Here is a 61952-nt window from a genome sequence, read left to right as displayed (position 1 = left end):
GACCAGCCGCAATATAATTTTTAATTTTTTTTTCTCTCTTTTCTCTATCTCCTATTCGCTTTCCTATTTTCTTCTTCCCACCTAAACACACCCCTTTCTCAACTTTCTTCTATCTCTCCTCTCTCTTCTTCCTCTCTCCTCTTTTCATCCTCTCTAGTTAACCAACTCAAATTAAACAAGTTAAATGGAGCAGCGGTGGTAGGGTAAGGAAGCTCCTTGACTCTGTCGCCGAAAAACAAGCTAGAGGTTTTAAGGCCTAATTCAGCCATGAAAACTCTAGATCTAGAGTTTTTATGGCTGAATTTGGACTTTTTAACCATTTTCAAGTGAAATTTGAAGCCAATATTAATTTTGAGGTATTTGTAGATTTAATTTTTTTTTTAACAATTTTAATTTATTTTATGGTTGTGGGTTCGGTTTGGTTGGATCTAGGCGTGGTTGTTAGTGGTACGGGAGTTGGTGGTGGTGTGGTGGAGTTTAAGGTTTAGAGGACGGCGGTTGAATAAGATTGGTGTTGGTGGTGGTTACGGTGGGTTTGGGTGTGGGTAAATGGTTACTAGGTCGGGGGCTACTAGGGGTTACTAAGGGTTGCTAGGTCGGTTAGGGCCTAGGGGTTACAGGGTTACTAGGTCGGTTAGGGGTTACTAGGTTAGTCAGGGGTTACTAGGTCGGGGGTTACTAGGGATTACTAGGTCGGTCAGGGGTTATTTGGTCAGTCAGGGGTTACTTTGTCTGGGAGGTTACCATTGGCGGACTTGGCCTTATGCATGGTGGGTCAAATGACTCACCAGGGCCCAAAATATTTTTTAAGTTTTTTTAAAAAAAAAAAAAAAAATTATTTTCTAAGTTTTTTTTTAAAAAAAAAAATACTAACTTTGAACCTTTTGTTAATGTTGTTGGGTTTTTGATGAAATGTGAACCTAATGCTTGTACAAATTTAATCTTGTCAATTATTAGTTTGTTAATTATTAGAGAGCTAAGCTTGTCATGTTGTCAATTATTACCTTGTTAATTATTAGTTTGTTAATTTTAGTCTTGTCAATTTTAAGCTTGTTAATTATTAGTTAGTACTGTAATCTTGTCAATTTTCTATTTGGATGATCTTTGTAAATAATTTTTCTTGGGAATTTTGGTAAATTTTTTCTTTTTACATATTTGGTTATCAATTGTGACTCACCAGTCGGAAATTCCTGGGTCCGCCACTGGAGGTTACAAGAGGGGTTACTTGAAGGGTTACTGATATGTCACCTTGTCGCACCAGAAACGCGATGTATTTTATTTTTGCTGAAGATAAGGATATCAGCAGCAATATAATGAAATTAATGAGGAAATCTGAGATCTCCAACAAACTATTTTGAATTCAATTGAGTTGTAAACCCGAATTATAAGTTTCAATACTTTTTTTTTTTTTTTTGAAAGAAAACAGTCGAAACACTACCCAATATTTAGAGTACAAATGATTCACTCAAATCATTTATGCATCAAAGCAATTATTATTCTAAATCTTCTTAGCTTGTTGGTGCAAAAAATCACATCCCAAATGCGTTCCTTGCTACCACACCTATGCTAGTCCGATCCAACCATCCTCGATCACCAACTGCAGCATCACAATTAACCTTTGCCACATTAGGAGGGGGCTTCCAGAGTTCCAGACCTTAAGACTGTTGTCCAAAGCTCCACATGCAGCTTGCAAACACCATAAATGGTAATATACCTGTTGTAATCTTCAGCTAGCCGCAAACCTCTATCAGCAATTAACTTGTGGGGCACTTCTTTGTTATTACATTAATACCAACAATTGTGCGTTATCTATTCTTGCGTTCTATTTGTTGGAGTTTTAATAGAGAACTCAAAGTAAGTTGTGCTTCAAAAGAATATGTAATTTCTCCTTTTATCAACATACATCGAAATATTGCATAGTAATTTTCTTGGCTTCTTAAATCAAGCTAATTTCTTAAAATATGCTTAATTAGTCAATTGTTTTTGGCTTAATTGGGGGAATTAGATGCTATTCATTTGGTTTATTTGGTGATTACATTCATTGTACCAGGTTCACTCTCATTCGTGAACAGATCCGTTTTATTCGATTCACACTCATATACTATACAAAGATCCTTTTTGTCCCTTTTTTTAAAACATGGAAAAAGTGAGAATAAATCCTCTCTTGAAATGATTTTTCATAATCTCCTTTTCGATTGAGCATTATTTGAAGGTGTTTTCAATCAAACTCTTTGTAAAACACCGAAAAATTGTAGACGTGTATCCCTAAAGGTCGGGCAGTGATCTATTGTCACGCCACAACATTTTCCAATAAGCCGTTTGATTATTTTAATTGCTATTAGTCATATTTCCTACACTATTCCCAAGCTCAACGAAAATAGAGATTCAAAACCGAACACAAGTAAACTTTGGTATCTCCTATATCGTTCAATTCGAAGGCATGCAAATACTTGTGTTTTCAAGCAACATTTTCTTTCTTCCTTTAATTGCGGGATGTTACTTTCCAACGTATGACAACCGCGCTACATGGGTAAGATTTAAATACAATGGTATTTAGATTTTGCAAAAAGTGTGGTTTTGTCGGACACGGTCGTACTACGTGTAATAAAGACCAAAGCGAGGTGACGTTCCACCTTGAACGTCGCTTTCGTAAGCTACACGAAGGCGGCGCACGTGTTTTATTTGGTCCAACTGATATTCCTCTATACTCTAATGCAATTCGAGGGGTTTTTCCTACTCCGGAAGTTTGGACAACAGAACTTTGGTTTGGTATGCATGATGAAGATGATCCGTCGGAGTTTTCTGGGGATTCGCACCCGTCGGACGGTGATATTTTTGGACCGAATAATTTGGATTCTCCTCAACCTGGTGCGCTGCCAACTCGTTCTCTTCCGGGTCTATTTCCGACTCCTATTCCAGGTGGTTATCACAATGATCAAGATGAAGTTAATCATCTTGCTGAGTACTTTAGTGATAAAGTTGGTGGATCCTCTGTTATTGCTGGCCGTCATAACTTTATAGAATGGAAATTAGGTTCTCAGTTGATGGACATTCCTTTTTATGGGCCTCACTTCACTTGGACTAATGGTCAACTTCAGAATCCCACCTTTGAGAGACTGGATAGGGGTTATGCTACTTCCTCGTGGTTGGACATGTTTCATGAGGCCTCTGTTTACCATCAACCAATTCTTTTTTCGGACCATGCGGCGATTATTCTTCGAGAAGTAGGGTTTTCCAATTTTAGAAAACGCCCTTATAAAATTGAGAATTGGTGTTTGGATTTGAAGGAGATTTTTTCTTTGGTCAGAGATGAATGGAAACATCCTTCTTCAGGTTCCCTTATGTTCTCTATTTCCCGTAAGATGGATGAAGTGAAACGCTGCTTGTTAAACTGGTGTGTTTCTAACAAAAGGAGATGGGGTATTGACTGGCAAGATCTTCAGATTTCTGTTACTTCAGGTTCTTTGAACTTACAGGAGGCTCAAGCACGAAGTAATTTCCTTCTAATTAGAGAAGATGATTTATCTCGTGCTCAGGTAACGTTCTTATTTTGGAAACAAAGGTGTAAAACTAAATGGGATGCTTTGGATGAATCCCATTCTAGTATTCTCTTTCGTTCTGTGCAAGCTCGGCGGCGCAGGAATAAAATTATGAGCTTGAAAGATGGTGATGATAATTGGGTTTCTGATCAACATCAGATTTCTGATCTTTTGCTTAATCATTTTTCTTTGCTCTATAATTGTCAGAATACATCTCCTGCTGTGGTCTCTTGTGATTGGGAGGATTTAGAGTTTCCGACCCTTTCTTTAGGGAACTATCAGTTCCTGATGCAACCTTTTTGTTCCTGATGCAACCTTTTTCAGCCTCAGAAATTAAGGATGCTATGTTTCATATTGGTTCGAATAAGACTCCTGGTCCGGATGGTTTTACTTCAGGGTTCTTTAAGTCGCATTGGCAGACTGTTGGGTCAGAGGTGGTTAAGGCCATTAAGTTTTTCTTTGCGCGTGGCTATTTGCTAAAGGAGTGGAACCGTACTTTCTTGACCCTTCTTCCAAAGGTAGATCATGCTGAGTCTCCTTCTCAGTTTAGACCTATTGGTTTATGCAATGTGCTTTATAAGTGTATTGCAAAATTCTTAACTAACAGACTGCGAAGCGTGTTACCGCCCTTATTTCTGAATCTCAGAATGCCTTTGTTCCTGGGAGGTTAATGAAGGATAATTGTTTATTGGCTCATGAATTGTTATCTTACATGTCTACGACTTCTTCTAAGTTGTGTTCCGTGGCGTTAAAGCTTGACATGAATAATGCTTATGATCGGGTCAATTGGGATTTCTTATGGGATGTCCTGCGTCGGTTTGGCTTCCCTCCGTATTGGGTGCATTTGATTCAACAATGTGTTTCAACGGTTTCTTATCAGATTTTGGTTAATGGCTCTCCTTCCCTGCCTTTTGTTCCTAGATGTGGCCTACGTCAAGGAGACCCTTTATCCCCCTACCTGTTCGTTTTATGTATGGAAGTTTTCTCGCTAATGTTGCGTCGGGATGAGAAAAAGGGTTTGTTCCAAGGTTTACGTGTTTCGAGAAGGGCGCCCTCTGTGTCTCATTTGTTCTTTGCGGATGATGCTTTATTATTTTTCAAGGTATCTCCTGATGCTTGTGACCAGGTTATTGCAGTGATAAATGAGTTCTGCTCTGTTTTCGGGTCAGATGATTAATTTACAAAAATCGTTTGTGAGGTTTAGTTCCAATACCCCAGCAGATTATCGAGACTACTTATCTGCAAGTCTACGAATGAAGTCATGCTCTTCTATTGGCAACTATTTGGGTCTTCCTGTGGATTTGGGTCGTGCGAAGTGCAAGGAGTTTCAGTTTATGGTTGATAAGATAGTTAGAAGACTGTCTTCCTTTGCTTTTCTCCGGCTTTCGGCGGCTGCAAAGTTGGTAATAATTAATTCTGTTCTCATTGCTACTTTCAACCATGTCTGTCTTCAAAGTTCCTGCTATTATTTGTGATCGAATTGACTCGTTGTTGTCTCGATTTTGGTGGAAATCTAATAAAAATTCTAGGGGTCTATCTATGGTTTCCTCTTCACTGTTACATCTCCCTAAAGGTTTAGGGGGCTTAGGCATTCGTCATATTCGTTCTTTTAATTTGTCTTTGTTAGCAAAGCAAGTATGGAGGTTGCGGTTTAATCCACAGCTTTTGGCTTCTCGGGTCCTTAAAGCTAAGTATCCTTCTTTACTTTCTTCCAAACCTTTGATTTCCAGTCCTCTTCCTTCTTGGGGTTGTCGTGGTTTGTTGGAAGGCGGTAAAGCTTTATCTCATGGTCTGGCCTGGAAAATAGGGTCGGGTACCCAGGTTAGTATTTTACAGGATTGTTGGGTGCCTAATATTCAGGTTGAATTCAAGGATTGTATTCCTGTGGAATATCGTCCTTTGATGGTTTCTGATTTATTACTGCATGATACTGGGACATGGAATACGTCTTTAATTAGGCAGCTCTTTCCTGTTTCTGTTGCTTCGGTAATTCTTGGGCTTGAGCGTCCAAAGCAGCAGATTGATGATTTTGTTTACTGGAAATATACTAGGGATGGGGCTTTCTCGACTAAATCGGCATATGCTGCTCTTGTATCTCAACAAATTTCTTTTAGGTATGTGACTAATGATTCCTCTTGGTGGAAGCGTTTCTGGGGTCTTCCCATTCTCCCTAAGTGGAAAACGTTAGCCTGGAAGGTTTTACACAATGCCTTTCCAACGGCAGATGTTCTAGCTCTTAGGGGCATTCCGATTGATGCTACTTGCGTGTTTTGTCATGGATCTTCGGAATCTGTGGTTCATCTATTTCGGGAGTGTCCTTTTACTTGGTGTTTGTGGAATTCTATTGCCTGTAATTCCTTTCCGTCGCCTGAGGTTCCTCTTCTTTTTTCTGATTGGTTTACTTCTATTATTACTGGTTATGCTTCTGCCAAGCATTGGCTTGATTTAGATCGTTTCTTCGGGATGTGTTGGGCTATCTGGATTACTAGGAATAATGTTTGATTTCGTTCAGCAGTCTATTCCCCCCCATTGTATTTTGGAGTTGGCTTTAGAGTGGAGTGCTAAAAGTGGTAAGGCTTGTGAAATTGCTGGTTGTTGTCCTGGTATTCCTCCTGGATTCTCGTCTTATTCTACTTGGCAGGTGTTAAGGGGTGAAGCTACTGGTTTATGTGACGTTCTGATGTGTTTTGATGGGGCCTGGGATCGAGGAAATCATAATGCTGGTACGGGTTGGTGTTTTTTGGATCCGTCTTCTTCTCGTTGTATTGGGGGAGGAGCTCGAGCTTGTATGGATAGTTCTGCTCTTCATTCTGAATTGTTGCGTGTCTTTTTGGACTTAAACATGCTCGGCAACGGTGTGTTGTCAGTCTCTGCCTCCTTACAGATTGTATGTCGGTTCCTAAGATGATTCAAGAGCCTGCTTCTTCGAATATTTCGCTGGTCTGGACAATTCAGGAAATTAGGGATGTTATCTCTTCTTTTTCTTCTTGTCATATTCGTAAGGTTTCTAGGTCTTCGGTTGGAGAAGCTCATTCTCTTGCAGGTGCATCAAGGCGTAGAGTTTTACTTTGTTTTATTTTTTAGTTTTTTTTTGTAATTTAAGTTCTCTTTGTCAAAAAAAAAAAAAGCAACATTTTCTTGTGAGTAAGTTGTTGGGTATGGCCCAAATTTTAGGCCCATTAATTTGATGGAGTATTGGTTCTTTTAGATACATGTAGCATGATTAGTAGTGCTACTCATTTGTCATTTCTTTATATTTTGTACTAGCTTGTATCATGAAAGCCACTAAAATGATTAGAGAATTCTTATTAACAATTAACATAGGAAGTAACTAGAAACATACTTCGTGAATTTTCTAGAACATCACGAATACAAGAATGATGTGAAAGTTCCTAGAATCTTCCGACCATTTCTTTCATGCTCTATTTACAACTATGAATATAGGTCATGGACATTCCATCATGATATATATACACACACAAGAAGCCATACCTTAAATATAAACCTTTCATTTCTTTATAATTCTATAAAAAAAATTACTTCCTTTGTTCTTAAATTATATTGTATCAATGCAAACTTCTAACATAAAGTTATATTATACCAATGCCAACTTTTAGATTCTTTATTACTCCATTTTATACAAGTATTTCATAAATTTTGGCACTATTATTAGCCCTAAAATAATTTATATCGGCTTGTGTGTCACCTCGTTGTGGAAATAGTCGAATAGAGGGAGTAACATTTAATTATATTTATAATAAAATATGAATATAAAAAATTCTAGTTATAGATGTTTGCCAAGTTTGATGTTGTCAATTTTCCAAGGATGGAGGGAATAATACGAAATAGTTTATTAAGAACTTTCATCTTAATTAAGGAATACAATACACATACAAATTATAATAATTTACGATGGTTTAATAGTATTTGGATATGAATAGGAAAGATACAAAACAATTTAAGCTGTAATATTTTAAATTGTATGCTGGTATATAAGTAGATTTTTTATCATTATTTATAAAATAAAAAGCTACAAAAATTAAAGATTACAAAATAAAGCGAAAAAAAAAAAAGCGGGATAAAAGTAAAGAGAGAAAATATGGAATTTAACTTTCCCGGTGCATGGATATTAGTTAATTAGTTTTTTCATTGGTAAGAGTTACAACATTACCTTTTGCATGGCGGGCTGGCGGCTTTATGGGCTGTGCTGGAGATGCATTTGCCGTGATTACCTATAATATATATGAAAACATGGATAAAGTATTTTCGTGCAAAGAACGACAACCCTCAATAGTATCGCTGCCTCGGCTGCCAACGGAGCTGCAATCAAGGCTCGTCATGGCATTAAATCTACGTAATGCATGCACCGCCATCGGTATGACAACTGTCTTTGATTTTTTTTAATAAGAGAATATGATAATATTTCAAACAAACTATTTTTTAATTCAATTGAGTTGTAAAATTGAATTATAAGTTCCAATATATTTTTCTTTTTTGAAATTAAATAGTTAAAACACTACCAATATTTTAGAGTACAAATGATTCATTCAAATCATTTATCAAAGCAATTATTATCTCAAAAACTAGTTTGATCCAATTTTAAATAAATTCAATATCTAATTTCACTCAACCCTAATTTGTAATCTCTGTTCTTTTTTCTCTTACCATTTCTATTATTTCATCACCAGCTAAAATTTTTATTACATGAGAAATTCCGAGTTTTTTTGTAACTCATCTATAAAGCTAAACTTTTAGCCAGATCACGAGATAGATACACTTGACGTTTCAATTTTTCGCCAAATGTCGTGTCACGTAAGCGAAAATTAATAACTAATATGCTAAATAGGATTTATTTGAATATCTTTTTTGTAGAATAGGATAAAAAAAAAATATCTTAGAGTTTTATTTTCAATAAAATTTGAATAATAGATTTTTAGGATAAAAAAAAGAAGAAGTTATTTTAGAGTTTTATTTTCAGTAAAACTTTGATTTAGAATTTCCCTAGATGTTCAGAGAAATTGAAAAAAAAAAAAAAAATCTATCACAGCTCTAGACATCAGTTCTTTTTAGTTGTACATTGTTACTTGTCAATTTATTAGAATATATATATATATAGGGGAGGGATCCGATAAGAACCCCTCCTTATATAAGAACCTAGTATATATAAGAACCAATCTAATCCGTAGGATTAGATTGTAATAGACGCTCCAGATTAAAGGAATGTTAGTAATGGCATTATAGTAAATATGAAAACAGACCACCACCATATATAAACCCCAAATTTTCTCTCTCCTCAACCATAACCCACACTTTATAAAGTTTCTACTTACTACCTCACTCTCTCTCCTAAAACCCCCAAATTCTCTCCAAAAATCACGAAATTCTGATTTGATTTTTGTGATTTTTCTGATTTTAGCATGATTTCAAGTCGATTTTTTATTTTTCTCATTTGATTTTCATTAATTTTCGGCGATTTTAGTGTTCAAATTTCAGTGATTTTAGGGCTGGAATTTTCAGCGGAGTTAGGGTTCGAATTTTAGCAATTTTAGTGTTCGAATTTCAGCGATATTAGGTAATTTCAGCACTACTTGATTATTTCTTGTTTGTTTTTTTTTTGCTGCGATTCTTTTTGGTTTTTTTGGCTTCATTTTAGTAGTATTTCGATTATATTGCTACCTCTGTATTCAATCTTTTATTGAATAGTCTATGTTTTCAGTTTTTTTTGATGACTTATTGTATGTCTATTATGTTTTGCAACTAATTATGTAATTTCGGAATTTCTAAATGAATTAATTGACTTTTGTGAATTGTAAATTAGCTTAGGATGTTCTAAACTCTATCTCATAATGTTCTAAACTCTTTTTCATTATGTTCTAAGTTAGTGATACCTCTTATTGCGTTCTTAATTGTTAGTGATATCATTGGTTGGTTGGCCTTTAGATGGATGAATTAGTGCTTTCGTTAGATTGATTGATTGACATATATTATCTTTGAGGGAAAACTTGGGGACTGAGGAGAAAGAGAGAGGGAAGGAGGGGTGGGAGGATTATGCTGGCTAGCTGGGCATTATTAATGAGTTCAAAGGCTTAAAATAGGTGGATGAACTTATAGTCTTATACCATGCTTATGAGTTATGAATTTATGATGTTGCAAACTTAACTGTCTCAAGATGAATTGTAGATGCCTGGCAAGTTAGGATGGTTTTGTATACATGATGGGGGCAATTTAACTTGATACAATGTGGCCATATCAATGCCAATGTAGCTTTCTAGTATGATAATTATCGATTTTAAAGTAGAAGTAGCTGCTGTCAAAATTAGTGGAGTATTGGGTGGGGCCCCTTTGGTTTGAGAAATTGTAAAATGTGAAGGGAGGAACACAGGCAAAGGTTTAGAACATAGGAAAAATAGTTTAATTTAGAACATGAGAGAAAATTTTAGAACATAGGCAAAAAAATTTAGAACATAAAAAAAGGTTTAGAACATAAGAAAGATAGTTTCGAACATGAGAGAAAATTTTAGAACATAGGCAAAAAAAAATTAGAACATAAGAAAGGGTTTAGAACGAACATAGGTAAAATAATTTAGAATATGAGAGAAAAATTTAGAACATAGGCAAAAAAATTTAGAACATAAGAAAAGGTTTAGAACATAGAAAGATAGTTTAGAGCATGAGAGAAAATTTCACAAGAAAAATTTTAGAACATAAGAAAAGGTTTAGAACATAGAAAGATACTTTAGAACACAAGAAAAAAATTAGAACATAGGGTAAATAATTTAGAACATTAGAAAACTAATTTAGAACATAAGGAGATTACTTTTACTGATTTAGAACATAGGCAGAAAACTTTACTGCTAGTGAGGGATGTGGATTGGAGATGCGGTGTAGGATAAGAGAGGGAGTGGTGAAGGTTAAGTGGCTGAGCAGCAGGGTAGAACATAGGTAAAAGAGTGGTGAAGGAGCAAATGTTTTGAACATAGGAAAAAAATTTAAAGCACATGTTTAGAACATAGGTAAAACAAAATTTTAGAACACAGGCTTTAAAAAATTTAAAACATAGAAAAAAAATTAGAGTACAGGTTTAGATTATAGGAAAAAATTTAAAGCACATGTTTTAAATACAGGAAAACATTTAGAACATAGACAATAAATTAATTTAGAACATTGAAAATTTAGAGCACTAGTTTAGAACATAGGCAGTAGGAAATTTAGAACATAGGAAAAATAATTAGATCATAGACAAAAGAATTTAGAACATAGGTAGAAAAAATTTAGAAAAAAAAAAAAAAACTTTAGAACATAAATAGACTAAATTTAGAACATAGGAAAAAAAAACTTTAGAACATAAATGGACTAAATTTAGAACATAGGATTAGCCAAAAAAAAAAAATAATTAGAACATACTTCGTATATGATTATACGAATCTATTTTATATTCTCAGTCATGGTTATTGTATCTAGCAATTTTTAGTTAACTTTACTACTTATAAATCATAAAAATCATTGATAGAAACATGAAAGACAACAAGGTCAAGGAAATTTAGAAAATTCTGAAAAATATCAGCAAAAAATAACAATTTATTATTATTACTAAAGAAGAAAAAGGCAATTTAGAACATAGGAAAACTCTCAAAACATAGATTTAGAACATTAGGGAATTTTTTTTTTTTAGAAAATATTCTGAACATTTTTTAGAAAATTGAAAAAAAGCTTAGAACATAGGGTTGAATTACAGTACATTATTTAATCGTTGGGCATGCTAAAACCTATTAGCTCAAGTGGTAGAGCACTATGCAAATGCATAGAGATGTAGGTTCGATTCCTACATAGGTTATCAGCGTCATGCGATAATTCCACCGAAAGTTAAAATTTTTGGTTGGCGCGTTCTTCACAATGGGGTGCCTGTTCGGAGCTATTTAGCTAAACGGGGTATATGTAGTGATGATATTTGTCAAGTTTGTGGTGATGCTCTTGATTCTCTTATGTTAGACATGGTCTTACAATTGTTGTTGAGGCAGGCTTGTAGAATATTGAACTTGAAACTGATTTGCTGAAGCTGTACTCCCACCTGCAGAACAACATCAGAGAAATTTCGCCCTTTGGTCTGAATGTGAACGATATTTTGTGCATTGCTAATTCTTGTTCTTCTTTTTCTGTCAGCCATGTTGGGAGGGAAGGGAATAGGGTGGCACATAAGCTTGCCCAATCTAGTAATGAGTTTGATTGTACGAGAGTCTGGATTCAGGAGCTCCCTGCGATTTTCATGTCTGCTGTTCTTTTTGATGCTCCTGTTGTGAGCTAATAAAATTCTGTTATGTTCTCCTGTCAAAAAATTAAAAAGAACCATAAAAAAAATATATAGGACTAAGTTATACGAACAAAAAATACTTATCGAAACTATGTTAAAACGAAACTCTTTAAAGTTAAACATACACTTGTCTCCACATTACACAAATCAACCTACGTGGGATTTGAACCCACATTTTTTGTGCATTTGCACAATGCTCTACCCATTGAGCTAGTAGGCTAATGTATAAGATATTCAAATAAATATAAACCTTGAGCTTACCTAATGTATCAAATCAAAAATAATGTAAGCAATTGTTGATTGGACAACAAGAGATTCAATTTTTGCCAGTGAAAGACATTGACAAGGTTTATATTAAAAGCTTAGACAATCATGAGATTCATGACAATAAAACATATCTAAATATTTGGCTTTGTATGTGTCATTAACTCATTATCACTTTATCAATAGCAATAGCAAATTAGCAAATAGCAATAGCATCAGCTTAGTCAATAGGGAAGGTCACATTTAGGGAGTTCGCAATTATCAATATCAAAATCATCATCTTTCTTCTTTGAAGTATTAATATTATTCTAATTTGTAAGTCTTGGCGGAAAAGACATAGAGACATGAACACAGAAACCATCACATACAAAATCCCATCACGTCATAAAGGCAAACTGATATATAGTATACCACACTTACACAAGTATGAACTAGCAAGCATAAAACTAGGTTGCAGCTCTCAAATCTCACTAGGACAATGGATTCTAATTTGTTCTGATCATAAAAGGATAACTTTAGAACCTTTATAACATAGAGAGTAAACTTTAGAACATAAACGAAAACTTTAGAACATAAAAGGATAACTTTAGAACCTTTATAACATAGAGAGTAAACTTTAAAATGCAAACTTTAGAACATAAAAGGGTAACTTTAGAACCTTTATAACATAGAGAGTAAACTTTAGAACATAAACAAAACCTTTAGAACATAAAAGGATAACTTTAGAACCTTTATAATATAGAGATTAAACTTTAGAACATAAAAGGATAACTTTAGAACATAGTGGATTTGATCCCATGATAATATTCAAAACCCAAACTTTTGTTTTATGAACTAGATTAGTTGTCCTTGGTCTTAAAACTCGAGCCATCATTTGGCTTTCCCTCTTTTGATCTATCATGAGTGCTCTATGTTTAACATTTGTAAGTATTAGAGTTGGAAGGGATGACAAGCTGTCTAGGCCATCATTATTATCTGGTAGGGGGTTAGTGTAGATTGCATAGGTAAACATTAGAATATAGTTGGAAAAATTTAAAACATACACTAAAAACTTTAGAACTTGTAAGTAAACTTTAGAGCTTGTAAGTAAACTTTAGAACATAGAAAGTAAACTGATTAAAGCATAAAAAACAACTAAAATTACCCGAATGATCTTTTAAGCATTAAAAACAACTAAAATTACCCGAATGATCTACCAGTCATACAACTACCGATATAGTAGTACTCAAATACGCATCACTTACTCATGGTCATATTGGAGGGATGATCTATCAATCATCCATGACTACTACGATACGTCGGTAACATAACCAAGCTGAGCTGAATATTCACGTCCAAGCTCATTTAGCTCTGAACTTTTCACAAGCATAAATAGATAAAATGCTCTTCAACAATCAACACATAAACAAGAGCATCTCTCACTCTTTTTTTATTTCAATGAAAAGGGGATATTAATAATTAAGCCACATCCAACAAACCCATAGTACATATCTAAACTAAAGTAAAAATGCTGCAAATAAATAAGCTACATGTTGATGTATTTAAAGCAGTTTGATACATAAGCTTGCTGCTATAACAAAAATAGAATCAAAGATATACACATATCAGGTCCTCGATATCCTTCTCATACGACTTATCTTTCAAGCAGCAAGGAGCAGCATCATGAAGCTTACTACACATCTCTAACTCATTCATCAAACAAGCTCCACAATTCATTTAAATGGAGTATAAAACAGCATGTTCATGTTACACATAGAGAAGGTGTTTGGAAGCAGCTAAGATCTTTTGGTAAAGTTCATAAAAAACTAGTAAAGGCACATCATTATTCAAATGAATATCACAAAAATCAAACAAAAACAGAAAAAATCGAACATAATTGGAGCAAAAAATTGAGAAATTAACGCATCAAAATCACAGCATACAAAAATCGCAAAAGGCTGGGAAAATTTGAGAAAAAAATAGCAGTAAAAAAGCATCAAAATCGCAAAAGAAAACCGAACAAAAAAAATCAAAATTAGAACAAAAAAATCAAACAATCGAACTAATAAATAATCGAACAAAATATATATAAATCGAATAGAAACTCGCCAAAAACAAAATCGAATAGAAAAATACCCAAAAATCGCAAACGTATTGACGAACACTTGAATTAATGAAGAATTCGGACAAACTTCGTGAGTTCCAAGCAAATTTGAATGAATAATTTGATGAATCTTTCTTTGAAAGCTTTGAATGAATTTGGGGAGAGAACTTTAGAGTGAGAAAAAAGTTGTACCGGTTTTTAGAGAGAGAAAGAGCTGACAAACTTTTCTAAAATTTCTATTATACAATAAAAGGTTCATTAATTTACAATAGTGCCATTATTTTGATCTGGGTAAATGTTGTGCGTTAGATCTTGATTGATCCAATGACTGAAAATGGTTCTTATATATAATGGGTTCTTATATATATATATATATATATATATATATATATATATATATATATATATATATATATATATATATATATATATAAGATAATAATTTTTATTTTAAAATCCAATAAATAATTCGTGCATCACGGGACACAAAACTAGTGTTTCTTAAATGGCAAAGTTGTTGTAACTAATTGAAGTATTTTTCACCTATCTTAAATCGTTACTGGTTTAACCTTGAAACGACTTTACCTATAAAATTACAAATTTAGGCCTTGTTCTTTTGAGATTCTGGGCAAAGCAGCGCAGAGCAGAACAAAGTAGGGGTCAGCAGAGCAGATTAAATTTTAGCAAAGCATAGCAGAGCAGATTTTAGGATAGCCGAGCAGAGCAGAGTCGAGCAGAATAGATTTCAACATTATTGTTAATACTATTATTAATGTTATTATTATTAATGGTGTTGCTATTATTATTATTTATTATTATTATCATTAATAATTATTAAAATTATTATTATTATTAATATTTATTATTAATAATAATAATTATTATTATTATTAAAATTATTATTATTAATTATTAAAATTATTAATTATTATTATTAAAATTATTAATTATTAAAATTATTATTAATTATTTTTAATATTAATAATTATTAATTATTATAATTATTTAATATAATAAATTATTATCATCAATACAATATTAATTTTTATTATTATTTAATATTATTATTATTGTTGTTATTATTAATTATTATTTAAAAATTAAGCACAGCAGAGCAGCTGTAAAGAATGGGGCTTTAACCTCTTTGAGAGGGCGGCCTCTTATTACCCCAATTGTAGGAAACTAGTGTTCAATCAAATGCATCAAAATGCTTCTTTATACCGCAATAAACTTGCGGAAAATCTCTTACTGTTGTTCTTCTTTCCCCTGTTTTTTCAATGAAATTAACACCCATTTCTTCTTCATTCCACCATTTTTACTTCTGAAAAATGCTCATTATCACTCCTTTGCATCACCAGTAACTACTAATTATAGATACAACAGCAAAAACTTTGATTACCCATCTTCAAAGTCTAATTTTTCTATCAACCCCAGTTGTTCTTTGTCCCCTGCAGATTACGCCTCTCTTCTTAAATCTTGTATTTCTCAAAGGGCGATTGAACCTGGTAAGCAGATTCATGCTCAAATTTGCCTATCTGGGTTAGCTTTAAATGTTGGTTTAGCTACAAAACTTGTTGATCTTTATTGTAATTGCAATGCTTTGGTTTATGCACACCAACTGTTTGATAAAATGCCTAAGAGTAATTTGTTTTTATGGAATGTTTTGATTCGTGGGTATGCGTGGGATGGACCTTATCAAGTTGCTATATCACTTTATTATCAGTTGCTTGATCATGGGCTTAATCCTGATAACTTTACTTTCCCTTTTGTGCTAAAGGCGTGCTCGGCGCTTTTGGCTGTTAAAGAGGGTAGGGAGATTCATGAACATGTTATCAGAACTGGTTGGGAGAATGATGTGTTTGTGGGTGCTGCACTTATTGATATGTATGCAAAATGTGGTTGTTTGGAGAGTGCTAGAGGTGTTTTTGATAAAATTGTAAGTAGGGATGTTGTTTTGTGGAACTCTATGCTTGCTGCTTATGCCCAAAATGGGCACCCGGAAGATGCACTTACTTTGTGCAGTGAGATGGCGTTTGCGAGTCAGAGGCCTACTGTTGCTACCTTGGTGATAGTTATCTCGGCTTCAGCTGACATTGGTGCTCTTCCTCAGGGGAGGGAGATTCATGGGTTTAGTTGGCGGCAAGGGTTTGCGTTTCAAGATAAGGTTAAGACTGCTCTTGTAGATATGTATGCAAAATGTGGGTCGGTTAGAGTGGCAAGGAGGGTGTTTGAGAGGCTTCAGGAGAAAAGGGTTGTTGCTTGGAATGCTATGGTTTCTGGGTATGCTATGCATGGTTGTTACGATGATGCAATCGACTTATTTGAGGAAATGATCAGACAAGGTTATGTGCCTGATCATATTACTTTTGTTGGTGTCCTTTCTGCTTGTCGCCATGGTCGTTTACTGGATGAAGGTTGGAGATATTTTAACCAAATGATTGAAGAGTATCATATCAATCCTACGGTGCAACATTATACATGCATGGTTGATCTCCTTGGCCATACTGGCCGACTAAAGGAGGCTCATGATCTCATTATGGAAATGAAGGTTACACCGGATTCTGCTGTTTGGGGTTCATTGCTCAATGCGTGTAAGATCCATGGAAATGTTGAATTGGGGGAATTAGCATTGGAGAAGATCATTGAGCTTCAACCTAATGATTCGGGGAATTATGTGATTTTGTCTAATATATATGCACAGTCTGGACAATGGGATGGAGTTGCAAGGGTGAGAAGATTGATGATTGATAAAGGAGTTAAAAAGAACATAGCATGTAGTTGGATTGAATTGAAAAATGAAGTTCATGCTTTCCTCTCTGGAGACACTACACACCCCATGTGTGACACTATATATGCCGAATTGGAGAGGGTGACAGGATTGGTAATGGAAGCTGGATATGCTCCAACTACTGGGACTGTATTCCATGATGTTGAAGATGATGAGAAGACCGGTATGGTTTGCAGTCACAGTGAAAGGCTGGCAATTGCTTTTGGACTTATCAGCACTCAACCTGGAACAAGGCTTCATATCACAAAGAACCTTCGAGCATGTGAGGATTGTCATATCTTCATTAAATTTGTCTCAAAAGTGACACAAAGGGAGATAATTATAAGAGATGTCAATCGTTACCATCACTTCAAGGATGGCGAATGTTCTTGTGGTGATCATTGGTAAACTAGATGGGAGTCTTCTATTGAAATGCCGATGGTGCCTATATGCAGTGAAAGCAATATCTGATATCTACTCCCTCAGTTTTCCAGAAACAGTCTGGAGTCAGTTTCTCTCTTAAGGTGTCTTCATGTTCTCAATTTCATGGCTCCCATTACTTTACCATGGGTCTTGTGACTCTTTTTTGTTGCTTTGCTCTGGCATATTTCCAGTTCATTGGTCACATGGTTAATGCCTTGTTTGTTTTAAAGATGCAGAATATGCAGTTCCTAGGTCTGGCATTCTTTTCTTATAAATCATCAGCTGAAACTTTAGCATTGCTTTTTATGTTCTGGAAGAAATGTTGAACAAAGCATCAATCGACTTGTGCATATGCCTGCTGGTGGAAGCAGCTTTTGTATGATGTCCGGAACCATTAAACATGCCAATCTCAAGACCATCAGAGGATCTGTTTCTATGTGAATTCTGACTTCAGTTTTAACACTATTCATGAAGATGGGACTATGGGAGGACTGACGGAGCTAAGGTTATTATTTTACATTTTACTTATTGGGGTTTTAGTATGGGAAAGTTTTTGGAGCTTCCTTGACCATATACTATAATAATGATGTGACAGGAAAAGATCCCCTCTTGACCTTGTTAGAAAGAGGCAGCTTTGGCATAGGTTGTGGCAGCAATATCAGTATCAATAGCTTCCTTTGTTTTCTGCTTTTGTGATGCATATTCAGGCTTCAGATCCCATACTCTGTACATGCTGATGCATTGAAATCATCCAGAAATCAGGATTCAGTGTATGCTTTACATACCGTTGGTTTGTCTTGAAGTCATGACATTGAAGTGGTTTCATTGACTATCTGCAATTACAGTTCCAGCAATATTAAAGTTGTTTAATACCAGTTCCAGCAATCATCAGGATGAGGTTGGTCTTCTTCATGCTCCTGCACCATCTCGTTGTCTTCTCTTACCATTGACATTGTAAGGCTGATCTAGTCTTCCCTGCAAGTGGTAAGTAAACTCAGCTACATCTTCAGAGGGGAATTCAACCAAGTCATAAAATGAATTCTTGACCCCTGATTAAGCTGTGATGAGCTGGTCATTCTTTAGTAGGTTGCCAACATTTGTTACTAAAACCAGTTAAATGTATTGGCTTTCTGCTAGAACTGTTGCTAGTAAAGCAGAAGAATCTCTGTCATTATTTGATGTAACTTTGGTGTCTAGTTAATGACATTTTGGGTCATTTTCTGGCATAATTATACTGCCTAACTAATGGCTTCCAGAATTTGATAGAACAACCTAATTGTACTTTTTGGTTTGAAACATCCTAGTTATACTTTTACCATGATTCAAAAGCTCATTGTATGCAGTAATTTGTAAGGGTGTGGTGATGTATGTTTAACAGAAGTAATTCGCAATGGTATGGCGGTAATTTGCAAGTATATTGTACCCTTCATGAAGAGGGCATTCTAATGTATTTTATCTTACTTTGATTTAGAATAAATAAAATTTGCAAGTGTACTGACAACGATTATAGAATGGAGGAATTAGTCAGTAGAAAGAATTAACTTATGTCAAAGTTAATTTGCATATTATGTAATGATAAATGAATAATTTTTCCAATATTGACTCTGCTAAACATAATAATTTCTGCAATGACAAATTAAGTCATGATTCCTCCTTTTACTTGTTGACTTTTAACTTCTATCAGTCAACAATTTTTAATTTTATTTTCATTTTCATTTTCATTTTTGAATTGTTGGCAGGAAAAGATTAACAATCAAAAAAATATTTCAAAAACCAATAAACTACTGTAATTTAGAAGCGTTGACTTTTACAAGTACTATTAAACTAATCCATAATGAACAGTTAGTCACAATGTACTGTACATAGAAGCAGCAGAACTGCAGAACATAACTGGGAAGTGTTTGAACATGCAAAGTAAAACAAGATTCTTTTGAAGAACATCATTTTTGTTATTCTGAGTTCTTCTCAACTTCTTACAGTACATTTTAAGTAAATCATAGTTTTGATATCACTATGAAGTACAGTACTTGGTATATTACAAGATTGACCCTACTCAATATTACAAAACTACACCCAATTACCCAAACCAAAGTACCATTTCTACTTTCACAGATTTATCAAATAAAATTGCAGATCATCAACCTAAACTTTATTGCAAATTTGTAACACAAAATTAACAACAGGAAAAATAAATTACTTGCTCGGTTTGATACTAATAATCCCGTTACAAGTATAATTAAAACTAGTAACGCCACAACTAAAAAAAACTGAAACTTTCCATCACAAATCTGGACTCATCATCTTCATCTTCTTTTCAGAGGAAGAAGCAGAAGCAGCAGCATCAGTAAAAGCCTTGTTAATCAATTCAATAGTTTTATGTTGATAAACAACAATCATCTCCCTCTTCTTACTCTCCATTTCAATCCTCAATCTTTGATTATCTCTCATCAAATCAAGTTTTTTCCTCTCAATTCTGATAAAATTCTCAGCAAATCCCCTCATTTGAGCACCCAATTCACCCATCAAATTCCTCCCATTTTCTCTCTCCTCCACCCCACCAACCTCCTCCCCTCCATCTTCAAACCCCACCTCTTCTTCCTCATCATCATCCCCTTCCCAATAACTCTTCCTCTTTTTCAAATCCCTCAAACTCCTCATACACCCGCTTCGATACCCGTTTCCGAAACCCCGCCCCATCGCGCCAACCCTATCCCTCCTGAGCTTCTCCATACTCGCAAACCGAACACCCCTACCTTCCTCATCCTCGTCATCATCATCGTCATAATGATTGGTACTATTATTGTTATTATTATTGATACAATCATCAGCGGGAGCAATAGCGGAGATGGGGAGAGGACCGCGCTCGAGCTGATCCATGAGACTAAAATAGATCCAGGGATGATTGTGGTAATTATAGTTAGGACCCATCTTCTGTTTTTCGGCACGGTAACGCTTTCGAAGCTTCTCGATCTTGTGGCGGCACTGAGTGCCGGACTTAGAGGGGTCGTCAAGGCCGCAACGAGCGGCGACAGTGATGGCAACTTCTTCCCATTGAGAGGCTTTTAATTGGCCGCGTTTGAGGGAGTACCATTTTTCTTGGTATGCTTTGATGAGGTTGAGGGTTTCTTCGTGGGACCATGGGATTGGTTGGGGTTTTTTGAGGGGTGAGTATGAGAGGGCTTGGATGATTGGTGGTGGTTGTGGTTGTGGTTGTGGTGTTGGGGTTGATGTGGTGGTGGTTGTGATTGTGGTGGTGGTGGGAGGTGAGGGAGGTGGTGATTGTTGTGGTGGTGAGTGTCGTGGTGGAGATTGGGGTTGGGGTTGAGGAGAGGAGGACATTGTGGGAGGAGAGAGAAAAGGGAGGAGAGAGAAAGAGGGAAAAGAAGGGGTGGTGGTGAATGGTGGTGTGGTGGTGGGTGAAGGTGGGGTTGATAGGAGGTGGGGTGAATGGATTAGGGGGGTTTGGTGAGATGGGTAGTTAATGGACTCGACCCATATTGGATGGGTGGGTTTTGACCCATGTGATGGGGGATTTGGGATTTAGAGGACGAAATCGGATATTTTGGTAACCAACAAGTATTTAGATCTACTGATTATCGAGCTGAATCATTTTAATCAAACTGTTGGGGTACTTGGGAGTCGAAGGCAACATCACTTTTGGAGTTATGGGGAGGAGTTTTCTTATAATTACTCCGTACTATGTAACTTGAATCAAATTCGGATTAGTTGGATTCTAATATTTGAGTTGATTGGTTTTTTTTTTTTCTTTTCTTTCCTATTTACAACAAGATCCAAAGGTCCAAAAGGCATTTGTTCTCCTTGCCCACGCTATCAAGCAGCATTGGACAATATCGTCACATATCGGTTTGGAAAAGGATTTTTCTAAATGCAAATTGATATATTTTCACCAACGTTTTGTTAGGCAAATTAGATAACGGATTTTATGGCTAATAATTGCCATAATTGTTCTTTCATAGTTCCATGTATTATTAATGTAACTCTTAAAATGATTCGTGTTAATGGAAAGCATATTAACAAAATAATAATAATAATAATAATAATTAAAATAAATTACTTATGTTGCTGCCCAGGATCGAACTGGGGACCTTCAGTGTGTAAGACTGACGTGATAACCACTACACCACAGCAACTTTATGTAACAAGTTTAACTAATAGCATAATTAATCATTATGCTTATCTAAATCATTTTTTTTAAGAAGATGAAGTGCATGAAAAATTAAATACTACCTCTTTTAATGGTTATCTATAATTTTGGGGTATTATTTATGACTTGTGAGATATAAAAAATTTCAAATTTGTACATAACTATTAACGGAGGTAGTATATGGATCTCACTTTAATTTAAGATCCAAGCTTGATTAATTGTTAGAAATTATCCACATATAAGAGTATTTACCATCCAAAACCAAAGGTCCAAACTCCAAAGGCATTATAACCTTTTATGTACAATAAGAACCATGAAAACATAATACTCTATAGTGTACGTGAGCCGTGGGATTGACTAATATAGTTGTTGTGAGGCAATAGATTGAAGTTCCTCGGGCAAAGAAATAACAATTGGCCTAATTTTATCAAATGAAGTACATGAATTCTCCTCATATGATATTTTACCTTCTACACAATACAATGACATGATAATTTTAATCCATCCTCATAATCATCACAAAAATAGAAACTTACAAAGATTCAAAGCAAAATTTACATCCAAGAATTTGAAGAGCTACAATTAGCATCTAATATGCTACTTAGGTCTTCATTTGTTGGCCTTACATAAACTCATTTTAGGAAAAATAATTTGATCTAAGGGTTGATAAGATGAGTAAAGAAAGATTAGTTCAAATAGGGGTTTATAAGAGCAACTCAAGTTCGATTTAAAAGTTTTTATTAAGTGAAGCTCAGATGAATCAAACATGCTCTTATATATGTAGGCAAAATATAATATAGATGAAATCCCATAGGACTGTCGAGTATATTGGAAAAATAGGCGTTTGAAGGCCCAACATAAAGAATTTGAGATCCATAGCTGTCTATCAAGCTAGGTCAGTCGCAAAGTTTGTCATGGAATCAAGTGCACAAATTAATCATACTGTGCAAATAAAGAAGAAACAAAGGGTACTATTGAATTGTCTTTTCACTTTAAGTGGAGCATAAATTTTTGAATTTCACTTTTCATCTTACTTCAAATAGTGAGTATTTAGTTTCCAAAATATAAAATCCTATTTTCGTTCCAAAACAATCATCATTTGTCAATTTTAAAAACTTGGGTTGAATTTAAATCACTAATATGAATCTGATGGTGTGTGAAAAAAATTTACAAGGGCAAAATAACAAAATAAAAAAGACAGGTAATAATGAAAGAAAAAAAAAGAGGGGAATTTATTTCCTATCCCCTTGCATGTTTTATAGCATTTCCAATTCTAATACAGTACAAAATTAGGCCATATCTATTGTTACATCTTGTTATTCTCTCGTTTTTATTGAAAACGGTATTATGTATTGTTCCCTTCAATCCTAATCTAAATTCTCTAGCTTTAAATTTTGTATGGCCGATCTATACACACAAGCAAAATCTAGTTAGCTATACACACAATTCTGTGAAATGACTGCACTGTACTGGAGTCCGCTCGAGCAGTCGGAGCAATAAATTAAAAATACCTGCAAGGGTAGTCATAACATGCAAAGATCAGATAAGAAAAAAAGAAAGAGGGCAAATAGAGGCAAAGGAAACAAGCAAGTTACCAGCTGTAAGAATTTGTAGTCATTAGTCAGCAACATCAATGTTGAAGGAAGTAAAAACACGCACATAATACTATTTTGATCCATCCTATCGACTTTCTGAAGGGGCAGGTTTCCAACTTCTCCTCCAACATGTTGGTCTCTGTAACAAATAAAGTAATCTCAGCAAATGGGATTCAAGCGATAATTTATCTTAGATCGAAAATATTATAATTGCACAACACATGGATCACCATTTGATTAAGAAGCTCACAGGTTTTTTTTTTCACAACCAGATATATAATAGTATTTCGGTAAGTGAGAGCTTGCTTACATGCATGCTGCTTTCCCTTAGATTTTCCAGTGACTCAGCAAGCTCTACTTGCTTTGATGCTGTTGCAAACAGGGCCTGTTCCCGATAGAATCAAAGTAAGAACCTAAAAACATGCTAATAAATTGGAAAACACATCTCATTACGTAGATATAATAATACTTTTACCTTCTTCGTCTTCTGCAAGTCATACTCTATAGCTTTGATTCTTTTTAATGACTCAACAAGTGTTGCCTCTTTATCTGGAGGGATTCTTGTAGGTTTATTTACGAGGTCTGTCACCATCTGCTCTAAATGCTGAAGCCTTTTCCAGCAAGGATTAAGCAGAGAGTCCTCAATCTTCTGAACAACAGCTGGACTTTCGAAACCTGGCTCTTGCTCAGACTCTGGCTCTGACTGGCTAGCAGCTAAATCAATAGGCTCGCACTGCACCTTTGGCTGATTATCTTTTGGTCTAAGCGCCCAAAGTTTTCCCAAGGAGCGAAATAAAATTTGCAGACATGCAAAAAATTTGAATACAAAGCCAACTGGTAAACCTCTCACATCAGGAATGACTTTCAGAGACCTCGCTTCTTCGCTCTTTCCAAATGCATGATCTGTTCACAACTTCCAAATTAGGTGGCTTTTAATGTCTAGTCAATAAAATAAAGAATCAATTATATACTAAATAAGACATCCTCCCAGGAAAGATTATCCCTTATGTCACAATATAAAAGATATTTACAGAATTTGTTGAGGAGATAATCAGTTAAGCTTAATTGGGAATTTTGCAGTTGATAAAAATATCAGGTTCACTTCAGGGCTAGAGTTGTTCATTTATAAAACAAACCATATCCTTCCTTGTCCCACTAACCAATTTGAAAATGATACCAACAAGACAATGACATGAAAATAAATGAGAGTAAATTATAACAAAGGATCACATACTTTTTAAATTAGCCTCTTCAGCTTTAGCATTAATTCTCGCTATTTCCACTGGGTTGCCAATGCACGAAGTTTCGCCCAATATTACCTGGGACAGCATAAAGATGAGAGACAAAAGAATACGTGATTTCAATTATGTGTCCATAACCTTCAAATTGTGCTAAAACAAAATTTTATTCAATAGATTGATATCAGCAATTGCAATTATACAAATGGCAATATTGATGTGAGAAGACATCTGGCTTTTCACATTTGGAGTATACATTTAGCAAATTAGCCTATAAATATACACTTTTCCATCAAATGAAAGTTTTCATAGCAACTAGTTTCAAAGCTCTGAATGCTTCTGGCCAGGCATTTCAGCATATCTTATGGTCTCAGCCACTCAGGAGGATATGTTCATTGGTTACCAGGTCAGCACCATATCAAACAATTTATGATAAAAACAAATCATATTAGAATTAGTCTTGCATTTTCAGGACCCCAAACTCCCTACTCCAACACAAAACAAAATATAAAGGAATATAAATAAATAATTAAACCCCACTATGTAAACTAGCATATTGTGTGCCATGTATCACTCAAAGAAAAAATTTCTTAACAATCATGTCAAATCTAGAAATTTTTTTTCTAGAATCACATCAACTCCAGGATCAAATTATGACGTTTTCAGAATGACAATCGACAGTTCTGCTCACTTTCACATAGCTCCCCATTGTTCTTAGTTCATAATTAACACCTATTTTAAACTAGCCCCATAATTAAAACAACCAAAGCTAGATACATTGACAGACTAATCATATTATTTTGGAACTTCTTTTGGTTTCCCTCTTCCCCCAAACCCCTTAGGAAAGTAGACGGGAAGAGGGATGATTGGCCTTGACTTAAGAAACTTACATTATTATCCGCTGACACTGTAATGTTAGGAATTTGGCCGTCTAAATCAGGAACCACGTCGGCAAAAACCATGTCATTCCTAGTAGCCTGTGCAAGCAACGTGCATTAATTTGCCAGAAAATCGTGAAATAAAACACTGTAGTGCCATTAATTATTATTACACACAATACCTTATTAGCAAATAATTTGCTTTTAAGATCTTCGCAATCAGAAGAGCTTGTAGTTCTTTTCATATACATAATTTCTTGTGAATGCACCAGCTGCAAGTAAAAACATTTATGTGATATTCTGCTTTACACTTTTAAGTCCAAATAAAGAGATGAAGAATGCCAGTGATCATAAACAACCATAATCTTACTTTCATTATTTCTGGATCATTCCAGGGTCCCTTCTGATATTTAAGGCATCCACCAGGGCAAGAGCAAGTCCCACCAACAAACTCAGGCAATTGGCTGCAGAAAGATGGTGCAATCAGCTTCTGAAACCAGAGATTGTGATTTGCTTTAATTTGAACAACAACAATAATGCAGCAATAGAAAGGAAAAAAACCCACCTGAGATCTACAAATTCCATCAACTTGCTATGGAATTTGCTGCCCAGAACCTGCCAAAGTAAGCCAAATGTCAGGTTAAGACGTTTATCTTCAAAACTTCTAAAATTAGTATAAATTCAGAGTAGATCATACATGAATCTTTGAGGTAGTCCTCGGATCAAGAAAGCTTTTCACAGTAGACCATATCATCTTGAATCCAGCACCAGCATTTATTATAAACATCTGATGCAATGTCTGAAGAAATTTGGAGGAAACGGGAGAACAGGTGAGCATATATCCACTACCATGCAAACAAAACTTTGTACTTGGAACAAAATAATTATCAAATAAATAGAGCAACCTACCTCAGGGTAATTGTCACCATCAATTTTCTGCATATTCTTAATAAGATCAAGAGCAACTTTACCAAAGCTCATCCAGTTCTACAAAAAACATGAACTAATAAGAACTTAGAAGAGGAGATGTTGCTTGCTCAAATTTTCTGTCAGAATCTTAAGACAAATCATACATACCACCCCATGAACATCCAATATTGTAGTTGTAGAATCAATATGTCTCTTGGCAGCGATGGAACAAGCTGGAAATTTCTCTGCAAAAGCCTTTTCAAATCCTTGTATATGATACTTTAAAAAACGCTCTATGGTGGTCACATTCATAAGCTTGGCAGTTTCAATCTTGCCAAGTCTTTCAATATAAACAGGTCGTCCATCCTTATCTACTCCATGATAACCATGGGGATAGTGTCGCTGTACGTCATCGAATTCTTCATAGTAGAAATCCTACAGAAAAGAGTTAAAAGATACTTTGTGAATTTCACATCATGGAGAAGAAATGTTGCGCATCCAAAAAGAATAACAATAATACAAGCCTATTTTCAATGAAGTCAATTATTCACCATTCTTTGACTTGGGTGACAATGGACCAAATTAAAATGTCTAAGCATTTCTACTTCCAGGCAGCTGCATATCAAATTAAGGATCACCTACCATCAATCACTTCTCACCCGAGAGCAATAAAAACAGCTTCAAACATTGATATAGAGGTTGATGATGTAGATGAAAGAAAAAGCTATAGTGAAGTGAAATCATTTTTTAGAATCAAAAACAGATTTTAACTAATTTAATTGTCTTTTTGTGTTATTTACATTAAATTTGAATCTTACTGATTGAAGCTGAATATTGATTATATATAACTAATTTTAACTGATCAAAATTGAAAAGGAAAGTATTTATCCTATTGAATGAGAGGGGGAAGAGAAACTGACAAGAAGGAGAGAAAATATTGATTGGGAAATAAGTATATGAGTCATTGTCTTAATACCAGCAAGGCAGCAAGTGTTATTTGAGTCATTGTCTCATTGATGACTCAAACAATGGCAGAATTTCTCCCAAACAAAGGGACAAGGGTGGCGCAAAAAAAAATTGTGGTGTCCTATCAACAGCCAGATTTTTCTGCGAGATTCTGCTGATAAGTTGTACTTAGACAGGGGTGGCTTTAGCTTTTAAAAGGAGAAAAATATATAATAAGAGAATTATTAAATACAGTTGGTTCCATAGAGTAGGGTTGAAGATACCAATCACGAGTAAAAGGTGCAACATGAATAGAATAAAGTAAAAGTGAGTAGATTATAAAAAATGGATGCAAATGAAAAGTGAGTACGACTTAGGAAGACAAAAGTAGTAACATAACCATATAGAATATCAACACTAAGTTCTCAAGCAAATACACTTATTTCTTGAAAAGAAACTTCAACTAAATGCAGCTTTTATATATGGAGTTACAATTGGAGGGCAACGTTTGTCTAAAAAGATCTTACTAATTGAAATCCCTTTTTCTTTACTGTAAAATTTATTCTTGATACGATATATTTTGAAAACTTTATTACCTGTACAATAGTATCTACTCCATTTTCTTTCCTCCATTTGATCATTTCTTCCCACATATGGATAGTTTTATCAAGGTCAAACTTCCTTGCTTTCAAAAATCTGCACGAAATGACACATTTCTGTTCAAAAATAGTTACAGTGAACAGAGATACATCACATGTCAATTAAAGACTAATACATTAACTGGATCATAACTAATTTACTGTAAAATACAGTCCAAGGTCCAGAAGGGTACAAGTAGCCTACAAGTTAGCTTTATATTGCCAACAGTTAACGCTCCGTGAAGCTAACCAGACACTCAACTAAGCCAACATGGTTGTGTTTTAGAAATAGTACCAAAGTTTGGCAAAAGCATCGTGATTACAAGTGTTATCAAGGAGATGTGTATCTCTTTTATTTTAACTAGGGTGATACAAAATAAAATTCCATTTACATACGCCATGTTGGGGAAACATCATAGATATGAACTACCAAGGAGATAAATCTCTTTTTAATTACCTAGGGGGAAAAATGCCTCCATTTACATGAGCCATGTGGGGAAAATATATTAATACCAACCATGTGGAGCATTTACAACAATTAGATCATTAAAATCGGAATGCTGATATCATTTCCTATGTCACATAAATAACATTTCCAATCATCTAAAACACGTGCCTCATAATTAACATTTCTACTCTTAGAGCTAATTTTATAGAAAATTTACCACACCAATGTGGAAAGAAGCAGCAAAAATGCTTCCAGGTTTTTCTGACATTGCTTATCCACCATTCAAGAAATTTAAAGCTCTCTCTAGGCAATTTTAAATTGCTTGAATCGTCAGAAGGATCATAACCATGAACATATGTTTAAATTCACTCCATTGTCCTAAATTAGTCATATTCGTGATACAATAAATCTCATAGCTGATTGTTTGGAATGATTGATACCAGGATAACCACTTAACCAATTCTTGATGGAGAGCAGAATTCAGTAACCTTAACAGCTTACAAATCGTAATAATTTATGAATAACTTGACTCATGTTTTGTTCATATGGTAGATAAATGAAAAGATTCATGACTTGCCTAAACAATCCAATACTAAGAGGATAAATGATTCCGTACCAATATTCCTCCATTTAGATTTTCTAAGCTCTAGTCTTCTAAGCAACATTGTTTTCAACCTCGAGAATACACTACAAAAGTAACCTCATACAATGAAGCAAAATCTAAGCAATTGGAAATCACTGAACTATTCGGACTATTTTTGATGAACCTAAAAGTCACCCCTGTACAGCAAGAGTTGTCAAATTTGAAATCATAATCAACTGGCAAATAGTATCATGTATCTTCGCTTTGGAAGGGTCTCCTTATCAATCCTACACCATTAGTCGAAGCAAAAACTAACATGCTTGACCATGTATCGAGAGCCTAAAGGGCCATGATTCTAAGCATCCAGCTGAAAGTAACAGTATTGGAATTTGCAAGAAATCCCTCAAAACCACGTCTAGGACTCCTAGTCTCCTCTATTCAAGTTGCTTTTTAGACAGGATGTTTTGGCTCTAGCTTATATTTTACACATAGGTGACAATTCCTTCAATATCAATATTAGGGTATTTCCTTGGACTTTTGATGAAGGGTATCATTTAGGGTGATAAGGATTGCCCTGCTATGGAAACAACCTTACATAGAATAGTGTCCATATGTATTAGAGTTGGAGGGAGTATGTCTTGGTTACTTATCAGCTAAGGGAGGGAAACAAAATGTTTCCAACAATGCTCGGATAAATAGTCAAAGGGCATAGAGATAATCATTCTAGCCTTTTTTTTAGGGTAACAATAGTCATGTCATTTAATTATCCATTCGAGCTCCAAGAGAAAATTGCTGGAAGAGGTTATTAATGTTCAGATTTTCTATTCTATATACCACGAATCTTTCCAGCATAATAAAATCGGAGACTTCTCCAGTAATTTTTCACAATAAGCAATGACAGGGCAAGATGCACATATCACGTTGCAAGCTCGCCTATGAAAGTGGAATAGTATATGATGTCAACGTTTCTCAATGAATAACAAAAATCTCTCTTAATGATTCAAGTACAATCATGAGTAATCCAGTAATTATTCTGAATATTTTCTAACCAGACTGTACTCTAATCATTAACCCTTAACCACATTTTATCGGACAATAGAAATTGCTGCTAGTTTGTTCCCACACAACATGAACCAACAACACACATATCAGATTTTGTTAATAATATGCCAATCTAAAAGGGAGCGTAATCTTGAATCCCACAAGGTGTTAATTTTTTCATGGTATACTGCAAGTGCAGTCAAACTCTCTGAAACAGAAATCTAAATGGACAATCTAGATTAAATCACGATAATGAATTTAATTTTAAGCTCTGAGGCTCCGAGATTACTCCAAATTTTGACAGGCATCAGCTGACTATCAATCATCTAATCCGCGTTTTAATCACTGTACCGATTCAAAGTATTGAATTCATAATTTTTTTTAAATTTCATCGTTGCTGACTAGCCGTCATCTATTCCATTTTATCACCTTTGTACCAATTCAAACTATGAAAATATTATGTATTTTATGTGAAATTTCAATCATTCCAAAGCCTAATCATACAAATAATAATAATATCACAATCCAATACTATTCACATAAATAAAATATACCAAAAACTAAATTTAGATATATAAATAGCATAGTATAAAAAACACATTTGTTCCTCACCTAAGCATGGTGTGATAATCATCCAAATGATGTGGAAGCATATTTTTCTCCACCAAAACCAGCCGAAACGCATCAACAGCCTCTTCCTCCTTCTCATCCCTAAAATCATCGATTGCGATCGAGGCGAATTTACAATCCGCCACTCGTTTGCCTCTCTTCTTGAGGCCATGCGCCAATTTGGTCGAAGCACTCGCCGCTTTCTTCCTCAAACTCTTGATCCTCGTTCGTCTGATTGGCTCATCCTCAGAAACCTCAATCTCCGACTTTCTCCCCCTCTCTTCCTCGCGAATCAATTGAATATCCTCTAAATTCATCATAAATCAATCAAAATTAATCAAAATCAATGCAAATTTGATAAATTTTAATATCTTAAATTCAATCAAATGTGACAATACCTGGCATTGCTGAATTTTCTTCTGCTGGTAAAATTTCTACATTCAAACATATAGAAAGGTCAGTATATCAATACAGATTATGCAGATCTAAGCAAGATTTTTAGCTTTACTTCAATCTCAAGTGATCTTATTTAATTAATTTTTTTTATTAAATTAAATTAATTAAAGCTCAAAAATAGTTTACATACCAAGACAAACGGAAAAATCAAACAAAATTAAAAATAAGGAATCTGAAAAAAAAAATTAAAATACAAATTACAACGAAAAGAAGAAGATCGCGGCAGTAGTGTGTACTCGTAACACTTTTTTTCTCTCTCCTCTGACTAATTTAAGAACGGTAAAACCGATACGAAAGCGATTGAATAATAAAATTTTTTTACAAAAATCGAGAAAAAATGGAATTAAAATTGAATTGAATTACACAATAATAACAAAAACCGACGCATTAATTGCAATGAAAAAAGGAATCTGAGTAAAAAAAAAACCTGAGAATGATGCTACATTCATTCAATGGAGCTGAAACATCGTTTTCATCATCATCAATCTATCAATCAGCTGGTAAAAAAACGCCAAAAAAAATTGAGTTGAAAATTTCTCTTTCTAGGATTTTCTCTCTCTAAGTTTTCTCTTTCTACTGTAGTGTTGGTGTCGGCTAGAGGAAGTTGTTTGGTTCTGGAAAGAGGAGAGAGAAAAAGGGGGGGGGGAGGAGGAAGGAAGGGAGGAAAGAGGGAGAAAAGGAGGAGTGAGAGAGAGTGAAAAGTGAGGGAGTCGTTGTCGAAGGAGGAGAGAGAAATTGCCAGAAACGGAAAGGTTCCGTCACGGTCGAGGGGAGAGGGAGTAGTCTCCGTCAATCAAGTCTGAGTTTTGTTTCGTAGGTTTTTTTTTGGCAATTAAAAATTGGTTAACGGCGGCTGTACGATTACGGATTTTTTTTTTGTATACGGAAATACGGTGTGGGTTTGGATGTGGGTGTGGGTACGCACAAATCTAAGGGCATGTATTCGTACGATTATTTTGAGTTCAATTTTGTTTAATTTCAGTTTAGCTTTAATAAGTTCAGTTTAATCAATGAGAATAGGCCCTAATTCTACGGTTGTGTGTAGTTTAGGCTATTTCCTGAATATAGTACCCGTTTGACTTTTTACCATCTTTAAAATATGTCTTAAAACATTTATATCTCTATTTTCATATGCGTAAAAATTCTAAACACTTGATATTATAACTATAAAATGTGACGAATTTAACAATATTTTACTTGAATACATAACCTCTTATGAACTAACTGGAATTTATGATCAAAGTTTTCAAAGTTTGACCCAAATAAGTGAAATAAAATATACTATAGACGGAGGGAGTAATTTTTTGAATTACGTTAAGGTTTTTATGTTAAGGAAATATCCTTGTGAAATGGAGAAACTTTCCATAGTTGTTTTTTTTGACGAGATAGTTCCTCACAGTAACTTTTTATACCAAAAAAAAAATGAAAGTTAACTAGATCAATTAAATAGTTAGTTAATGGGCATGGAATATATATGTAGTATATATTAATAGTTGATCAAAAACTCAATTTACATTTTTTTTAATCTTTTGTGACTCTCATTACATAAAAATAAAGAAGAAAAAAAAAATGAATTTTAAAGGAAATAAAAATGGTAGATCTTACCTAACTTATCTATAAGAAGGGCATTAATGTCATTTTAGATGATACGTTTTCTCTACTTCTGTTCACCACACAATCTCTATTTTTATTTTTCTCTCATTCGTTTAATCTTCTTAATGCATGTACGTCCCTTACATTATATTTTGTTTAATGGTACTATGAAACGGGAAAAGTACTCCATATTAATTAATTAAAAAAAGAAAGAATAAAACAATAACGTAACAAATAGAGGTACATAAATAAAGAATAAACACTAGATCAAGTCTAATTAATAAGGTAGCTACACTGTATATGTACATGAATAATAATTCATCTCATAATTATGCTATGTCGTACGTACCTTAATTAGCTGTGGAAGTCATTAAATACTCCTCGCAAATCGAGTGATCGAAATGATGAATACATAATACACGAATACGTGATCAATGATGCATGCTGCTGCGGAATGAACAAAGAGCGTGACTTTTTCATTCCGTGTGTTGTAATTAGTTCAACGGTAAAACAACTCTCTTTGTTTATATTCCTTAAATAAGGCAAAAGCTAGCAAATATTTCGGAGTGTTAAGATATGACAAGTTGACAACTACAAGTACTACTTTAGTTACAACTTTTGATATTATTTGTGATATATAAAATATTTCAAAGTTATTATAATTAAAAGTTAATGAAGATAGTAGAAAATTTAAGGTAAAATAAAATAGTATTAATTATATAAACCAACACGAATTTTGACATGCTTTTTAAAATTAACATTTTTGTAATTTATACATTACTTAATTATCTAACGTTTGAGACGCTCGTTAGCAAGATTTTTGTAATAATAAATAGATAAACAACACAAAATTGATGCGGATAAATAGATAAATAACACAAAAGTTGGCTCAAGTGGTAAGCAACTTGATGTTCCTTAGGAAAGTTCCGGGTTCAAGCCTCACCGTATCATCAACTCTTTAAAAGACTCATCCACCATAAGCCAAATGTGCTACTAGGATCGAATCCGGATATAGTTGGAGCTCCGGAGAACCAAGTTGGCATCCTAAAAAAGAAGTAACTAATGACCCCACTTTTTTATTTCTGGCCTAACCCCAACCACGTAACCCAAGTAACCAATTTTGGTAGGACTATTGGACTAATATATAAGGACGTAGTAGTAGTAAAAGTAAGTAATTAATTAATTAATAATCAAAGAAAAATGGCATGTTACGTTGCCATGTGATTACTTGAGTTATTAATTATAAAAATAATGACGGTGATTGGTGCCCATCATTTGTTCAATTTTGTGGTGTTAATGGCCAGCTTATTAGGCCCCCACTAACTTTATAAACACTTAACATTATAAACATCTCTTTATATTGCTTTATGATTTTTCAAGTATATACTATTTGTACCTAATAACATATGCCAAGTGTGAAGTGTGTTTCCATAATTACAGGATATGTCGCATTCATATCTCTTGTAACTATCTAATGAATTGTCGAGAGAGTTGGAATATAATGAATCTGGTTTTCAGCTGGGGAGAAAGATTGATGGTTGAACTAGATTTAGTTAGGGTAGATGGGGTTGAAGTGTTGGACTTGAGGAAGTAGATTGCAGTGTGTAAGGCGTGTAACTGTGTAAGCTAAGTGGTATAATGCACGTGTAGACTTCTGGTTCGTGAGTTATTTCAAGTAAAGATGACATTGGGTTGTGTTGGTACGTAGATTTGACGTAAATTTCATTAGACATGATGGACTTATTGTCTTTGATATCAAAGGGCTTACCGAAGGTGTTCAATGACATGAACCACATGTCAATTTTTTACCAAGGTTTCCCGACAAGAGATATATTTTAGATATAGTTCGGGAAATTTCAAAATGTAAACACCTGTAATAATTCATTTACGTTTGCGCATTAGAAAAAATTAATACATGAGATAAGAAGTTTAATACCTCGTGTAGTGGGTTGAGTAAATCTTAAATAATGAAACCAAGTAGTGATAGATAAATTAAAATAGTTAAATATGATGATATTTGAACTTTACTATACAAAAATGTCCTAATCAAGTATAATAGACGGAATTAAGATAATAATGACTTGGACGTTGTCCTTTAAGAATCGCATTACTCCTAAATTGTTATTTAATGTAAAAATAGATATTTATTAACTTTTGATTTTCATCCCTTAGCTCTTTATTTTTGTTCTTTAGTTCTTCGTATCTTGTAATAAGTACAATAAATATCTCTTAGATTAAAGATTCCTTATCTTATATTCGTATCTCTTCCGTGGTTTGTATCGTTGTATTCACAAGGTTTATATACAACCCTAGGAGAAGAGTGTAGGTCTTAAACATTGGCCAATTAGCTAAATACAATATTAAAGCTTAACAATATCATATGAGGTCTGTTTGGGTCCAATTATGCCTAATTGGGCCCGGTCATAAAATGATTCAATCAAAGTCAAGGTCAAGGCCCAAGCCTCCAATCCTGCCAAGTCAATCTCAAGTCAACGGCTCAAGCCATCATGGTCAGCCCATATGATCTCAGGCCCATCTCTTCTCCTTGGCATGCTAAGGTATAAAAGCCTTCAATTACATCATTTATCATTCATTCACAAAAAAAAGCCTCAAGCAATTAATACTCTTGCATAGCTTTCTCTCTCTAAACACTGTTTGACTTCGCCATCGGAGGGGCCTTCCTCGACACAACCCCCGAGGCCAGTTTACGTGTGTTTGTTGTGCAGGAAACCCTCGGCCCAGCATCATTTGGACCGAGTCAGTTTTCATCCACATCAACGGACCTTCGGCAAGGTCCCATTATTTTCACCCGAAACAAGATCTAAGGAACAAGTAGTTTCAAAGAGAAAATTAAAAGATCACTAATTTGTCAAATGTTCATTAAAGTAGCATGATGAGGTAGTTGCAAAATTTGTGTTTATGCAAAATTTAAAACATGAGACTGGTTCCGTTACAATGTTTTGGTGATCAGAGATTCAGAGTAATTAAGTTTGAATTATATTTGTGTATTAGTGTAACTAATTAATTAATAGGGGAATAAGATGGCAAATATGTCTACAAAGGTAAAGAATTAATATAAATAAATTATCTCTAAAAGCTATAATTACTGTAAACTCTTATTAGAACCTACGGAGTTTAAAAAAAAATTACAAGCACAACATACTTACTAGTATTATTCCATAATATCTTGACAATATATCTTGGCTTAAAAAACCAAAATGAAACATAATTACTTAACATGTGCTTATAATATATCAATCTTAATTAAATTAAAATAATTAATAAATCAATCAAATAAAGGATACATCCTTGTGAATTACATGGCCAACTTAGGGCCTGTTTTCTTACGTTGAAATTCAGTTCAGTTTAGTTCAACTTAGTTCAGTTCAGTTCTGTTCAGTTCAGCTCCTAATTTCCTTCTCTTATAAAATATTCATTTCAGTTCAGTTCAACTCCTAATTTTCTTCTCTTATAAAATATTCAGTTCAGTTCAGTTCAGTTCACCTGAATTCAGTCAATGAGAACATACCCTTAATTAGTAGGGGAAATTAAAAGCTTAAAATATGATATAATGGTTTTACATATATATGGAAGATGACACAGAAAATCCACTATATTAGTTCTACTTGTATTTGGTGGATTATGCATAGGATCTCAAAGTTGTTTTAAAGGCAATTTGTTTTTGTTTGTTAGTTGTTTCTTATATATGAAGTTATCTACTTATCTCTTGCTTGTGTCCAATTTTATAATCCTTTATTTAGGGGTGTGGTAGGCACTACATATATATGTTAATTTTGGCATGCAAATCTACGTATTGATAATGGGACTAGGACTCGTGAAATGAAAGCTAAATGAAAATCAGAAACTTACCTTTTATCTATTTCCTTTTCTTTCACTTTGCTATGTATAAAATTATTAAATAAAACGAAGGGGAAACAAACTAAGGGAATGCCACACCAACTCTGGTCTATCCTTATGTTAAAAATGACCTAATTAAGGCTAAGGCTGGGAACTGAACCAACTCATCAACTTTGTTGTTTTGTGATACTCTTGATTGGCAACTATTCTATTTCCCTCGCGATAAATATGCATTACCTCCACTATCTTTTGTTGCTAATGGTTTCAGTTGCACTAAGTAGGATAGGAGAAACTTAAATAATTACATCGATTTTCCCTTAATTTATGTCTACTCACTTGCTTTTTGAAACTAAAGTTTGTAAATTCAAACTAAAGTTTCATAATGTCAAAATATAGATTTTTTTTTTTTGAAACCTAATTCAAATATAGATTAATTATATTTATGTCAAAATTAATGATTTTCTTTTTTTCGATAAATAAAATAAAAGTACTCATACTATTTAAAATATATTTTCCAATTTTTTTCAAAAAAAATAATAAATTTTTTTTTCCCAATCATTATTGAGTATTTTTTTCTTTTTTAAAAAAAGTTTACTTGAATTGTTATAAGTAATTTCTTAAAAGACAAAAGTTGGAAAAAAAGAACATTAGCTTTAAAACTCAATACATTTTTGGGTTACGTATTTTAAATAGCTATAGTTTAAGAATATTAGCTCTCATAAAATATTCATTTTAGTTCAGCGAACAAATGCTAAGTAGGAAAAAAGAAAAAAAAAATCATTATTGGATCGGATTGTGTAATTGTTGATTTAAAAATGATATTCAATAACTATACAATTCATACCCGATAAAAAATTATCAAATCGGGTACCTAAACCATTATGATTATCGAATCCAACCCTTATTTACGAGTATTTTTTTAAAATGGCTATTGTAAGGGAAAAAAACCCATAGCCCACTCTCACTCTCACATTGAAGCGCCTTCTGATATTTCAATCCTCCATTGAAGCAGCTTCTGAGGTAATCTGTCGTTTCTTTTTGGTAATCATCATATCAATTTCACAACCTAGGGTTAATCGTTTATCTAATTTTGTTTAATTTACTTTTCAGTATAGTAAAATTAGGGTTCGAATATTCAAACTATTGGTTCTAATTACTAGCGAGAGAAGAATATTATGAGCCTAATTTGATAATTGTATCAAACATGCCTTTTCTCCCTAAAATTATGTGATTTTACGAACTTGATTTAGCAATTGAATCAAATTTTGTTGCTAATGTATTCAGAACCCTTTAGTGTTAGGATTGAACTATGAAATTGGACTTATTTTACCTCCTACTCTGGAAATTACATTTGACTTGAGAATATAAATATGTATTTATATGTTTTTTTTAAAGTTGTATTATAATTTGCATGGTTTTTGTTGTGTTAATTTTGGGTGAGAAATGATACATTTTGAAGTAAGCTTAAAAAAGCTATGAGAAGTTTTATTAGATTGATGATTTAGGGTTTGAAATATAGTACTTGGAAATTAAATGGATTCGCTAATTATGACCTATTATTTAGGAATTTCGGCCGCAAAGTTTTCTGGGTCATTGCTGCACAGTGAAGCATCCCGGTCCTGGGTTTCTCTTTCTCTTTTCTTTCTTTCTTTCTTGTTTGTCACAGCTCATAACAAAAAACCCGTTTTAAAAATGCTTTCGTGTCGCAAAATTGCCAAGTGTGTTGTGTGTTTTTGGCCTCGGGAAGCTGTACATTTGTATGGTGTTTATCGAAACATTACCAGCTATAGGCGTCCAGTTTGTGCTTCCTTTTGCACTTTCCCGGAGTCACCTAATGCTGCTGATACCCTTAATGCTGTTGAGTCACCTGAGCTACCTAATTGGATTAAGTTTTGTGAACATGAAGACCCTTCTGTTGTGGAATCGGATGATTTTGTTTTACCCATAATTGCTGAATGGGCTGACACCCAAAAGCTACATGTTGACCATAGCAAGTATGTCAAACACATGGCAGGTGAAATTGTGGATAGTGATGTCAATAGGTTGGCCGAAGTTATAAAGGGACAGTCTGAGTCGCCCAATGCTGTTGGCTATGCTCTTGCTGAGTGTGGGCAAATTGATTTATCTGAGAGCTTGGTGGAAAAGATTTTGCAGAGGTTTCGTAATGATTGGATCCTTGCATTTGGGTTTTTCAAATGGGCCAAAGATCAAACAGGTTTTATGCCCACGGAGAAGTGCTACAATATGATGGTTGATATATTGGGGATGTCAAGGAAATTTGAATTAATGTGGGAGTTGGTCGACGAGATGCACAAATTGGGAGGATTAGTTTCAATTGTCACAATGATTAGGGTTATGAGAAGGCTTTCTAAAGCTGGGAAATATGATGATGCTGTTGAGATATTTAAGAAGTTTGAGAACTATGGCATGATCAAAGACACTACAGCATTGCACATAATAATGGATACCTTGGTGAAAGAAAAGAATGTTGAGCGTGCTCAGGAAGTATTTTTGGAGTTTAAGGATGAAATTGCTCTGAATTGTCGCACTTTTAATATCTTGATCCATGGTTGGTGCAAGGCTAAAAAATATGATGAAGCAAGAAAAATAATGGAGGATATGGAGAAGCATGGCTGTCTCCCTGATGTAGCGTCATATACTTGTTTTGTTGAGTCATATTGCCAAGAGAAAAATTTTCGGAAAGTTGATGAAATTTTTAATGAGATGCAGCAAAAAGGTTGCCCCCCTAATGTCGTGACGTATACTATTTATATGCTTGCTTTGGGGAAAGCTAAAGAGATAAACGAATCCTTGGAAATTTATCAAAAAATGATGCAAAATGGTTGCGTCCCTGACTCAAGCTTCTATAGTGCCTTGATTTATATCCTGAGCAATTCTGGAAGGTTTATGGATGCATGTGATCTCTTCTATGATATGTCGAAGCAAAATGTTGCCCCTGATGTCTTGACATACAATACCATGATATCTTCTGCTTGTGCTCATTCAAAAGAAGAATATGCTTTTGAGTTACTCAAAGAAATGGAGGAGAAGTCTTGTAGACCTAATCTTCAGACTTTTATACCATTGCTGAAAATGTGCTGTGTGCAGAAGAGAATGAAGGTCCTTAAGTACTTGCTAGATTACATGTTTTTGAAAAATATTAGTGTTGATTTCTCAACATATTGCCTTCTTGTGGATCGGTTATGTAAGAGTGGTAAACTGGAGCATGCCTGTTCCTTTGTTGAACTAATGATCTTGAAGGGAATGGTTCCTAAGGATAACACGTACCAGTTGTTGATGGAAAAACTTGAGCAGAAAGGCATGGTGAAAGCGAAGCAGCAGATTGAAAGTTTAATTTTGAAGGCAGAAGTATCACCCACATAGTAGGACTTTTGGTTTCTGATAATGGTTGCAATTGAGCTTTGTGACTAGAGAAGAATTTGGCAGCAGAACTCATTCCAAGTTTCTGCCTTCTCCATTTTTTGCGTATTGTGACGTGATTATGTGTAACATATTGCTAGTTTTAGCTCTTCAAATGCCAAAGATGCATTGCTGAAGAGAGAGTCTAAGGTAGAATTGTTTTACTCTCTGACAGGAATTTTTATTTGCTGTAATGTTCTTGAGTTTCTTTTTGGTCTGATGAGTTCCAATGGAACTACTCTAGCTGTTTGTTTTTAGTTCTTCATTGGTGCTACCATGGCTCATTGTTTCAATATGTCATTTGTTTCATCGAGTTCTTGTATTATCAATAACCTTGCCTAGTATTGGTTTATAAGAGAGACAATGTACTAATGCCAGCTATTAACTTTTAAAAATTATGTCAATGGTATTATAGCAAAAATAGAAAAAGAAGGAAGTCTAGCCTACTGGCCTGTTACATGAATGATAGTTCTTTCTCGGTTTTTCCTTGCCATCCCTTAATATCTTTTGTCTGTTTTCTGATCTATTTCTCCCCTATTCTATTTTAGATATTCAATGGTTTGTGTATTAAATTGGATATTGCTCTCCATAAAAAACCGAGAGGCCTTATTCCACCAAAACAATTGTGTCCATCTTCTCTGTTGCTCTGGCACTAGTTCAACTGCCATTCCTCACTTTAATTTGGTGGTCAAATTTGACCACCAATCTGTCAACCATGAACAACTTGAGAATAAATTTTTTTATTATTGACAATTTGAGCTGACAAGTCTAGCTACATGTGTTATATTAGGAATCTTGATTCATTTAATTGTTTGGTGGGGGAAAGAGCTTTGGTGTAATGGTAGTGGTTTTTTTGGGGGAGGGGTTTAGTTGTGTTGGCAGTAAGATGGCTGATATTATACGTTGCCTTCTTGTTGTAGTACAAGTTTGGGATGGTATATGTTTTTGATCTTTCAGTGGGTGATAAGACTGATGTAATAAGTTTGGGAATGATGATACTGATGATTAGGGAGAGCTGTTGGACATTTGAAATATTTTACTTCATGTCATATTCTTGAAAGTGAGCAAATTTTAAGTGCAGATGCGGCAACAATATTTGAATTTGTGTGAAGAAATTGAGCCAGTTTGAGAGAGTGTGGTTTGGGGATAGTGTAGGATTGATAAAATTCTTTTGAAAAGTTCAAGTGCAGCAACAATTTTGGATTCATGTGCAGGCATAATTGGATTGAATTCCGTCCAGAAGAATGAATTGATGGGTGGCTGTGGAGAAAGAGCAAAATTTAGCCCAATCAACTCTCTAAAAATCACCTCCTATATTGCATTCTAGCATTGTCAATGAGTGATAAATAATCTCTGAAAACATTATTATAAAGTTCTATCATATATCTAGTGTGTCTGATTGAAGACTGCCTCTATTGTTGGAACCAGATTGAACTAAGCAATACCCGTGTTCCAATTTGGATATCTATCAATGGCGAAAAGGCCAATTCCATGGAATGATCAGGTAGATCTTGTGTCATCAGATGATGAAGCAGCAGATATGGAGGCAGATGATGGTGCCTCTGACCAAAAGCCCGACATCGATGCTCTTAGTTATCAACCTGCCGATGAAAAAGATTCTGAAGGTACATTTTTTCTTTTGAGCTTTTATATTTTGGTGGATGAACAGTTCTTGGTTCCTCTTAAGGTTTGAGTTCTGCTTGATGGCCTTTATAGATTCTTGTATTATGTCGTTTTGGCAAGTGATCCCTGGGTGACGATTTAGTTTACATATAGTAGTAGTGGTATATAAATTCACTGAAAAAATAAACTCAGAACAATACATAATTTTATATGCCAACTATTACTGTTGTCTTAGCTTTCATTGAAGCAGCTCTACCTCCCTTAGTCCCTTGCAATTTTTCTAAAATTATTGGCTATCTAGTATCTACTGGCCCTCCACAAAATGCTGCATGCCATCAGCAAAAGCACCATCAGTAGTGTCCCTACTGATGCATGTATCACAGTATCAGCATATAAAGATCACTGAAATCTGCCAGTCACTACCACGCTTCTAATAAATCTTGCCTAATTCTAGTACTATATGTTTTTGATAACCTACTCTTTTCTTGAACAATTGTGTTCTTTTTATCATCATCAACATAGTCTCACCTGCTCTTGTCAAAGTTGACTATTTCTCTTTATTTCATTAAGCTTTTACTTGAACTCTGATCTTATGACTGTGAAGCCATTGAATATTTTTTAGCATGGGATGGTTAGGTCATGAAGTAGATGAGGTTGGGAGGGTGGAGCCCAAAACTGTTGTCAATTGCACTAAGACGGAAAGTGGTAGAAATTAGATTAGGAACATTATTTCTTACTTCCCAAAGTTCTGAAGTTGATTTCGAGATTTTTATAGAATTTAGGCTATGTTTTGGCCCAATGAACATTTTAAGAGGAAGAGGGGCTGAAATATTGATATCAATGCACAGAGGTAGAACATACTTGGTGCAAAGTGGAGGTCTTTTTTGGGGTGAAGAGTTTCCGATTTCGAATGAGAGGGAACTGGTAAGAAAGAGAGGTGATTATTATTCAAGAGTGAAATAATTATTACTAGATGTATATTCTGAGTTTTTGAGAGATTAATTAAACTTATTTATTGAAAATGCCTGAAGTCTTTAATTCTTATCTCTCCCAGCACGGTCTTTTAGATGTTTCTCTACACACATTTAACATTTAATATTACTGTCTGGTATGATCTGTTGTATATTTATGATTGCAGCTGCTGATGTCCACATTGTGCAGGGGTCATGGTGAGAAGGGCAAAAATATACCAGGAGTACATGAAAAAGGTCCCCATTCCATGCCAACGCGGATCAGTCATACTGTGTTATTCATGGATGGGATTAGCCAAATCAATCAAGGAGCTATATGGGCAGCCACTGCACTACCTCACAAACACTCTCCTAAAACAGTGGGATCAAGCAAGATTTGAAACCGGTGATGAGTACCAGCCATTGGACACCGTTATTCATCCTCTTAAAGCAGAAGCAACCATCTGGTTTGTGGAGGAAGTTCATCGCCGCACAGCTTCATACCATCAACTGTCAAAACTCTGGCTGGGTGATCCAATGCACCATGCTTATGTAGATGCTATCTTCCCAAAAATATGAAATATGGCTGCTTCTAACTTGTTGGTAATGCTGCACTCGCACTAGGTGTATTAAGTATATTTGTTCGGTGCATGAATGTGAATTCTCTGTACTGACTTTGATGAAGAAGTGTATGCTGCTGCAGGACTTGCAAAATTTAGTTTTGGCTCTGAAGTAGCCTGCATGGTCTCGTTACTTCCCCTTCTTTCAGTGCATGCCTAGTTACCGATCTTATTTGAATAATCTTCCTTTAACACGAATACTCAGTGTATTAAGTAAATCTGGATGAAAGTAATACGAGTATATTACTATAGTTGATGAAACATTGAACGAGTTTGCCACGTCGTAGTGACCTCAAAGGAAGGGCATAAAAACATATAAAATAAACCCCATCGAGACCCGTATTTTCGGGTGTAGGGGTGCAGCATGTTGAGTGAAGCGCCCCTTGAATAAATGTACAAAAGTTTGGCTTTGGCATGTTGAATGCTGTATAGACAGGCTAATTCATGCATCTGTAGGCAAGAGTAGATTTCCTTATATTTTAATAATTTTTTCTTGAATTCTAAAATTAAAATCTGTAAAGCATAAACAAGTGAAAGTTGACCCGTATAATCGACTTTATTACTTGAATATATGAATGATAGTGGAAAGATAAGAGCAATTGAGCAACACTTGCGTGGACCTGGTCCACAATAATATTATTTTTAAAACCGAGCATGACTCCATTACCTAATCAAGTATTCCGTAATAAATTACTCGTATCACACACATGGCCCAACACAATCCTTTCCTTTGGTATACTAGTAATTCACACAAACACACTTCCTAAGTTCCTAGGCATATACTTCTGCTGATTCCCCAAGACTTCATACTCACTCCCCCACCAAAGTAAGTTACAAATTTCCCAAAGAAATACTTGTCTTTTAACATGGTAATTCAATTATTGTCTTTTACAACCCGTTATTGAATTGAATAATTTTTGAGTGTTGCTGAATTCTTCTCACTGACAACTGAGAAGCTCATTTAGGAGAAAGAATGTCGTCAATGGCGACGGTTTTCTCTCACTACCCTTCTCTTACCCCTCATTTAGCTATTTCCCATGTTTGTAAACCACGTTTTCTGAAGCTTTCAAGCTGCTTCAATGGAGTTCATGGTGCTTTTCCTCGCAAAAGGGTGCTTCTTTCTGCTACCCATTTCTCCAAATTTTCATGTTTTCGGTATATTTCTTCCTTCTTTTCTCTATTTGTTGCCTTTTGTGTTATAATCATTGTTGGGTAATTGTCATATATCATGGATATTGTTTTTGATAGTTTATTGAGCTCAAATTGTAGGAATGGAAAATTTTGAGAAAAATTGCTAGCCTTAGATTTGTGAAATTAATGTTATTGATTGGCAGTTGATATTGGTGAGTGTTGTTAATAGCTTGGTATCAATGGTCTTTTATTTTATGGTGTATAGTGTGCCACAAAGGGCATTAATAATTTAATATAGACGGGATTTGATTCCGAGCCTAAGGTAATGGGTACTACCCCTGAGCCTTCAATTAGATATGTTAATTGGTATCTACATAAACGTTCTTTTGTTGCTAATGCATCTTCACATATTGGTAACTATGAATGTAAGGTTAATTTTGCAAAATGATGTGGATATGTACCCAAGGCACAAGGCTCCATACATGATCATGTATCAGTATATTTCTTCCTTATTGTTTTGAACCGAACACCTCTATTCTATCCTTAACCAATTGGCATTGAATAGAATGGCTCACTTTGGGAGTTTGGGGCATTTGCTGAAGAATTCTTTTGAAGGTTTTATATGGTACTTATTAAATACTTTAGTTGTCTTAATACATTTTGCAGATTGAATAAATGTAACCTTTTTTTTTTTTTTTTTTTAAAGATGAATAAATGTAACTTGACATTGAAACTTATCTGTATTGTTGGTTAAATTTTGCCCTGGTGTGAGGTTCTCTAAGTGATTTGTGGACGGATAATGACTTATGAACTTATGAGTACTTATTTGTGGTGGAGAAGCATTGACCAAGTTGGCATTATTTTGAGAGGATGGTAAGGAGGGCTTCCGCTGGACTGAGCATATCTTAGGCCAGCTCTTTTTTTTTTGGGAAAGGAGAAGAGGGTAGGGGGGCCACTGGGGGGGGGGAGGTGTGCTTTGTAGAGACTTTTTTATTCGGTTTCCTCATCTTTTGCATGATATATGGAATGTGTTTAGTGTTTTGTCTGATCATTTTCTCAAAATATCATATTCATACATTATGTTGTCTTGCTCGACACCAACAGTGTCAGAAGTTTTCAGCCAGAAGATACAGGGGTTAATGATGCTGCAACCACTGGCAATTCCTTGAATGAAGGTGTAAAGTTGAATGAGGAGGTGTTCAAAGGCCAGCAAGATAGTGGGAAAGGCAGTTCATTTTTGGCAAAATTGGCAATTGGCCTTGGAGTGGTTGCAACTATCACCTTCTTGTCTATTGGTTTCAAGCAGCAAAATTTGGGAACTTCCCTTGGAATTGAAATCCAACGTCTGTCTGATATTTCAACGTCTTCAAGCTTGGCCGCATCATCTGTTGGATTCTCTTTTAAAGCATTTGGTTACAGAGTTTTACTTCCAAAGTATGCTCCAGGGTATGTGTCATATCAATCATTGAACCTTACATTAACTGTTAAGTGAAGCCTTTGACTTGTTTGTTCAAAAGAGAAAAAGTGGTGCAATATATTTTTCAATTTGCACATGTTGCTTTCTTCTATGTAGATGATATGTAAAAACTAAAATTTATAGAAGTACAATAACAGGTGGATCTACTTCTTGTTGCTCATGGCTGCTGGATGTGGACTTTTCATCAGCGAAGAGGCTTTAAATATATGGGTCTGTCCTTTCTGCTGGTACTTCTGTTTCACAAACTCCAATGTTTGTTTTGTGTCTCATAGCTATTTTCATGTTTTCATTTGTTGACTGAATGTGTGATATATAGGTTGGCATAACATTGGCGCGGAAATTATGTTTGGATGGTACATGGCAATCCTTTGCTGCATCATTCTCCAGTAATTCTCCATATATAATCTCTACAGTTTTATGGGTATACTGTTAGTGGCTATTTATGTATTTATATATTTTTTTTGAGGGGATAATGGGATATTTATATTATTATATAATGCTGTTTATGTATTAACAAATTTCCCAGGAATATTTTTTTTCCTTCCATGCTTTTTCTGCTCTTAGTTAAACTCACGAAACCTTCTTTTCGTTAGGGGAGTTTGCATCAGTGATATGATACCATTTTACATTGGGAAGCTATTCAAGCAATCTGGAGCTTCTGATGATTTGTGTTCAAAGGTTTGCTCTTCATCCATATTTCAAATGTAGATGACTTTTATTCCAATCTATGCATCTGGATTGAGCCCTAAAGCCTAAACTTTCCTAGGTCTCTTAATCTCTTTCCTTGCATTTGTTTTCCAGTATTTGAATATTCTTTCATTAAATGCAGTTAGGGGTTAGCAAAGAGAAGGCAATGAGCATTACACAAGCTGTTCAAAGATATGGAAATCTTAGTGGTTTTGGTATATATTTTGAACTTGCTAGCCATTTTCTCCAACTTATTTTGTGGTTTGTAATTTGTATTATCATATCCTCTGTTTTAGAGTAGGCCATTATCATGTATAAATGTCAATAAGGGGATATAGTCACAAATTTGATCTTGCTTGATGTACTGGCATAGATGAGGGTAGTTTGAGTTTTCTGTCTTAAAAAAAATGTTCTTGCTCCTCTTATTTCCTTGAGACCTTTGACTTCCCTGTTATATGATCTTTGTAATGTGGGATAAGTCGGATAACGCAGAGAGATAGTCTTTCTACAAGTTTTATTTAGGCATTGACTAGCTAATCCTATATTCTACGGTTTTGAATTTATATTGTTGATTATTGTTAGATCATTATACAGCTTGCTTTAGCTATATAAAATATTTGGGTGCAAGAATTCCTTTAATTCTCTATGAATGCTAGTCACTTGGGTAAAAGAGCCTCTTTACAATTTTGCAGGCAAGGTTGTGTCTTCTAACCTACCTTTAAGATTTGATGAGTCCTTGTAGCTATAGTATGTTTATATGAATGGGTATACATCTACTTCGATGCATGCTGCTTTTCGTTGATAGTTGTTCAAATGACCCTCACAAAAGCTTTTTTGTTGTATAAGAATTTATTTGAATTTCCGGAATGCAATCTTTCTCATTTATGTATTATAATTATTCGCTTTCCCTTAATGTTATATATGCAGCTTGTCTAGCATTTGGAATGATTTACTGACTGTTTATGTATCACATTTTCCCTAATAAACAGTTGAACGATTTTCTCTTGGAGTCAGAAATCCAACAGCATTCCTTGCAGGAGCCATGGTTAGAGTTCATAACTCCTTCAGAAACCCTTTGTATTTGTTTTCTGGTGACCAAAAAGTAGCTGCTAACTGTCACATCCTCTTGAAGTTTTGATTTTAATACTTTACTACTGCTTGCAATCTTCCACAAAGATGAATTTTCTTTCTTAGATGTGCAATTGATTAGATTATATCAAGGAGTCCTTTTCTTGCTTTCGGCCATTGATTGAATTATGTTGAATTCAACACTGTTTCACCAAACAGTGACATGCCGCCATCCCCAACCCCAATCCCAACCCAGATACACAAAATAAAAGAACAGAACTATGTTACTGTAACCCAAGGCTTTATTGCAGTTTCTAGTTTCTATTAGTTACCTGTACTTTATCTCCCTTTGGGAGCCTTTTGGCCACTACTTGTAGTTTATGGATTTACGCTATGTTTGGAATTTGGATAGAGAGAAATGGAGGGAAAGGAAGAGAAGAGAAATGGAGGGATGCATCCTCCCTTGTTTGGATATCTAATGTAAGGAGGGAAGAGGAGGGAAGAGGAGGGAATTGGAGGGATCCATTTTCCTTCCACTTTTAATAAAACAAATCCCTCCATTGTTGGAGAGATTTGTAAGGAAAATGGAAGGTCTCCTTCTCTCTCCCCTCCACTCACCTCCCTTTCCCCTCACTATTGTTATCCAAACATAATGTTATGCTTTGTCATTTGCTCATCCCACAATATTAACCTAATACTGCCAGCAACTTGCTGGGCTTAACCACACTTCTGTTTATGGTTTTCATGTAATGCAGGGTATTTCTCCTGAGTGTTTCTTTGTTGGTGTTTGCTGTGGTAGTTTGATCACCCTACCTGTTCAGGTTAGCACAGCTGTTGAATGCTCCTCTTCACTTGTTATTTGCTGCCTACTAAACCATGAATTCTGTGCATGAAACATATAAACACTTTCCATGGAAGTTATTTATCCATTATGCAAGGACTATCCCTTGCTGATTGAGTTTTAGAAACAGTTCACACCAAGTGAATTTATTTTTTTCTTGCGAAAAGCGAGAACATTTACAACCTATTTGGTAGGGGGTGATATATGGTGATAATGGTAATGCAGCTCTGTACCCAATACCCCCCTAGTATCCTTTTTAACTTAAAAAATTCCACTACCATTTTAGAGGCAATTTTAAATGGTAAAGTGGTAATGGAAATTTCCAAAGTAAATCACATACTTAGAAATTAGAAGTGAAAATTTTCTTAGCATAATTAATTTTCCTGCATAATAGGCATTAGTGAATAAAATGGCATTCTAACTGAACTGAGAAGCTAATATTCTGATCAATTTCTGTGCTGCAGCTGGCTATCGGGTTCTTATTAAGAGAACGTCCTCTTTTTGCCTTAGCTACTGTTGCTTCTGTGGTGGTAAGTCATGCCCAAAAACCTCTAGTTTTTCTGAGACAAATCAATCTTTAATCTTGTTCCTCTTCCTCTATAATTTATACTTATATTTTCTTTACTGTTTTTCTTTTGAATAATGCAGGGTATCTGGACTATATTTCCATACGCTGTTGCTGCTTCAACGGCATTGTTTTTCTATTTGCGACAGAGATACTCTTCTTCATAGGCCTTATAGAATTGAAGATCAACTGCTTTTTGTGGGCATGAAAACGCTGAGCCCATACAATCTTCCCTGGCAGTTTTGGACTACAGAATAGCAGAATGATGCATCTTACATACAAGTAGGGTGGATTGGAGAGCAGATACTTGTTGATGGTAATTCAAATCATTTGTTTAAAATTAATCTCTTAATTATTTTATTCTATCCCTCATATATATATTGACTGCTGTAAATGGTGTTATATATATAAGTAACAAAGAAAATTCGAATGCAATTATATTCAAGTGATATAGCAAAAATCCTTCACTGTAAATCCATGCATGGGTGGCTAGATAGAATCATAGAAGTCTGAGATTATAAATCTCAGAGATCATGAGATCTGTAAACTTTCAATACTTCACATTTTAATGTTAAGAGTAGGCAATTCATGCCTTTTTAATTAATAACAAATGGTTATGAAATGAAATTGAGTTGATTAATGACATGAAAACAATTTCTCCTTCCTCGAGATTTAAAAATACACATACACATACACATACACACACCCCCGCCCCCGCCCCCCACACCCCCCCCCAAGCATAGCTCAAAATCTTCAAAAAATGGTGTCAAATAGAAGAATTTGGCTGTTGAAAGGTAGAACTAAGTTGCAAGTGTCATCAGTGTTCATACTGAAACCAAGTCTCTTCATTCTTGACAATTTTTTGAATAAATAATCAAAATTGGGTATTTAAACTTATTACTATACGCAAATGTATCTCTTCTTGTATCCTAATAAGGTATACTTCTTAAGCTCTTTTACATTATGTACTATCTTACAATATCCTTGAGTCGGACATAATTATGCATCTGTTCAATCCATCCCCATAAATTATTAAATTTCTCTCTCAAAAATAAGTTCAAAACTGATGTAGTAATATGCATGGAGTTTTCTGCTGCATCATAAACTCAGGCTCTTAATCAGCTTGTCCATTTGAAGCAAGATATGCAAGCTGAAGGCTGTAGGCTTCTTTAAGCTCCTGTAGTACCTCACCCATAGTAGGCCTGATCGACGCATCTCTTTCAACACACCTTGAAGCGATAGTAGCTGCCTTCCTCATACTCTCCATGTCATAGTCTCGTGCTAGATTATCATCCACTACCTCAAACATTCCTGCTTGCAAAAATGGTTTGGCCTGTACATAACAGCATTCAAGGTGCATTAGATTCAGTCATTACTCTCATTAGGCAGTAAGATGTCAGAGATAAGATGCATTGTCAATCAGGTCAGTCAGAGGGCTCAGGTTTAGTATTACTTGGTTAGGGGTCGAAAAGTGTTGAATCTTTAATTTTGTTCACTTCTGCTGAATCCCTGGAGTTGCATTGCTGTATAAATTTCCTACTTCTTTGATTATAGGAGAACATTCATATCTTATGCGCTGATAGCTAAATCATTCTGAAATAATAATTAACTTGAAGAAATCAAGGATAATCAGGCTAGCATTCAACATTTTGGGTGCCTTGACTAGGTCCATAAGGTTTCACCCTTAGCTACTCAAAACTCTTCAAACCACCTCAAATACTTGTCCTGTATCCCTCAATACTTGCAGGAACTTTGTTTTGGTTTTAGGCTAATTTTGAGTCGGGTTGGTGCTGATGCAAGTGACAGAATATTAACTAGAAGCTCAGCAAGGATATGAAGTGAAACTTCACTATGATACAAAGCAAGCATATAGATGTCTAGTATAAGGAGCAACAAAATTTCTAACTAGATAAGATACAGTAGTTAGAGTGTACCCATAAAACCAAGTTGAAGGAGTCTGGATTTCCAGATCCACGGGTAAATGGTTCCCGACCACAAATGAGCTCCAAAAGAACGACTCCAAAACTATAGATATCACTTTTTTCAGTTAACTGTAAGGTAGAATAGTATCTGTATGGAGAAAACAAGATCAAATTAGTGAATACATATTAAAAATCGATAATTAATAATTAATATTATGAAAGAACAAGTTCAAAACTCACTCAGGATCAAGATATCCAGTAGTTCCCTTTACAGTGGTAGTTACATGGGTTGCCTCTGCTTCTGATAACTGCTTAGACAGGCCAAAATCAGCAACTTTAGCATTCATCTGTTCATCGAGAAGTATGTTACTGCACTTGATATCCCTGTGTATTATTCTAGGTTCGCTCCCATTGTGCAGATAGTGCAAACCTACAAATATTGTGATCCGGGAACTGGTGTAATTTTTTCAAATTATAAAAAGAAATGTATTATTCCATCTTCCAAAATGACAGTGGAAACTATGATATACCTTTAGCAGCATCAATGCCAATTTTAAGTCTCCGAACCCAATTCAGGGTGAATTTCTTACTGTTTGAACCTGATCATGGCCAAGTGAGTTAGTAATTCAAAGACCAATGAAAAAGCAAATTTTGCATACCCTTATTAAGCTTTTTGATGTTGCTGCCATACCATATAGGCTGTCAGCTAGTGATCCACCAGGCAAATACTCATAAACCAGTATCTGCTGCTTTGACTCGTGACAGAACCCTTCCAAAGATACCAAGTTCTGATGTCTAATTTGTGATAGTAGATGAACCTAAAAACAGATCCAAAACCTCATTTATAAGCAACTCTACTATTAGTCTATTAGTAGTTAGAATACTGTATATGCAGCAACTACGAACTCAAGAATTCAGATCGTTCAAATTAGAAATTGAACCTCGTTAACAAAGGAATCAGCCCCAAGTTGAGTCTTATCAGATCGAACTTTCACAGCTACCATCTTTCCATCAGGAAGCTTCCCAGGGTAAACAGATCCAAAACTCCCTTGCCCAATTACATCCTTAAAGTTATGTGTTGCCTTTTTAATTTCTTTGTAAGAAAAAACTCTAGCTGCATTCCAATTTCTGATTTCAGCTTCTTCCTCTGAGCATTACAGTAGAATACCCAGTGTTAGAGTGTAGTATGATATTCATAAATCATTATAGAATTAGAACTGAAGTACTGAAATACGGAATCGAGTTGTGCTTACTTATATGTTATTCAACATTGGCGTTTTCTTTCTCACATAAAAGAATACCAACAAACCAATCAAAATAACCAAACATATGCTTCCGATAATTGTACCAAGTATGATGGCTATATGTGAATGGCCTCTGTGCTTCCTTTCAGGAATTACAGTAAATTGAGGTGCCTCAATTGGAGCTTCTCCTGAACTGTTACATCCTGATGTAGAGAAAGACAGGCACAAATTTCCTGATATCCTGAGCCATAATTACAATTAAAGTTAACGGTTTGTTTTCAACCAGCTAATGAGCTAGAGAACTAAGGCATCATTAAATCCTACCTGAGAACCAAATTCTCTTTCTTCAAAGAGTGCGGAAGAGGCCCTCTTAATTTATTGTTTTCCAGGTTCCTGAAAGATGGCCTCTTATGGTTTAGAGAGTATACACACAAAGATGGAATTCTAGGGAAAATATTACAACAATGTATGCAAGATATGATCTTCCTCTTACAGTAGACGGAGTTTCTTTAAAGCTCCTAGCTTGTCTGGAACTGTTCCCTGTAAGCTGTTGTTTTTCAAGTCCCTACAGAAAGAAACCAGTTTACAAGTTTTAGATGAGTACAGTTCTGAGGCGGTAAGTTTCTATTGTTTAGGACTAACACATGACTCACAGAAGTTGAAGATTCACCAGGCTTTCCAGGTCTGTCCCAAAGGAAGTGAGATCGTTGAAACTCAGATTCCTGCAAGTAAAAATTATTGCAATAAGATAACTATTTTCCATATAAGAAACTAAGAAATTCCATTAAAATCACAAGATCTTACAGTTGCTCGATGTGTAGCAAACCCTCCAAATTTTGTATCTTTCCTGCTAGTGATGTATTATGTAAATCCCTGGAACATTAGCAAACAGAATTTAACATAAGAAATAAGGCTAAAATGCTGTATGTTTGTATCTTGTTTTCAAAGATCTTACAGTGCTCTAAGATCAAGTAAGTCACCAAAGGCAGGGCTGATTGACCTTAAATTTATACCAGAAAGTTCTCTGCACAAAATGCCGACTGTTAGCCAGAGTTAGAACAGAGAATTTATATTTTATGCTTCAATTCAATCTGTGGCTTCACATACATAGATGTGACAAGATTTCCGTCACAAGTTATATGATTCCATGGTTTTGGAAAGCATGGATCTTCCTCCCATCCCAAATCTAGACCTGTGTATTGCTGAATAACCTCAAGAGCTGAAACTGCAGAATCATCCAAACAAACAAAATAATTCAGAGTTTTAAAAAATCATCGTAAATGAAGTAAAAGAATAGCAGCATTACCTGTGGTTGAAGAAGTTTCTGGAGGTATATCGACAATCTCAAACACTTCAATAGAATTAACTAGAGGGTAAAAACTGATATTTTGGAACGTAATGTTCAGTCCTTTAACTTGTTTCATAGTGAAATAGTAAACACTGGAATTTCTGCTATTCACAGTGTAATTTGACTGAATAATTTCTCCATTAGCCAATATGTTAAACCTGGAGTAAACTGGTACAATCCCTGCAAAGTAGAGTACTATATAGTAGTTTCCAACCTCATCGAGTGGCAGATCATAAGACAAGAAGTTTCTTCTCTCCAGCAGCCTGGCAGTTTGTAAAACAGCCAAAGGCGGTACCTCACTCATTGAGGGAACATTGAGGCCAACTTTGGTATAAAGAGGAACTGATAGATGAGAGGGGGAAAAGTCTACATCAGCATCCCATACACGATCATATCGATCCAAGGGGTACCTGTTAGTGTCAGAAATCGATAAATAAGAGTTACAGACTACAAGCATTTACAGACATACTTAAGAAAGAAAAATATTTACCTAATAGACCCATTGGTATAACCACAGTTTATCCGATAACACTTCCTCAGAATGTTCTTTCGAGGACCAACCAAACCGCTATTGTAAGCTCCTTGAGGAAGTGGCCGAAGTTCAAGTGAAGATATCACAGGGTTCCCACCATCTGGTATGTGATACAGACAAAATGGTACATAATCCTTAGAAACCGGCCATATAAATTCCTCGGTCCATGGATCAGCTTTCGAGAGGTTTATTGCAGCAGTCATAGCTCTACCAAGGGAAAGAATAAATGCTGGAGCTCTCTTAAGCTTGTCATAATTCTGATACACAAATTTAGCTCTAACAAGAACTGAAGATGATATATTTTGCACAGGGAGCTTATAACAATTTCGCGCTCTTGCATCAGGGAAATATCGGACTGAAGTATTCATTGAAGATGTATTGTCAACATAACTTGTAGTAAGTGTTCGACCCACGTTGATGTATTCATCATCAGAGATCCATGTTATGTTTAGAGAATCAACATAAGTTGTATTTCCTCCACATGATAAGCTCAGAAAACCTGAAACCAATACATCAGTAGACAGCTTAAACAACTTTGGCTATGACTCTCATTTTAATGTCCGCGAGTATATTTTATTCACCCGAGTTTCACTTATCAGAACTTGTTTTAAACTTTTATGAAGTTATCTTATTTAATTTCGTTAACCCTTACCTGAACTTATTTTCCTAAAATAAGCGGAAAAAAAAAGTGAATAAAACAGTCATGAGGAGGAGAGATTACCTTGTTGATCACATAAAATGACATCCAAAATGCCATTGAAGATAAACAGAACAACCCATAACTCCAACCGCAGCCCCATGATCATCCAACCGGTCGCGTTCTTAGAGCTTGAGACTACAGAGCTTAGCAGAATTCATTCAAAAATGATGAACATTAGTTTGAGGAATAAATTAATGAGATAAATTTTGTGAAGAATTGAAAGATATGGTGGTGGTAGTTGTAGTGGAGTGAAGAAATGACAATGGTAGTGATGATGAGAGTAAAAAGGGTTGCTTGTTAGTGGGGTTGGCGCCATGCATTGATAGAAGCTTAGAGGTGAGAAAAAAATGAATGCTAAAAAAAAGGAGAATTTTAATTATCTTGATTTTGATTGTTGCAGAAGTTTATAGATTATATGGCATCATTAAAATTATTTTATATAATATGAAGCAAATATACAATATAATATAAGTGTATATATGTATTTTGTTGGCTTTGCTTCTAATGCATAGTTTATGATTGTAAAAAGTTATCATTTTTGTGTATATATTTTTAAAAGAACATGAAGTGTTGAATGAAAGAATTATTGAAATCCTGTTACAAATTTCAGATCAGTATATATATTACACACTTTTTTTTTTCTTTTTTTTTTTTTTTTGGCGCACTTGTCACTATTCTAAATTTTCTACAGTTTGGTCTAATACTAATATGATATTAATATTTTTGGTCTAGTCTAATCTGCTTGTTTTATTTGATTAAAATTAATGTATAAAACAAAAATTATCAAGTGAGATCTTATTAGATTAATAGATTTTTCTTACAGAGCTTTTTTGGTGCAGCAGGCCACACCGTGCGGCCTGCTGCCAAATCAGTAAAAATAACGGATTACGCAGTATAACGGGGTTACTATTCACTCGCATAACGGGGTTACTGGTTTTGTCAGGGTTACTTGTATTTTTTTTTCAGGGGTTACTTGTATTTTTTTTTTCAGGGGTTACTTGCATTTTTTCTTTTATAGGTTACTTGTATTTTTTTTTTCAGGGGTTACTTGCATGGATTACTTATTCAAGGGTTACTTGTATTTTTTTTTTCAGGGGTTACTTGTATTTTTTTTTTCCAGATGCCACTTGTATTTTTTTTTCAGGGGTTACTTGTATTTTTTTTTTCAGGGGTTACTTGTATTGATTACTTATTCAGGGGTTACTTGTATTTTTTTTCAAGAGTTACTTGTATTTTTTTTTCAGGGGCTACTTGTATTTTTTTTTTCAAGATTTAGTTGTATTTTTTTTCAGGGGTTACTTGTATTCTTTTTTTTTTTTCAGGGGTTACTTGTATGGGTTAATTCAAGGGTTACTTGTATAAGTTATTTATTCAAGGGTTACTTGAATGAATTACTTATTCAGGGGTTACTTATATGAGTTACTTCAAAGGTTACTTGTATGAATTACTTATTCAAAGGTTACTTGTTACTTATTCAACGGTTACTTGTAAGCCCCATACCAAACCAATAACACCCTACAAGTAACCCTTGAGCAAAACTAATAACACTCTACAAGCATTCGCTAACCAAACCAGTAACACCCTACAAGTAACTCTTGAGCAAAACTAGTAACACCCTACAAGTAACCCCTAACCAAACCAGTAACACCCTACAAGTAACCCCTGACCAAAACCAGTAACACCCTACAGGTAATCTGACCAAACTAGTAACACCCTCACCAAACCAGTAACACCCTACAAGTAAACCTGGGCACCGTGCCGGGCCGTGCCTGGCGGGCCACGGGCTGGTTCGTGCCGTGCCGTGCCGGCCATTTTCACAGGCTAGCCCACGGCACGACACGGCCCTCGTGCCTGGCGGGCTCGTGCCGTGCCGGCCTGCGGGCTGGTGCAGTTTTCAAATAATTTTTTTTTTTTTTTATATGACAACATTATAAATTAATAAGTTTATAATGTATATAAGTTATAAAATTATAATTATAAGTTTTATAAGGTTATAACTTATAAGTTTATAACTTATAAGTTATAAGTTATTAAGTTATGAATTTTATAATTATAAGTTGAATATTTATGTTTTATAATTTGTATATTCAATATTTATATTTATATATTTACTTTATACTATTACTTTAAAATTTAATGTTTATGATTTATTAGTAATTGGTATAATTTTTTTTTTTTTTAATATGAATTTACAAATTGTAACAAAACGGGGAAAAAAGGCAAATTGGACTTTGGATGTGAATAATGCGTACTTTATATTATTATTACTTGAGTTGAGAAAATTGTACAATGATAACAATGATAAAAATCATACAATGATGGTATTAAACAAAAATTGGAAAATGATAAAATTGATATTTTTAAAATCGTACAATATACAATAATTGTCTATTCTTCTTCTCCTTCTTCTTGCTCGTCTTCGTCTTCGTCTTCGTCTTCGTCTTCGCCTTCGCCTTCAAGGTCATCGGCTAGTTGCATAGATTGGGAACTAGCCGAACCCGAACCGGAAGCGGAGGTTCCTTCTTCGTTGTCGTTGTGGTCGTAAGAACGGTCTTGTGAGCGATTTTCCGCATCCAACCAATCTTTGAAACACACGCACATTTCTAGTGTTTCGGGTTTTAGACTTGTTCTTCTATCGTCTAAAACCCTTCCGGATGCGCTGAAAGCTCGTTCGGAGGCGACGGAGGAAACTTGGATAGCAAGAATGTCTCGTGCCATTGCCGCCAAAGTTGGATGCTTCGAGCTTTGTTGTTTCCACCATGCAAGGAGGTCGAGGCTGTTTATCTCATCGTCCTCCATGCCTTTGGTGAAGTCGTAACTCAGGTACATCTGCAACTCCGAGACGTCGCTTTGCGTTCTCCTGATTGATAAATCACCTGAAAACCTTGAAATCAAGTTAGTAGCTTGTGAAAATATATGTTTGGCCTTCTTACTTACGTTTTTGGATGGTTGGGAAGGCCCTGAGCGAGGAACGGTGCCATATTTGGCTTCATAGACTCTATATAAAGCAAAAAACTGATCCTTCACATTAGTCTTATAGTTTTCTACATCATCGTCAAGAAACATGCATTGAAAGTAAATGTCAACTAACATAAATGTGTTTTCATACTTTTGCCTAGGATCTAATATGGAAGCAAAAATATAAATCAAAGGAATCTCACTATAATATTTACGCCACTTTTTTTCCATTGCTGGAAGATACTGATCATAATCACTTTGATGGCGATGATCAGCGAAAAGTTGGGCGAGTAAGCATGCATTAGAAAGAAAGTTTTGAGCACAAGGATTGTAAACAGTAGAAAAACAATACGTCATGTTATATAATAACTGTAAAAATTACATATATCTTTCACAGTTATTCCAATCATCATCATACAAAGCATTTTGTGGAAATTTTTGGTTGTAAAATAATGTTAGCGGGCCCTTGTACTCAATTGCCTTTGTTAACATGTCATAGGTGGAATTCCACCTAGTTGGGCAATCGGTTCTAATTTTTATTACCCTTATCTTTTGTTGTTTTAGAAAACTCTTCCATTCTTGGTATCTCATGTTAGAGCTATTAATAGACATAATAGCATCTCTGATTTTGCTGTAGTATGGGCCAATTTCCCGAACTCCATCCTGTACACATAAGTTAAGTACATGGCAAACACATCTAGTATGAAGAGCTTCACCGTCTAATAGTACATCGGTTAAGTTTTGTTTGATAAGATTAGCTGTGTATGTCATAGAGGTTGCATTATCAAAAGTCATAGACATCATTTTATCTCGAAGGTTGTATTCGTCTATTGCTTGCATTAAATGGTGAGCAATGTTAATGCCGGTGTGTGGGTATTCCAGCATTTTGAAATGTATTATTCTTTTTTGTAACATCCATTGATCATCTACCCAATGGCAAGTCACACATAAATAGTGATATTTATAACCACTATCCCAAGAATCGGCTGTTAAAGATACTCTACAGTTAAGGTTACTCAATTCGGCTTGTAACCGGACTTTGTACTCTAGGAAATTTTTCATTGCGGCGGAACGAACGGTTTTCCTAGAGATTCTTTTATGTTGGGGTTGTAGTGCTTTGTTAATGTAGGTGTTGAATGCGTCACTTTCCGAGAAAAGAAAAGGTTGTTCGGCGTGTACTATCATTTTTCCTAGTTCATCCCTATCCCTCTCATAGTTGTATGTAAAGCCGTATGGATGGAATTGGGAAATTTTGGGCTGGGTTGGATCACTAGCTGGTTTTGCACAAGCTTTCATGTGTCTAGATAAGTGTCCCGTCCCGTTTTTGGTAACTGCCGTGAATACACTATTACATGTTTTACATTTTGCCCATTGTTCACCATCTTTACTTAGGACAAAATAACGCCATACCTCACTCCTTCGGTTTTTCAAAAGTAGCATCTCAGTTTCGGTTAACCATTCATGATGTGTGTGATGGTTAGTAGTGGGACTAGTGGGAGTGGCAGTAGAAGGGGTAGAACCGGAGGGAATTCGGGTACTTTCTTGGCTACCTTGGCTAGAACAATAGTTTTGTTGATCACCGATATAATTAGGTGGAAATTGGTATGGTGGTAGTGGAAATTGGTTTAGTGGTGGTGCTGGAAATCCCGACGTATTATATGGCTCATAGCCCGGGGGGAAGTAAATGGGGTCATTGGTTTGACTCGTAATTTGGGGGCTCGTTGTATTTGGTGGTTCCCTAGAACTACTACTACGGATAAGTCGGCCTTTCCCCCAAGACCTAGATGATGGGTTGTTCGATGCCATAATTAACAATTAATTTTTTAATAAAAAGTGGTTAACTATAATAATAATAATTAATAACAACAATTTTAACAATAAAAATATCAATAATAATAATTAATAACAACAACTATAACAATAACAATAACAACAAAAATAAATAATAACAACAATTGTAACAATAATAATAATTAATAACAACAATTATAACAACAACAATAACAATTAACAACAATAATAATTAAACAAGATTATTCTAATAATAACAATAAAACAATAATAAATTTAAGATTAGTTTAGATCATACAACCGTGCTTCAACGCTCCACTAATTACGATTACGAACTTTTTAATTTTTTCCGATATTAGGAAAATAATTAGAGAACTTAAGAGAATAATTAGAGAATTTAAGAAAATAAGGATTATTAGAGATTTAGAGAATATAAGAGATAAGAAGAAGAGATTGTGATTTTGTGATTTGGGAATGAAATGGAGGTGAGTATTTATAGAATTTTTGGGGAGCAAATTGGCAAAAAACTAGCCGTTTTTTAGCCGTTTTTTTGGCTTATTAAGGAGCTAGAATAAACGGTAACATTACCGTTGGCCTGCGGGCCGTTCCGGGCCGTGCCTGCGGGCCGGCACGACGGGCCATGGCCGTGCTCGTGCCGGGCCGTGCCTGGGAATTCTCAACCCTGTCCGTGGCACGGCCCGTGGCACGGGAGTTGAACTTCGTGCCGTGCCGTGCTTGAATTCGGGCCGTGCCGGGCGGCACGCGGGCCAACCCGGCCCGTGCCCAGGTTTACCTACAAGTAACCCCTGATCAAACCAGTAACACCCTACATGTAACCCATGACCAAACCAGTAACACCTACAAGTACTCATAACCAAACTAGTAACACCCTACAGTTTTTGACGTAGAATGTTTGATCTAAGATTCCACGAAGAAAACGAGCTCACATTTCTTTGTTTCTCATCAATTTCACTATTTCAAATGTTGTTGATGATTTTAAGAATAATTAATCACAATTTTTCACAGCAATTTAACACCCAATTTCTACAATTTCGGGCTTTAATTGCAGCAATTTGCCAAAGAGGAGAGAAAAAAATAGGTGGAGTAGAGATATGGTTGTTGGTGATGTGTGGTTTGGCTTGAAGAAAGAAGCTAAGAAAAGAGGAGAGAGGAAATGGGTATAGTAGAGATATGGTTGTTGGTGATGTATGGTTTGGAGAAGAAGATAAGAAAAGAAGAGAGAAAAGAGTTGTGGTATTTTTTTTTTAAAAAAAAAATAATAAAATTTGTGGCTGGCCACACCGTGTGGCCAGCCACATACAAAAATTTGTGTTTTTCTTAATGTGTGTGCGCGCTCGACTTGACAAGATCCAAACTCAAAAATTAGTGGGTAAAGGTTGAGGGTATGGACCCAGTGAAATGGGTTGATGGATGCAAGCAACTTGTATTGTTAATGGGATTGGGCTGGGTTGGGTTGATGTTTTCAACACTAGCCCAACTTGAGCCTGTTTTCTGAAAGTGGGTCTAGCTTAGGATGGTTAGGACTTTTAGGAGAATAGGAGCTTATGGCTCAGAAATTATTTTCACGGAGTTGATGGTTTCAAGAACCAGATTAGTTAAAACAAGTTTCATGGATTAGGCATGATGGCTTTTAAAAGAGTGGAGTAATTGAGTCACAAGAAAGTCAAAACTTTGCAATGGTTAAAGAGCGGATAAATTATAAAGTATTGGATGTATGTAAAGAAAATTAATACAATGTGGATGCAGCATATAATAACGCTGTTGATTTAAAATTACATTCGATCATGCATTTAAAGTCAAAACATGAAATGCATAACAACAAAATCAAAGTCTTATTCTCGAAATGGTCTTAAATTAAACAAAGATTTGTTATCCTTCTACGCTGAGGCTGAGCAGACGGAAGAGCAAACACATCTTTTAGTAGGAAGAGCACTATTAACGGTTGTATCTGGTGCACATATTTTTTGATCTCTAGGGTGTCCTTGTAAGATCTCAATGACTGTAGGACTCCTGCAAATACCCTTAACAATCGCGGTCGTGAATTCTTGTATACAAGTACCAGTGAACGCATCAGTGTTGTCCTCTCCCAAGCAGGCGGTGTTACAAGCTGCTTTGCTTTTGCAATCAGCGGTTAGCATGGTGCTGTTCTTGTGGCAAATTCGCGGATCTAAGGAATTAGATAATAAGTGTTACAAATTAACAATAAATATTAACACTACTTGATTAGTTGAAAATAATGTATAGTTTGCATTGAAATGAATCTAACAAGTGTTCTCACGTGAAAACATTTTTATTAACAAGATCTAACGGTGAATAAGTAAATGAAGAAAACTTATGAAACAATACAAAAGAAGCATGAATAAAACAACTTCATGCAAATTAAACCTTTTCATTTAAAATTGTTTAGTGAAATTCTACTCATTTGAACAATTTTTAATCTAATTCTATTATTAACCTTGAAATATATTTCCTCTTTTTTTGCCCTTTACAGATTACTCCATCTCATTTCTTTAAATCAATCAGAGAGCTACGATGAACTAATGGGATCCTTACTAACAAATGTATAAGTGGAACCATTTTTAAAGGTCCGTCTAAAAGGAAACTATGGTATAGTAACATTTAAAGGACAAAAGGAGTACATCATAAACAAATTAAAGCACGTATTAGTATATATATATCCCGTCGATCTTGTCAAAAGCTATATGTCTACATAC

The 61952-nt window shown here is 35.0% G+C and overlaps 5 protein-coding genes, 1 long non-coding RNA gene, 1 other non-coding gene and 1 pseudogene across 13 annotated transcripts; 3 read left to right on the top strand and 5 right to left on the bottom strand.

Moving 5' to 3' along the window:
* Positions 1-11162: 11162 nt before the first annotated feature.
* On the bottom strand, positions 11163-14533 carry LOC110728130. Its single transcript, XR_002512647.1, has 2 exons — positions 14227-14533; positions 11163-11861 (listed from the first exon to the last, which is right to left on the bottom strand). It is a non-coding gene; the product is annotated as an uncharacterized LOC110728130 (long non-coding RNA).
* A 789-nt stretch (positions 14534-15322) lies between these two features.
* LOC110728129 (pentatricopeptide repeat-containing protein At3g46790, chloroplastic-like) lies at positions 15323-18888 on the top strand. 3 transcript variants are annotated; one of them, XM_021907776.1, is made up of 2 exons: positions 15323-17485; positions 17621-18888. In XM_021907776.1, the coding sequence occupies exon 1, from the start codon at positions 15402-15404 to the stop codon at positions 17367-17369; it is 1968 nt and encodes a 655-aa protein (XP_021763468.1). In that variant the 5' UTR covers positions 15323-15401; the 3' UTR covers positions 17370-17485; positions 17621-18888. The 3 variants fall into 3 exon arrangements, with proteins under 3 accessions (XP_021763468.1, XP_021763466.1, XP_021763467.1); XM_021907774.1 differs by having other exon boundaries at positions 17615-18888; XM_021907775.1 differs by having other exon boundaries at positions 15323-17889; positions 17980-18888.
* Positions 18889-19664: 776 nt separating this feature from the next.
* On the bottom strand, positions 19665-20723 carry LOC110727721 (trihelix transcription factor ASIL1-like). Its single transcript, XM_021907303.1, has one exon. The coding sequence runs from the start codon at positions 20721-20723 to the stop codon at positions 19665-19667; it is 1059 nt and encodes a 352-aa protein (XP_021762995.1).
* Positions 20724-21462: 739 nt separating this feature from the next.
* On the bottom strand, positions 21463-21535 carry TRNAV-UAC. Its single transcript has one exon. It is a non-coding gene; the product is annotated as a tRNA-Val (tRNA).
* A 1219-nt stretch (positions 21536-22754) lies between these two features.
* Positions 22755-32011, bottom strand: LOC110728128 (phosphatidylinositol/phosphatidylcholine transfer protein SFH9-like). Of its 3 annotated transcripts, none has more exons than XM_021907770.1 (16): positions 31317-32011; positions 30832-30867; positions 30437-30740; positions 27711-27810; positions 26338-26604; positions 26170-26247; positions 25958-26059; positions 25826-25875; positions 25631-25724; positions 25443-25532; positions 25273-25359; positions 24379-24463; positions 23620-24047; positions 23455-23529; positions 23145-23283; positions 22755-23060 (listed from the first exon to the last, which is right to left on the bottom strand). In XM_021907770.1, the coding sequence occupies exons 1-15, from the start codon at positions 31336-31338 to the stop codon at positions 23230-23232; spliced, it is 1872 nt and encodes a 623-aa protein (XP_021763462.1). In that variant the 5' UTR covers positions 31339-32011; the 3' UTR covers positions 22755-23060; positions 23145-23229. The 3 variants fall into 3 exon arrangements, with proteins under 3 accessions (XP_021763462.1, XP_021763463.1, XP_021763464.1); XM_021907771.1 differs by lacking the exon at positions 31317-32011 and adding an exon at positions 31020-31276; XM_021907772.1 differs by lacking the exon at positions 31317-32011 and adding an exon at positions 31091-31276.
* Positions 32012-37060: 5049 nt separating this feature from the next.
* On the top strand, positions 37061-49416 carry LOC110728126. 3 transcript variants are annotated; one of them, XM_021907769.1, is made up of 12 exons: positions 37083-37360; positions 41189-41385; positions 42545-44108; positions 45189-45530; positions 45699-45771; positions 45878-45990; positions 46155-46239; positions 46391-46463; positions 47238-47293; positions 48072-48137; positions 48622-48687; positions 48806-49416. In XM_021907769.1, exons 3-12 carry the CDS (start codon positions 43927-43929, stop codon positions 48887-48889), a joined length of 1140 nt encoding a protein of 379 aa, XP_021763461.1. In that variant the 5' UTR covers positions 37083-37360; positions 41189-41385; positions 42545-43926; the 3' UTR covers positions 48890-49416. The 3 variants fall into 3 exon arrangements, 1 of the variants encoding a protein (XP_021763461.1); XR_002512645.1 differs by lacking the exons at positions 45189-45530; positions 45699-45771; positions 45878-45990; ... (4 more) ...; positions 48622-48687; positions 48806-49416 and adding an exon at positions 37905-39910 and having other exon boundaries at positions 37061-37360; positions 42545-43151; XR_002512646.1 differs by lacking the exons at positions 45189-45530; positions 45699-45771; positions 45878-45990; ... (4 more) ...; positions 48622-48687; positions 48806-49416 and adding an exon at positions 37905-39910 and having other exon boundaries at positions 37061-37360; positions 42522-43151.
* Positions 41232-42912, top strand: LOC110727720 (protein RDM1-like). The gene is made up of 2 exons (XM_021907302.1): positions 41232-41385; positions 42545-42912. Exons 1-2 carry the CDS (start codon positions 41232-41234, stop codon positions 42910-42912), a joined length of 522 nt encoding a protein of 173 aa, XP_021762994.1.
* Positions 49417-49474: 58 nt separating the features above from the next.
* On the bottom strand, positions 49475-54904 carry LOC110728125 (annotated as a pseudogene).
* Positions 54905-61952: the final 7048 nt, after the last annotated feature.

Source organism: Chenopodium quinoa, unplaced genomic scaffold (assembly GCF_001683475.1).
Source record: "Chenopodium quinoa cultivar QQ74 unplaced genomic scaffold, ASM168347v1, whole genome shotgun sequence".
Classification (NCBI taxonomy): Eukaryota; Viridiplantae; Streptophyta; class Magnoliopsida; order Caryophyllales; family Amaranthaceae; genus Chenopodium; species Chenopodium quinoa.
The sequence above is the reverse complement of the archived record's forward strand: the minus strand, read 5'-3'. Positions and strand labels throughout refer to the sequence as shown.

Excerpts from the sequence above, each read along its gene's own strand:
- LOC110727721 (XM_021907303.1), bottom strand. The coding sequence starts at position 20,723 with ATGTCCTCCTCTCCTCAACCCCAACCCCAATCTCCACCACGACACTCA.
- LOC110727720 (XM_021907302.1), top strand. The coding sequence starts at position 41,232 with ATGGCGAAAAGGCCAATTCCATGGAATGATCAGGTAGATCTTGTGTCA. Across the intron at positions 41,386-42,544 it reads CGATGAAAAAGATTCTGAAG|GGGTCATGGTGAGAAGGGCA; the intron begins GTACATTTTTTC and ends CACATTGTGCAG.
- LOC110728126 (XM_021907769.1), top strand. The coding sequence starts at position 43,927 with ATGTCGTCAATGGCGACGGTTTTCTCTCACTACCCTTCTCTTACCCCT. Across the intron at positions 45,991-46,154 it reads ACAGTTTTATGGGTATACTG|GGGAGTTTGCATCAGTGATA; the intron begins TTAGTGGCTATT and ends TCTTTTCGTTAG. Across the intron at positions 48,688-48,805 it reads CTACTGTTGCTTCTGTGGTG|GGTATCTGGACTATATTTCC; the intron begins GTAAGTCATGCC and ends TGAATAATGCAG.
- LOC110728129 (XM_021907776.1), top strand. The coding sequence starts at position 15,402 with ATGCTTCTTTATACCGCAATAAACTTGCGGAAAATCTCTTACTGTTGT.
- LOC110728128 (XM_021907770.1), bottom strand. The coding sequence starts at position 31,338 with ATGAATGTAGCATCATTCTCAG. Across the intron at positions 26,248-26,337 it reads TATTGGATGTTCATGGGGTG|AACTGGATGAGCTTTGGTAA; the intron begins GTATGTATGATT and ends TGTTTTTTGTAG. Across the intron at positions 25,876-25,957 it reads GGACTACCTCAAAGATTCAT|GTTCTGGGCAGCAAATTCCA; the intron begins GTATGATCTACT and ends TTACTTTGGCAG.